General features: G+C 34.4%; 3 protein-coding genes, 1 long non-coding RNA gene and 1 other non-coding gene across 8 annotated transcripts; 3 read left to right on the forward strand and 2 right to left on the reverse strand.

Moving 5' to 3' along the window:
* Nucleotides 1-26,678: 26,678 nt before the first annotated feature.
* LOC131601376 (protein transport protein yos1-like) lies at nucleotides 26,679-28,637 on the forward strand. 3 transcript variants are annotated; one of them, XM_058873176.1, is made up of 2 exons: nucleotides 26,679-26,818; nucleotides 28,240-28,637. In XM_058873176.1, the coding sequence occupies exon 2, from the start codon at nucleotides 28,243-28,245 to the stop codon at nucleotides 28,486-28,488; it is 246 nt and encodes an 81-aa protein (XP_058729159.1). In that variant the 5' UTR covers nucleotides 26,679-26,818; nucleotides 28,240-28,242; the 3' UTR covers nucleotides 28,489-28,637. The 3 variants fall into 3 exon arrangements, with proteins under 3 accessions (XP_058729159.1, XP_058729160.1, XP_058729161.1); XM_058873177.1 differs by lacking the exon at nucleotides 26,679-26,818 and adding an exon at nucleotides 26,847-26,925; XM_058873178.1 differs by lacking the exon at nucleotides 26,679-26,818 and adding an exon at nucleotides 26,997-27,774.
* On the forward strand, nucleotides 27,544-27,633 carry LOC131608503 (small nucleolar RNA snoR27). The gene has a single exon (XR_009285759.1). It is a non-coding gene; the product is annotated as a small nucleolar RNA snoR27 (small nucleolar RNA).
* Nucleotides 28,638-28,938: 301 nt separating the features above from the next.
* Nucleotides 28,939-29,894, reverse strand: LOC131601375 (heme-binding-like protein At3g10130, chloroplastic). The gene has a single exon (XM_058873175.1). It carries the CDS (start codon nucleotides 29,793-29,795, stop codon nucleotides 29,070-29,072), a length of 726 nt encoding a protein of 241 aa, XP_058729158.1. The 5' UTR covers nucleotides 29,796-29,894; the 3' UTR covers nucleotides 28,939-29,069.
* Nucleotides 29,895-37,069: 7,175 nt separating this feature from the next.
* LOC131606332 (uncharacterized) lies at nucleotides 37,070-37,835 on the reverse strand. The gene has a single exon (XM_058878580.1). The coding sequence runs from the start codon at nucleotides 37,815-37,817 to the stop codon at nucleotides 37,209-37,211; it is 609 nt and encodes a 202-aa protein (XP_058734563.1). The 5' UTR covers nucleotides 37,818-37,835; the 3' UTR covers nucleotides 37,070-37,208.
* An 8,421-nt stretch (nucleotides 37,836-46,256) lies between these two features.
* Nucleotides 46,257-48,961, forward strand: LOC131601377 (uncharacterized). 2 transcript variants are annotated; one of them, XR_009283652.1, is made up of 2 exons: nucleotides 46,257-47,156; nucleotides 47,447-48,961. It is a non-coding gene; the product is annotated as an uncharacterized LOC131601377 (long non-coding RNA). The 2 variants fall into 2 exon arrangements; XR_009283653.1 differs by having other exon boundaries at nucleotides 46,257-47,115.
* The last annotated feature ends 23,128 nt before the right edge of the window (nucleotides 48,962-72,089 follow it).

The following is a 72,089-nucleotide window of genomic DNA, read 5'->3' on the forward strand; positions in this document are numbered from 1 at the left end:
TCCTTTGATATTTCTGTTTTGATTCAGTTAGAATTCTGTTAGGAAGGTTGTAACTGATTTTTGGTAGTTATCTTTCTGTTAATTGGGGACTGTTAGAAGGTTAAGGTAGTTATGAAGGTTAGTTACAAAATGATATGTTAGTTAGATTGGGTTTGAAGTTGGTTAGAGACAGTTAGGATTGGTTAGCAATTATGTTATATGCAGTTGGAGGTTAGTTATTTGTTGGAAAGTGTTATCCTCTGTTTGGAAGTTAGTTGGAGTGCAAGGCAGGGACCCTACTTGAAATTGGTTTATCTCTATGTCACGGTTTTTGTTGAATGCGACATGGCTGAACTGGATGCTTGAATCTAAATGATTTTTTGTATGCTGAATGGATTTGGTTCTTCTTTATTTGTGCTGGTGAATTTGTTTGTTATTGTTGCAGGATGCTTGACCTCCACATGAGCTGCTGAAGTTTTGTCTTTATGCAGGATTGAGCATGGGCCAAAAGTCACATGGTGTAAGGTTGGATCTGTTTTGACAGTTGGGGATCGAAGCTGATCGGTGCAAAGAACGCAAACTCCCTGTTCGCTTTGGGCTCGGATGGCGTAACAAATTCGAGACAATATGAAGGCCATGATGAATATGCTTGGAGTCTCATAGATTAGCAAAGTCACTGATTTTTTTATAGTGTTTCTTGATGGAAATATGTATAATCCTTGTAGTAGAGACTTGAATGCTCTTTTTGAATGATCTTTTTGTATGGATCTTGAATGAAATTTGACATGGGATGGAAAGGAGTTTGATAGAATTTTCTTGAATCACATTTGTATAAATGAAGACCTTTGAATAATGGAATGTTGAATTTTGATTTGAATGTGACAAATTCAAATAAATTTGAATTATATTCTTTTCACTCCATCTTGTATTTGAAGTATCATAAATGAAGCTCTTGTACTCTTCGAACAAAATTGTTCGCAATCAAGTTGGCTTTTTGATGTCAAGATAAATTGTACCACCATAAATTCTTTTCCAAGCAATCATCCATAGAAATCCTAATCTTTTGATTAAAAGCCAATTATTAAGACCCAATTGAATTATAAACACCAAAAGCCCTTTGAACGAATAGTACTATCACATGCAACTGAATGAAACTCTCTCGTAAGAGATGAATAAACTCAAGGATCCATAAAATGTGAAAGCACTTGACCACCAATTCATATGACAAGGCCTTAACCCAAAGATGAAGTCAAATAAGCCAAATGATCGCCCATTATTTAGAGAATTAAACCTCGATCTATGACGGGGGAATAATTTTGCACACAGAGTGAGAAAGCAGTCCACGATAACCATAAGCTAAGACCATAACCCTCTTGATCTAAGCTCGTAGACAGTCCCAGATGAATCAAGCTCGAGTGAATTAGGAAGCCCACTATCCAAGATCCTTGATCCCATACCAAGTCTTACTGATTAATGAAATATGATGCATTGAATGACCTAATGAATGTATGCATATGAACGCGAAGGTCAAGCCAGTTAGAGATAAGATAGATGGGCAAATTTTGGGGTGCAACAGCTGCCCCTATTCAATCTTCTTGAACCTGAATGTACGAACGACACAAGTTCTGGACATTTGAGGTGCGAGTGGATTGAATACCCGAAAGTACCATCAAAATTTGCGTTCTGTGGTACAACAAAGAGTGATGAGTAGTATCAAAGGTGGACCAGACAAGTTGCTAACCTTAGTTAGACTTTGAAAAGATTGCTATCCTTAGATAGACTTGAAAAGGAGAGTGCTAACCGTAGTTAGACTTGAAGAAGAGGCGACACCACCGTAGCGTGACTCTGCAAGGAAGAACCATCCTTAGACGACTCAACCAAATTGCTAACCTTAGTTAGACTTTGAAAAGAAGACACAACCGTAGCGTGACTCCACAAGGAAGAACCATCCTTAGACGACTCAACCAAATTGCTAACCTTAGTTAGACTTTGAAAAGAAGACACAACCGTAGCGTGACTCCACAAGGAAGAACCATCCTTAGACGACTCAACCAAATTGCTAACCTTAGTTAGACTTTGAAAAGAAGACACAACCGTAGCGTGACTCCACAAGGAAGAACCATCCTTAGACGACTCAACCAAATTGCTAACCTTAGTTAGACTTTGAAAAGAAGACACAACCGTAGCGTGACTCCACAAGGAAGAACCATCCTTAGACGACTCAACCAAATTGCTAACCTTAGTTAGACTTTGGAAAAGGAGGTGCTAACCTTAGTTAGACTTTAGAAAAAGGAGGTGCTAACCTTAGTTAGACTTTAGAAAAAGGAGGTGCTAACCTTAGTTAGACTTTAGAAAAAGGAGGTGCTAACCTTAGTTAGACTTTAGAAAAAGGAGGTGCTAACCTTAGTTAGACTTTAGAAAAAGGAGGTGCTAACCTTAGTTAGACTTTATTGAACACGGCAAGTGGAAAACTGACCAATGAAACATGATCTTAATGAGGACTAACTTTGTATCCAGTCCACCTTGGAGGAGGAGAACAAGACTCCTTCTGGGAATATATTATCTTGTGCCTTTAGAGCACATACAAACTTGGCTTATGCATTGATGCATGTTTGAATTTTCTTTACGTAATGCTCCATATTCATGGAAATGCTACGCTTTTGAGGATGCAATGGTTACTATATGCAAAGATGACGAGGGCCCTTTAAAGAATATTTCGCTGACTTGTTGATCGAACTTCGTCTTTGACCTCGGGAGAGGTAAACACAAGGGAGAATCCCCTTAGTGTTGTGAACTCTGTGGGGGTGCCAATAGATATTGGACTTTGACTTGCAAGATGTACTTCTTTGTTGACTTGAAGAATGACTTCTGACTTCTCACCATGTGCCATGACTTGGAGAATTTTTAGCTTGAGGAGATTCCCTCAATTCAATCATGGTGGGGATTAGAAATCCGGATAAGGAACTCTTTCTAGGATGAGTGGAACAACTCCGAGGAGAAATAAACTCCTATACTTGGGGAGAGAATGAATTCTCAGGAGAAATAAACTCCTATGCTCGGGGAGACACTTTTTCAGGAGAAATAAACTCCTACGCTTAAGGAATGGAACCAACTCTTAGGAGAAATAAACTCCTATGCTTGGGGAGAGAGTAACTTGTTGGGGAAAAACATTATGATACTTCTCCATTTTGTGATGGTCAATTGCACTTTACAAGTGAATGACGGTTTCATCAATACAGACCGAAAGAGTATGCCCCAGGCTGCCTGAGTTGTGAAGATATTTGATCTAACAAAGACATTTGCCTCAAAAGGATCCTTACACCACAATTACTTGAGAAATTTCTGCCCCAGCATATTCAATTATTTGAAATGGTACTCCTTGATCAACGGGTCGTTGAAGAGATTTGTCGAGCCTCGGCATAATTGCCCCATACAAAGTGAGTTTGAGAGATTCCTCGACGTCACTACTTCAGATTGATTGAAATCAAGAGAGATTCCTCGACTTGATTAACCCTGATTGGTCGAATTTGAGATGTCAAACCTTGATTTTCTTGCCCCAGATAGGCTGAACTCACGAGAGAGATTCCTCATCGTGACTGCCCCTGATTATGCACATCTTATCAGAGTCCTTGAGTTTACTTCCCTTAAGTCGACCAAACTATGGAAACAACTTTATCACGCTTAATGGAGTCTTCAAACTCTTCCTCTCAGGGTACTTAATCAACATGCATCTACTCAACAGAGTATTCAGACTTCTCCCCTCAGGGTAATCAATCAAAGAAGGTATCAACTAATTTGCTCAATGGAGAATTCAACCCATTCCCCTCAGGGTAACCAATCAAACTGATCAGACTCAACGGAGTGTTCAGGCATTTGTCCTTTAATAACCAAACAACGAGGGCATCAAACTTCATACGCTCAATGGAACCTTCAAACAACTTGCTTTGATAATGATTTCATTTTCCTCTACGGAGTTCTCAAGTCTCTTTTATTTTAACATGATCAAGCTCTTCATGGATTCTCATCATGGAAACTTCCTTGATGTTTAAGCAAATGTTTTGTATGCAAAAGAATGTCAATTATAAGAATGATAATTCTAATGCAAAGCCTATGCTAGTCTTGAAGTTTAAAAACTTTTTATGCAATGAGGTGGCCACCTCTTGTGAATGAAATGATAAAGCGGGCATACGATACCAACATGGATATGTGTTACGCTTCATGGGGAGTCAGTAAACACTATCTCATGGGAGTGCGTCTTCGAAATAAACCCTACTTCAATTAGGACTTTTAAGGGTCGTAACTTGGCATGGTTCAAGGTTTTCAGAAACAAAGGATTTTTAGGCTCAAAATTATTTGGTGCCCACCCCCTTCGTGATGTTCTCCACTCCTAAGTTCAATTAACTCAACATAAGTGCTCATCCCTCACAAGGAATTTTAAGATGGTTGAGGAATCAATGAGTTTTTTTTTGGACATGGCAGTCGCTCACCTTTTATTCTTTTGATTCATTGTCACACGACCTTGCTCTTGCTTTATTTTCACCATTATTTTTCTTTTTTATTTCTATTTTTCTTTCTTCCTTTTTTCTTTCTTTTTTTTTCTTCTTTTTTTTTCTTTTTTTCTTTGAACAAGTCGTGTGACCTCTCATTGTCTTTAATTCGCTGGAAGTGATTGCGACTGCCTCATTCCATGATTGATGAAGGATCACCATTGTGGTATCGTCATCTTTTGTCCTCTTGGTAGGTGAAGGATAACCATCACAATTCTTACTTTCCTCAACCTTTTGAAAGATAACCATTATTGTATCCTTAGATGCATATTATTTGTGAGTTTTGAACACTTGATCAAGTTAAATGAACACTACCCTGCCCCAGGGTTAAAATTAAAGGTTTTTTTTTCTGAATAGAAAAGAAACTCCTACTTCAAGGCTCAAAGGGGTTGACGAGGGTCTATCTCCCTTATATCTCCGGTGTTTGGGGATTGAAACAATGCCTGTACATCATCAGCAGGATTTTATTCAAAAACACACAATTAGGGATTTTGCATTTTTATTGTCATCATTCTCCCTCCGCTCGTTGCCTAAGCAAGAGATTAATAAAGTTGGTATCGTAATGCCAAAAACTTTTTTTTGAGTGAAAACGAATGGATTACTTCAAGACAAACATAAACAATGCATTATGATTTTCATTCAGAAATTAACAAATTTTTACATGCTAGAAATGCTTAAACAAACAATGAAACGTTACAAATGAGAATACAATAAAGAACTAAATGAATGCCATTGTTGAGGAGACTTGACTCCGTCTGGACTTATTGCTCTTGAATGCTTTTTTCAGTTTTGATGCCCCATTGAGACTTCAACTTGTGCATAGGACCCCTGGGAGTGGATTGTGGTTATTCCGAAATCAACGAGGACTTGAATTCTGCCTTTGAATGTCCTACCACCTTCAGTTGAATGGCTAGGTGCCCCAGCATGGTAACCACTTAGCATTATCATATGTTCCTTCCACACACTTCAGATTACTTCCCAGAAGTATATTCCAACAAAGGCGTACAAGAGTGGTGCATTTATATTTTACTTTAGGGATTCGAGCGATGCAAATGATGCAATACTCAAGATAGACAATGTCTTGCTTATCCCTCGGTCGGGAGCCCCAAATATAGATGCTAGAATAGTAATCACCATTATAAATGGAAGAAGATAGTATGATCATCACACTCAGGAGAGCTACGTGTGGTAAGGAAAGCCCAAAACACCAACTGGAATACCAACAATCAAGGATATAACTGAGTACAAGGCATTGAAATTACATCACTTCGTTTCCCATATTGTTTCTGTCTCATATTCTTTCTTTCTCTGTCGACGGTCAAATGTCAATGAGAAGAAAATTTCGGGAAGAGATGACTCATGATATGAAGCCAAAGCTTGAGAATGAGAAATGTCTTCGTAGAACCCTCTTGATTATCACATGGAAAAATATTCTGACGAAGTTGCACAAGAATTTGTAGTGCTTTAAGGGATTCGAGCATGCGAATGGTGCAATGCTCAAGATAGACAATGTCTTGCTTATCCCTCAATCGGGAGCCCCAAGCAACTTCCACATATGTACAAGAGATGATTATCACTGTAGCTTCAATATCCAAACCATTCGGAGTGAGAGTAAATGATCCTTGCAGTTTTTTTTTTTTTTTGCATCAGGCACAAACCAACAACATCTAAATCAGCAGAGTCACGACTTTTTATGGCTTCCAATCTTTCCTCCAAGAGGTGGAACCTTTCGTCAATTTCAATACTCAGAAACTTGAAGACTTCAATGATGTGAATGCTCCTTACCAGGAACAGGAATCTCAACATTATTTCAGACCTTCTGCTTCATAGGACCTTCTTTTGAGGTGAGATTAACATTGCATTTGGCCTTTGAAGAACTTGTCTCAATCCTTCTTGTCAAAGAGAAAAGGCTCGAATAACCTCCATACACTGGTTCATGTCAGCCCCCATTTCTGTTCTCATATCAGTCAGAAACCTCACGGAGTCATTCCAATACCAACTTTCGAGCACATAGCGGTGAGAAGTCAGATTTTGTTGTTGAAGTCAGAATTTGAATGGAAAGGGCCCTCATAAGCTTCTGAGAGAACTATGAAATGCATGATAGTATGAATGCATGTTTCATTTCTAAGGGATCCTAAAGTCTTCTCATCAACTTTTGTTTCTCTTTTATTCTTTTTTTTTGTTGCATATAGTATCTTTTCTTTTTTCTTTTCCATCTTTTATTTTTTTCTACTTTTTTTCATCTTTTTTTTCATCTTTTTTTTTTTGGAAATAGACTTTAGAATCCCCCACAAATGAAGTGGATAAAGTAATGATGTTATGCAATGCAAAAGCATGGGATCAAGGTCCATATAATCCGAGTAACCACTGTACAATCCTCTGAATAACTGATGTAGGTCAGATGTCATGAGATCAAAGGTCCGACACCTTTTTGAATACCAGGAGAACCAATAGTCACCAACAGAATAGAATAGTCACCAACGGTACCTGTCATGTATATCCCTCCCCACTCACAGGTGAATCTAGGTCAGGGTAGGTCGAAAGGTCTCCAGCGTTAACAACTCTCCTGAAACACCATCATTGTTGCAAATACATGCCAACAACGGTATCCCATTCGAGTCTCGGCTGGTCGTGGGTCTCATGATCGCAATCAACAGAACCTGACATTCTGTTGGCGTCATGACTATCCACTCTATCCTAGGTATCCTATGTGTCAACTCTGGCCTGGGTATTGGGCCTTTTACCTCATAAAACATCCCACCCAACCTGCAAAACAAAGCAGAAAATATGTGGTCCCCACGGGGACCCATAATATAGTCCAGATGCATGATATGCAAGCGGAAAATAAACATGATGCGCAAGCATATATACAACATGTAAACATATAAGCAAACAAACAAACAAACACCCAATAAACAAACAAACAAAGGCTAGGATCGACTCGCTAAGAACGGACCAGCACAGGTCTAGCAACGTCCCCAGCAGAGTCGCCAGCTGTCGCTACCGCGAAAAATGGAATCAGAGTCGCCACTAATATATTCATCCCATCGCGGGAAAGGAATATCAGAAAACCTAACTCAGAACAAGAACAAGGTCTTTCGACCAGAGAACAGGGCACGGGAGTCGGTTACGCAAGGGGAAGGTGTTAGCACCCCTCACGCCCATCGTACTCGATGGTATCCACCTATGTTTGTTTCTATCTAAAGGGTGTATCTATGTCTAAACCTAAATGCAAATGCATGCAAAAGAAATACGGGGAAAAGAAGGAATTATTTACAAGTGTGTTCGCTTAGGCCCCGCGACCCAATGCCTACGTATCCTTTTCAGGAATCAGAACGACCGTAGTTCGGCTCCATAGTTTCCATTTGTTTTGTGTTTTTTAGTTGAACAGAGGTTAAGGTCACAATCCACGATGCTCGACCTTTGGAGACTTATACGCCTAGTTTTGGAATTGACTTAACTTGTTCTTAAGCGCCTAACAAGGCAAAAGAATGAACTTGGGTTTGTGTTTTTTATGTAACTACATGATGAACAAAACCCAATACAAGGTTTCGCACCACTTCGTCACTTTGTTTTAATTCGAGCCTTTATTAAGTGTTTTAAATGTTTTTGGTTGGGTATTTTTTAAGGGAATTTACTTTGCGATTAGAATCACATACAATGTATAATGATCGAGAAGCAGATTAGGGAATGAATCCCACTCACTTCTATCCCATTATATAATGTTCAAGAAACATATTAGGGAATGAATCCCACTCATTTCTATCCCATTAATTAATGTTTGAGAAACAGATTAGGGAATGAATCCCACTCATTTCTCTCCCATTAAGTAGTGACCGAGAAACAGATTAGGGAATAAATCCCACTCATTTCTATGCCACTAAGTGATTGAGAAACAGATTAGGGAATGAATCCCACTCATTTCTCTATCACTTTCTTAATGTGATTCGTATCTTTATTTATTAGTGTTTTAATGTTGAAAAGAAAAGGAATGAACAAGGGAACTAACCTATTCTCTAATCTAAGTTATTCTAATCTAAGTCTAATGGCCCTAAGGTCAAGGATAACTATCCTAACCTATCTCAATTCCTCTTAACAAAGAAGGAAGAGTCTAAGGGAACATGGCAAAAGAATGGAGTTACAACTCCAACAAGATGAGAAGAGAGCCCTAGGGCAGTAGCAAATCAAGGAAATAAATGTCCTAAATCAAACACAAAAGCCATATGGCACTACACGAAAATATTCACAAAGAGTTACCAAAGTATCGCGTAAATCGTCACTTAACAATTAGCGAACAAACATCCATTAATCGAAACAAAAAGCAAATGAAAGACATGAACAAAGCTTAAAGTCAGTAGCAATTAGTTCATGTCCAAGACCTTATACCAATCTATGTTAGTCAATTAACTTGAAGCAAACAAAGTTCTAACAAAACTATACAAAACTAGGTCAAAACTAGTTAGTAGAATACAAATTAGGAGTGAAGTTAGAAAGATGTAATCAAATGGAAGAAGTCAGTAGCTAATTACCTCTAATATGTGTCTAAACAATTATGAAATCAAGTCAAGGAGTCTCATACAAAATTATAGGTCATTCGGACAAGTTATGGTGCAATCGTTAACCAAAGGTAAGTTATTTACAAGTAAGAAAGGAAGATTCAAGTAAAATAGAAGAAAACATGTTTTAAAATTTTTAATTCCAGGTCTTAGGACCTCTACACATCTCTAGTTACATGTACAAAAAGAAACTAAGTCAATTGCATAAATGCAAAGCAAATTATAGGTCAAATGCACATGGCTATCCGTTTAGGTACGTACATAAATCGGGTATAGAAAATCTAACGAAAACCTAACCAAAACATAGAATTAAACTTTTATTTTTTCCACACAATATGGTATATGAGTCTACTGATGTCACACAAAAAATGGCAATCAAACTTTGATCCTAAGGTATTAAACAAAATTAGTTTGCAAAACCTATCAAACTTAAAAAGAAATTGAACATGTTGAAAGAAAGGATTTATTAAACATAGAAAAACAATTTCTAAAAATCTACAAAAAATACTAAAAATTTCTACACACATTATTCTATTTAAAACATATTTTTATTTATTTTTTTTTCAATTAAAACTGGTTCATGAATCAAAAGGTAAAGGGAAAATAGAATTAAAATAAAGTCTAAGTCTGCCTAGAACTGGGGGTGTGAAAGTAAAAAGACTTGAACTATATCTATCTACACATGGCGCATGGGCTTCAAAATTGGGGTGTGAGAAGCATTTTCGTGACAGGCCCATGATGTGTGTTTTGCTTGATCCAATTTCCATTTTATTCAGATTTGATTATTGACATTATTGTAGATTAATCCCTAATCGAAATCAAATAATCAGACTAATAAGAAATTAATCTCTAATCAAACTAAATGAATCAGACTTTAACAAAATAATACACTAATAATCAAAAGGGGCTAGGGTTAAATCATTTGTGACCTTTGACATTCTCCTTCTTTATGCGAACGATAGCGGCGTGCAAATTCTCCATCTCTGGCAAGCCTCCGCCCTCTTTGCGACGGCGACGGTTAATCCCTCTTCCCCAGCAATGCTTCCGTGAACCAACCAACACGTGCCTATCTCTCGCCTCTCCAATTTCGTCTCATATCTCATCTCCGATTCGATCTCTCAGATGCATTTCCCCATCGGTTTCTTCCATATCCGATTCAATCTCCTCTCCCTCCGATACTCTCGGTTCTCGCATCGTATCACTCTGAATCAAGCTCTCATCGAACAAAGATTGATGATGATGGTGATGAAACGTCGTTGAGTGTTCAAGATTGAAGATGGTGTTGATTGTATACGAATCTTCAGTTTTGAAGGTGAGTTTTTCTGCTAGATCCATATTATGAATCTTTCTCTTCTCTCTTTTTTCTGTTTCCTGTTTCTGAATCGGTGAATAACGTTGTTTGCAGAGGATGAGGTGAAGATAATTTATGGTGATTGGAGATTCGTTTCTGGTATTGTGGCTATGGTTGGAGGGTGAAGAGTGTGAAGATCGCAGAGGGAGTTGAAGATGATTGAAGTTTTGAGAATTGGTGATTGATGAATGAAGAGTGAAGATTCTGAATTCAGAGAGTGTGAATGGTGTGTATGAAGATGGTGATGGAAGTTGAATGATGATGAGTGAAGAATGTGATCAAGTGGTGAATGGAAGTGAAGAAGTGAAGATGAAGAGGAAAAAACGAGATTGAAGATGGTCTGTGGAGAAGTGAGTGAAGCCCCTGAAGAATGATGAAGATGGTGTTATATAGAGGTGTCTAAGGTTAGCTCTCCTTTGATATTTCTGTTTTGATTCAGTTAGAATTCTGTTAGGAAGGTTGTAACTGATTTTTGGTAGTTATCTTTCTGTTAATTGGGGACTGTTAGAAGGTTAAGGTAGTTATGAAGGTTAGTTACAAAATGATATGTTAGTTAGATTGGGTTTGAAGTTGGTTAGAGACAGTTAGGACTGGTTAGCAATTATGTTATATGCAGTTGGAGGTTAGTTATTTGTTGGAAAGTGTTATCCTCTGTTTGGAAGTTAGTTGGAGTGCAAGGCAGGGACCCTACTTGAAATTGGTTTATCTCTATGTCACGGTTTTTGTTGAATGCGACATGGCTGAACTGGATGCTTGAATCTAAATGATTTTCTGTATGCTGAATGGATTTGGTTCTTCTTTATTTGTGCTGGTGAATTTGTTTGTTATTGTTGCAGGATGCTTGACCTCCACATGAGCTGCTGAAGTTTTGTCTTTATGCAGGATTGAGCATGGGCCAAAAGTCACATGGTGTAAGGTTGGATCTGTTTTGACAGTTGGGGATCGAAGCTGATCGGTGCAAAGAACGCAAACTCCCTGTTCGCTTTGGGCTCGGATGGCGTAACAAATTCGAGACAATATGAAGGCCATGATGAATATGCTTGGAGTCTCATAGATTAGCAAAGTCACTGATTTTTTTATAGTGTTTCTTGATGGAAATATGTATAATCCTTGTAGTAGAGACTTGAATGCTCTTTTTGAATGATCTTTTTGTATGGATCTTGAATGAAATTTGACATGGGATGGAAAGGAGTTTGATAGAATTTTCTTGAATCACATTTGTATAAATGAAGACCTTTGAATAATGGAATGTTGAATTTTGATTTGAATGTGACAAATTCAAATAAATTTGAATTATATTCTTTTCACTCCATCTTGTATTTGAAGTATCATAAATGAAGCTCTTGTACTCTTCGAACAAAATTGTTCGCAATCAAGTTGGCTTTTTGATGTCAAGATAAATTGTACCACCATAAATTCTTTTCCAAGCAATCATCCATAGAAATCCTAATCTTTTGATTAAAAGCCAATTATTAAGACCCAATTGAATTATAAACACCAAAAGCCCTTTGAACGAATAGTACTATCACATGCAACTGAATGAAACTCTCTCGTAAGAGATGAATAAACTCAAGGATCCATAAAATGTGAAAGCACTTGACCACCAATTCATATGACAAGGCCTTAACCTAAAGATGAAGTCAAATAAGCCAAATGATCGCCCATTATTTAGAGAATTAAACCTCGATCTATGACGGGGGAATAATTTTGCACACAGAGTGAGAAAGCAGTCCACGATAACCATAAGCTAAGACCATAACCCTCTTGATCTAAGCTCGTAGACAGTCCCAGATGAATCAAGCTCGAGTGAATTAGGAAGCCCACTATCCAAGATCCTTGATCCCATACCAAGTCTTACTGATTAATGAAATATGATGCATTGAATGACCTAATGAATGTATGCATATGAACGCGAAGGTCAAGCCAGTTAGAGATAAGATAGATGGGCAAATTTTGGGGTGCAACACTAACGTATTGGTCTGATGCTATTAGTGTTTCTTTTATCTATTTACCTTTTTATTTTTTTAAAAAATCAATTTTACTACTTACCATGTGTCGCCATTTTAGTGGAGCTAATGTAAGTAATGAAAAAGTCAAATATTTATATTAGGTTTTAATTTTTATAAATTTAGACTATTAATACATGTTTAAGAAATGAAAATCAATATGTTAGTAAATTGAATTTTATTTTCTATATTAAAAAATATATATTTTGATTAGCCATTATTTTTTAGATTTAACATGCTTAGTGTAATGTTTTTCTTAGTTAATTTTAATCAATAATCGTTAGTTTTTTTTCATCGCGTCATTATACATATATCAGTGTCTACCATTTTTCTTGTTTATTGCGAGGTACATTCGAGCTGTTTATCTATTCTCGGGATATTTGCGAATTCATCCTCAATCTCCTTCAATGGATCTCATAGACCTCCACCATGCCGAATCAGCTACCCCAGGATCCTTCCGACAACGTGCCCGATCAAGACTCAAAGCTAAGTACCTTATTTATTAAAATTAAAAGTCTATTTTGTTTCCTTTTAAAATCAGGGTTTGTCTTGCCTTCATACTTCTTGCTTTGCCATTTTTCAGGGTTAACCCCGAGGGCTTCCCGCTAACCATATCAGATCAAATCAAGCTAAGTACTTTTGTTTATTTTATTTTAAATACATTATATCCTTATTTTTAGGGTTAACCGTGTTCGCTTTCGAACCGATAAATGCACTCACCCTATTTTGTTTGCCTTTTCTAGGGTTTGTCAAATTGCCAAAGCCACGAGTATCGGTAACCCTAAACTCTAACCCTGATATTTGCTTGTCTTTTATTATTACTTGTGTCAAACCCTATTAAGGGATCCGCTGGTTACAATTTCCCTCCCCCATATCTGTTTTGATTATATTATTTAAATGCGTGGTTAGTAATCCTAGGGAGTGCAACCTTTGAATTGAACATAGAATCACTAAATTTACAAGATAATATATTTGAATATAATCACATGATTGGTGCACACACGCACACTTTTGGGTAACCTCTCTGTTGCCTTGTTGCCTGTTGCCTGTTGCCTTGTTGCCTTGTATTTTTGCAGAATAGTCAGTCCCTCGAATACGAGGATACCTCAGCCATGTTGCCTCGATTAAAGGTCATGGTCCCTAATGATGCTGCCTTCGATACACTAACATGACCTCGACCCTCGAAAGTTGCCTACGGAAAAGGCTGAGGTATCTTCTGGTTGCCTACAAACAAAGGCTATTCTGATCATTCCCTTTAGACTACCTGCCTCTCTATGGCATGGGTCAGTCTTTGGGCGAATGATATCTCGACGACCCTTCAACCTCCAAACGAAAGGCTTCCTGCCCTCTTATGGCAAGGATTGACCCTTTCATTCTGAAAGGCTAAAAAGAGACCTATCATCTGAGTTTAAGGTAATTGCCCCTAATTGCCTTGCCATGCTCTATTTTCTATATTTTTTCTCGAAATTCTTCAAAAACTGGCTACGCTCATTTTACGAGCTAAAGTCCATTTTTTCCTCTTTCATCTACATTTTCTGAAAACGAGCGAGCAAAGCAATTAAGAGCCCATGGAAAACCATGGATGCAAAGGGTGCCTTACACCTTCCCTTTGCATAAATTACCCCCCGAACTCAGATTTCTTTAAAAGGTTTTTTCTGTTTCTTTTTGCCTTTCTGAATTTGTTTGGATAAAATAAAAGTCGGTGGCGACTCATGCTTAACCGCGACATTCCGATCGATAAAAAGTCAGTTCACCGTATTACAGAACTGGCGACTCTGCTGGGGATGATCGATTAAAAGAGGGGTTACCTTAAAAGCTTAGGACTCACTTAATTGTATTCTATTGTTTGCTTTGTTTGTTTATTTTTCAGGGGCGTTTTGGGAAAATTGAAGGACGAATCCTATTCCCGGATTCAAGAACACCTAAGTTTAGGAGCGGCATAGTCATGGAGACCCCCCTTGTGCATGCTTGGGGTTGGTCAAAATGAAGTTCGCGCTTGAGTTAGGCCTCCACTGGTTATTGTGTACCTCTTTTGCATAAGAGAGGTTTATGCATGTATCTTTGGGTGCGTCGGAGCTCAAGGACCTTTAGTCACCTTTAACCCATCCTGACTTTTAGGAACGTAGTGGGAGGGCTATTCTTGGTGCATGCCAAGTTATGGTCGCCACCCGATACTACAACTCAGATAGGTTTCTTCCTAAAGTATCATTGCGTGGTATGCATGTACCATGTTCGAGGGTGCTTTAGAGGGGGCTGACAATTCTGAGTCACTTGGTAGAACCCGTTGCTGAAATCTCCTTATCCATAGAAATACCCTTGGGAAGGACGCCTGATCAGACTCCATGCAAGCCTTAAGCAAAACATTGTGTGACTTGTGTGACTTGATTGTGTTTGTTACTAACTATCGTTTCCTTGCAGGTTTTGTTAAAAGGACTTGTTTGTCCTTACAATCTCACACTATGCCTAACTAACTTTATTCGCATAACATCATGACATCATGACATCATAAGCATAACACGATTAACTAACCCTTTCAAGGATCTTAGGAATTTAGGGCGCACAATTTCAGGTGCTCTTATCAAGGACTGAATTCCTATCTAGGGGCAAGAGGATTTATTTTCTTCTGGCCACACACCTCCCAATTCAAAGACTCAGTACTTAGCAAGGGGCAAGAGGATTTATTTTCCTCTAGCCACGTACCTTCAAATTTAGAAGTATCCCGAATCGGAGGCTATGACCCACTGGATATGGTGAGCTTGATTCTCAAAGAAAGACATTCAAAGACAAAAGTCAGAATTCTTCAGACAAAGACGCGACCAAACCATTTTCTAATGTTGCTAGCTAAATTCCTAAAGATCCTTGAAAATATTGCATTTGCATTCATAACATCACATAAAACTAACTTTTCCTTTCAGGTCGACCAACTGGTCAGAAAAATACCATCAACAAATCAATCCTAATCAGATGAACATTCTGGAAGCTTGACCCCTAGACTTCTGAAACATTCCAATCAGATATACATTCCGGAAGCTCGAACCCCGGACATTCTGAAAGTTCCAATCAGATGAACATTTTGGAAGCTTGACCCCCAGACTTTTGAAACATTCCAATCAGATATACATTCCGGAAGCTCGAACCCTGGACATTCTGAAACATTCTTATCAGATACATATTCCGGAAGCTCGAACTCCGGATACTCTGAATCTCAACACCAGTTCCACAACAACGACGCAAGCCAGATGCACCTAAGCGTCAATTCACCAAAATCAATATGTCTTCGGCTCAAGCATTACAACATCTGTTGAAGATCAAATTGATTACTCTGAAGGATGCTCCTAAGAATTCTAACACCTCCACTCCTGGCTATGAACTCAATGCGAGGCGCGCGTACCATTCCAACAGTCTTGGACATTACACAAACCATTGCTGGACAATAAAGAATAAGATTCAAGATCTGATCAATGACGGAGAAATCGAATCCAACCCTCCTAAAACCCCTATGGTGATCACCGCTCCTGAGCCTGGTCATGACATGATTGATTGACGTTTCGACGGACGAACTTTTGGATCATTAGATCTACTTTCATTTGCAAGTTTCTTTTCTGTTTGTTTAAACATTCGACTTATGATAGACATTATCTGTTTTAATAATCATCATCAGTGCATTGCATATGTTTGTCTTGAATAAATTATTTCGCTATCACTCATCTAAACTGCATCTTTACTTCGCATATGTTTTATGATACTCAACTCCTGCTAAAGCTGTATACCTTTTGAGGGAGGATGACGAAAACGATACCGCAACCTCATACAATATGTTTTTGAACGGACTATGTTGACGATGTACAGGCATTGTTCCAATTCCTAAACAGTGGAGATATAAGGATGATAATCCCTCGTTAACCCCTTTGAGCCTAAGAAGTGGAAGTTCTTTCGTGTACTAATTGAAAACCCTTGATCATAACCTGGGGCAGGGTAGTTCTCAGTTAATTTAGCTGTGCATTCTATTCTAAGAGAATCATTCAAAACACCTTTCAACAAAGGTTTCAATCACAAGCGTTCGTCTGCACACATCAAAAAAAAAGGTGTTGGAGATGTCAATCAAAGGCCAACGATATTTCATCAATCATCAAGCAAGGCAGTCAATATCTTTCAAAAAAAAAAGAAAAATGAATGAAAAAACATATATACAGAGAAAAGCCTGCTAAGTCAAAAGTCAAAAAGGAGACTTAGGCAAAAATCAAGGCATCCCGCTGACTGTAAGCTCAAAAAACAGTTCAGGCAAAAGTTAGGGATATCAAAAAAATGGAAAAAAGAAGTCAATAAATTCCTGAATACAATGCTGTGACTACCAAAAGGAAGAAGTGACTATCATCTCAAAAGTTATCTTTGCTTGTGAACCTTCATCATTATCAAAGGTGCAAATCCAAAAGTCTCTTGGAACCTGAATGCATAAGTCGAATCAACTGAGCTTAGGATTGGAGATCATCACGAAGAGGGGTGGGTACAATCAAATTTTGAGCCTTTATCCTTTGTTTCTTAAACCGTGAACCAAGCCACGTTACAACCCTTGGAAGTCCTAATTGAAGCGTGGTTAGTTCGAAAGCATACTGTCACCAAAAGGGTATCCCGACTCCTTGAGGTTTACCACAAATGCCGAGTTGATATCACGTTTTCACAAACATCACGTTGTTACAAATATCATGTTTTCACAAGTATTACGCTTTTACATTTCCTGTTTTAAAGGTTTTTCAAAAACTCAAGACAAACGTATGCATTGCATCTCATGAATTCATTATTAAACAAATTCTGCTACATAATTTCAAATGTTAGCATCAGAAAGAACTTGCACAAGGTACAACTAATGACTGAAAGTTATCCCGACAGACAAGATTACTCCGAGAAGCAATATCTCTTACGTATACAAGGGGCATGACACGTTTTGCCCAATCAATCTAGGGCAATCAAGTCAAGAATCGAAGAATCTCTCAAATGCTAAACAATCAAGGGCATACACCCAAGTGGGCCTGAAGCTACTTCCCGATCAGTCAGGGGCATCATACGATTACTAGGGGCATGTCGCCCATAGTATACATCTCATAAAGTCCTCGCAAGGCGAATCTTTCCAAAGTTCCTGCTAACTGGGGCAAATCTATGCAAGTCCAGTCCAACATCTTGATCAATACGCAGTGGCGTGTCCTGAATCAGGTAGTAAGTTACTATGATACTGGGGGCAACTTTCAAGACACCCGCATCTCCCCACAGAGCCAGGTTCATAAGATCATATCCCCACAAAGTAATCATTAAGAAGATATCTTCAAAAGTTCTCACACATATACGGATCCCCAACAGAGCCTATATCTTCAACACTACCGATCATCCAACATGTTGCTCTTCTCCAACATGGTTTATCTCTAAATCAGGGTACATCAAACTACTAATCATCCCCAAGCTGAAACCATAAATCCCCAGCTGAGCATCTTCGAGACAAGATCGGACAATAAAATCACAAGGATACAGAGATTTATTTTCTCAATCAAGACAACATAAATCATATTCACATATCACATGTCATAAGCATATTCATACAATTGCATACACGTTCATACATAATACATAAAGCATCGCGACAAGTGCATACAGAACATGCGAGGTTCTCATTTATTTTGAGAATCCCATTACATAAACGCATTACATGCATCATGACATGGCGTAAAAAATTAACTTTACCTTTTTCAGGTTACTGCTGCAGTCAAATAAACATTATCTACCTTCAGATCTAAGTCGATACCTTGAACGGTTCCTTAATGATCTACCTTTGGAGTTAAGTCGATACCCTGGACGGTTCCTTAATGATCCACCTTCAGAGTTAAGTCGATGCCTTGGACGGCTCCTTAACAATCTACCTTTAGATCTAAGTCGATACCTCGGACGGTTCCTTAATGATCTACCTTTTGGAGTTAAGTCGATACCTTGGACGGTTCCTTAATGATCCACCTTCAGAGTTAAGTCGATACCTTGGACGGTTCCTTAACAATCTACCTTTGGATTTAAGTCGATACCTTGGACGGTTCCTTAATGATCCACCTTCAAAGTTAAGTCGATACCTTGGACGGTTCCTTAACAACCTACCTTCAGATCTAAGTCGATACCTTGGACGGTTCCTTAATGATCTACCTTTGGATTTAAGTCGATACCTTGGACGGTTCCTTAATGATCCACCTTCAAAGTTAAGTCGATACCTTGGACGGTTCCTTAACAACCTACCTTCAGATCTAAGTTGATACATTGGACGGTTCCTTAATGATCCACCTTCAGATTTAAGTCGATACCTCAGACGATCCCTTAAACAATCAACTTTTCAAAATCTAAAAGCGGTAACCTCGGGCGGTTCCGTAACGATCAACACTCAAACAACACTCAAACACTCCAAACATAATCTAATGCATGATTTACTGGATGACATCTTCAAGCCCATCCCTGACAAAAGGTCCCTACTTCAGCAAAGGGCAAATTTCTGGGTATTCTAGTGTTCAATCCTCTTCTACCTTCAGACTCCGACTGACGCACAAACCACTCTACATCTTCAGTTTTAAGAAGATTGAACAGGGGCAGCTGTCATACCCCAAAATTTGCCCTCATATATTTACAAACACCACTTTATTTCGAATTAATGGATTGGTACAGTGGGTAAGAACTTGAGCGTAAAAGCTACAATAGCGCGAGGGCCCGTGTTGAATCTCACTGCTAACATTTTTCCTTCTTGAATTTATTTCTAACCTTTTATTCAAAAAAAATTGTTTTTTAATATTTAAATATTATTTTTGTATATTTAAAGTTATTTTTTCCACTTTATTCACTTTATATTCAAAAAATAGGCAAAAAAATCATAAAAATAAGATTTGAAAAAATGAGTTTACACTTATTTTAAATTGATTAAATATAGTCATAAGCCTCTAATCAAATAATTTTGGGCTTTTGATTTGTTTTAATTAATTTTAGTCCATGCATTTTTAACCTAATATTTTGTTATATATACTACAAAACTTTCATTCGGGGGGGATTCCCTAACCCTATTCTAACCGCTCACGTAAATAACTATACCAAATTCATTACAACATCACCAATAGTCAAGCTTGACAAATTAAAACAGAGAAACAGAACTGAGAATGGCATTATTCTTGTTGTTATTGGCATCTTTGTTGTTGTTTATTACAGGTTGGAGAAAGAAGAATCGAAGAGAGAAACTCAGAAGTGGAAGTCAAAAGCACCACCGATCTGGAATCACCACACATGGCCAACGTCAAGCTCAATCATCCTCCGCGCACAGCCGCTCGTCACGCCGGACACAAAGCTCCGACGGTTCCGACCGCACCTCCACAACAACCGTCGACCATCGTCAACCGTGGCTGCACCAAACGCCGGCGGATTCACGAGCCACCGTAAGCATCGACACGCACAGGCACGAAAGCGCTTTCTTCCGCCGCTTATCGCCGACGAGTCTTCCCTCGACGAGGTATTCCATGAATCTTTAATCTTCATAGTTATTTGGTTTCCATACTTGATTTTCTTGTTACAGTAAGAAGAAGAAAAAACGATGAAGAGAGCATTGGGTGAGTAGATCTGTTGTTATCATTTCCATTTGTTTATACTTTATACATCTTTTTGGTTTTTATTTTGTTTTTATTTTTACTAATTAATCCCTTGACACTTGTCTCCACCTAATTGGTCTGTTATTGGTTAAAGAAATATATATGAAGAAAGAGTGGTGAGTTGCTAACGTATTGGTCTGATGCTATTAGTGTTTCTTTTATCTATTTACCTTTTTATTTTTTTTAAAAATCAATTTTACTACTTACCATGTGTCGCCATTTTAGTGGAGCTAATGTAAGTAATGAAAAAGTCAAATATTTATATTAGGTTTTAATTTTTATAAATTTAGACTATTAATACATGTTTAAGAAATGAAAATCAATATGTTAGTAAATTGAATTTTATTTTCTATATTAAAAAATATATATTTTAATTAGCCATTATTTTTTAGATTTAACATGCTTAGTGTAATGTTTTTCTTAGTTAATTTTAATCAATAATCGTTAGTTTTTTTTCATCGCGTCATTATACATATATCAGTGTCTACCATTTTTCTTGTTTATTGCGAGGTACATTCGAGCTGTTTATCTATTCTCGGGATATTTGCGAATTCATCCTCAATCTCCTTCAATGGATCTCATAGACCTCCACCATGCCGAATCAGCTACCCCAGGATCCTTCCGACAACGCGCCCGATCAAGACTCAAAGCTAAGTACCTTATTTATTAAAATTAAAAGTCTATTTTGTTTCCTTTTAAAATCAGGGTTTGTCTTGCCTTCATACTTCTTGCTTTGCCATTTTTCAGGGTTAACCCCGAGGGCTTCCCGCTAACCATATCAGATCAAATCAAGCTAAGTACTTTTGTTTATTTTATTTTAAATACATTATATCCTTATTTTTAGGGTTAACCGTGTTCGCTTTCGAACCGATAAATGCACTCACCCTATTTTGTTTGCCTTTTCTAGGGTTTGTCAAATTGCCAAAGCCACGAGTATCGGTAACCCTAAACTCTAACCCTGATATTTGCTTGTCTTTTATTATTACTTGTGTCAAACCCTATTAAGGGATCCGCTGGTTACAATTTCCCTCCCCCATATCTGTTTTGATTATATTATTTAAATGCGTGGTTAGTAATCCTAGGGAGTGCAACCTTTGAATTGAACATAGAATCACTAAATTTACAAGATAATATATTTGAATATAATCACATGATTGGTGCACACACGCACACTTTTGGGTAACCTCTCTGTTGCCTTGTTTCCTGTTGCCTTGTTGCCTTGTATTTTTGCAGAATAGCCAGTCCCTCGAATACGAGGATACCTCAGCCATGTTGCCTCGATTAAAGGTCATGGTCCCTAATGATGCTGCCTTCGATACACTAACATGACCTCGACCCTCGAAAGTTGCCTACGGAAAAGGCTGAGGTATCTTCTGGTTTCCTACAAACAAAGGCTATTCTGATCATTCCCTTTAGACTACCTGCCTCTCTATGGCATGGGTCAGTCTTTGGGCGAATGATATCTCGACGACCCTTCAACCTCCAAACGAAAGGCTTCCTGCCCTCTTATGGCAAGGATTGACCCTTTCATTCTGAAAGGCTAAAAAGAGACCTATCATCTGAGTTTAAGGTAATTGCTCCTAATTGCCTTGCCATGCTCTATTTTCTATATTTTTTCTCGAAATTCTTCAAAAACTGGCTACGCTCATTTTACGAGCTAAAGTCCATTTTTTCCTCTTTCATCTACATTTTCTGAAAACGAGCGAGCAAAGCAATTAAGAGCCCATGGAAAACCATGGTTGCAAAGGGTGCCTTACACCTTCCCTTTGCATAAATTACCCCCCGAACTCAGATTTCTTTAAAAGGTTTTTTCTGTTTCTTTTTGCCTTTCTGAATTTGTTTGGATAAAATAAAAGTCGGTGGCGACTCATGCTTAACCGCGACATTCCGATCGATAAAAAGTCAGTTCACCGTATTACAGTCTCTAAACTATATTTCTATAACTATCCAACCATTTCTACACCTAAATATTGAATTCTAACTCGATTATACAAATACTCTAAAATAACTCGAAAAGTCGATAACTTACCGATTAAACAGAGTTTTGAACTTGATGAAATGTGTTGATAGTTGACAATGTCGGCCGAACTCCGGAGAAAGAAATGCACTATTGGGGAAATTTGATTTTTGGTGTTGAGAGAGTATGAGTTGAAGAAGATGAAAAGTGAATAATAAGGGAGGGGAAGGGTCTGACGCCAATTTAACGTCAAAATGCTTCCGCAGATGCATCTACGGAAACTTCCGTATGTGCATATATGGAACAAAACTTAACAAAAAAAATACTTCCATGAATCTATGGAAGCTGGAGGACATTTTTACCAATTTAGAAGTGTGAGAGATCCATAGGATATAGTGAGAAATTCTCATAAAATGGAATATTTAAAATGAATTTTTCAGCTTAAAATAATATATTATAATGGTATAACATGTGAAAATAAATAACGTTAATAAAAACATACTCTACGTATTATTGTGTGGGGCTATTTGCTGTTGGTGGTGCCAATGATGATTGCTAAAAATAAAACGCAAAATTATTTGATAATAAAGATTATTTAAATAATTGAGCTCAGATGTGCCGTTTTTCGCAACCGAAGTAGACGATAGTGATGAAACCCATCACCACAATTAGGGGTGCTCGCGGTGCGCTTTGGGCGGTTTTGACGAAAAAAATCATCCGAACCGCAAGAGAAAAAATAGTGTGGTTTGGTTTGGTTCGGTTGACTTTTAAAAAAAATCCGAACCAAACCAAACCAAACTAATACGGTTTGGTTCGGTTCGGTTGGTTCGGTTTTTTACAAATATTTTGTTGAGCCATACATACACATATATATGACAACATAATTTTATATTTAGACATTCATACTAACAAATAACAACAAAACTCGTCATATTTTGACAACAATTTTCCAAGTAATATGTAAAAATTAAATTAGACAAAAGTGAAATATTAAACATAAAATAATAGCATAAAACAATGTAAAGTTATTATAATGAAACAAAAAAATAGAAGAGACGAAAGATTAGTGAAGGTGAAAAAGAAAAAGTGTTGAGAGATTAGAGAAGAAGATGTGCGATAAAAATGAAACTGAAATATAGAACATTTACATAAAAATGAGAAGGTGAAAAAGAAAGAATATAGGAGAGTAAAAATTATAGAAGAAGAGGGAAGATGTATGTGGCAAAGAAGGTGAAATAATGTTATTAGAGATTTGAGAAGATCGGGACTGCAATTATATGTGTAAGGATGAGAAAATTGTTTGTATTCATAAGGCTAATGTATAATAGGTTTAATTTTGGGTTGGATGTGAGTTAAGTAAAATTTAGGTTGTAACATAATGCGGTTTGATTCGGTTTGGTTCGGTTTACAAAATACAAACTGCAAACCGAACCGAACCGTGCGGTTTTGTTAAAAAATGACCCAAACTAATCCGAACCAAATGCGGTTTTTTGCGGTTTCGGTTTGGTTTGGGTTGGTTTGCAGTTTTCTATTGGGTTGGTTTGGTTTTGAGCACCCCTAACCACAATTGACACAAGACTCATCACCGCTCAAATTATTTGCACCAGCCGGGAATCGTTCCCGGGTCTGTATCGTGGCAGGGTACTATTCCTCTGGTGCTTTGTTAATTGCTGCGTAAACGTGTAAATACTAATTCATAAGTAACTGCTTTTTAATCTATTCATTTAACTACAAACAATTATAATACCATACCAATACCACTTTTGGCATACTCTTAAAGTTTGAGTTTAAGATAATTTTGTAACTTTTTAAAGAAAAATAATTATACTAATGAGTTTTAATGTTTTTTCTAAATAAAGTTAGAGGTAATATTTATTTAATTACTCCCTCCGTCTCATAATAAGTGTCCCATTTCCACTTTTTTCATGTCTCAAAATAATTGTCCCTTTAGAATCCCAATGTAGTATTTAAGTACTTTTTTCCAATACTACCCTTATTTATATTTACACTCCAAATGTTTTGACAACACATGCTACTCCTAACTTAATACTCTCTCTCTCTCTCTAACTTTTAGTCACATTCTCTCTCATGATTTTTTTTTTAAATTATTTCTTGAATATACTTGCAACATAAATTTCTAATACTTGTTGTATAAATTTAAAAAAAAATTATAAATTTACAATAAATAAACTAAGATATAAAAAAAAGAAAGGTTATTTGATGCATCATTTGGATTAATATTTAGATCTGGAATTTGAATTTGTGCAAATTCAACATTTGAAATATCAATATTAAGATCAGGTATCCCTAAATTAAACTCCATTCTAAAAATAAAAAAATAGTCTTAATAATGCTCTATATATACAAAAGCTTTGGTGGGAAAATTTAGTGATTTGGTAAAAGAAAGTGGGAAATTATATTCAGTGGCGGGAGAATTTGGAAAGTGAGAGTGAAAAAATTAGTGATTTCTTTACTTCATGTACACACATTAATTGATTGATTTCTATAGTGATTGATTAAATTTTTTTACTGCATGTATACTGATTGGTTGGTATACAAAAGCTTTTGCTATACTCAAACGGTACCAAATGGTATAATTATGATCATAGTTGCCTTTTAGTGGCTCAATGGTAATTATATTAAAAAAACTAAAAAAAGCTGAAAAGTTATTTATAAGGGCATTTTTGTACAAACATATAATTTTATCTACATCTAATCATTTTCTTAAGAACCGCGCATAGACCAAATGGGACACTTATTATGAGACGGAGGGAGTAATAGAAAATGTTTAAAATATTTTTCTATTCAAATTAAATATTAATGGGAACCACATTGATCTATTCATTTTTAAATTATTCTTTCAAATTTTGGAAATTTATTCTGTGATACTCAAGTAGTATATTTTATTTTATTTATTAACATGTCATTAGAGAATTCATTCTATTTTATAACAAATTTATTTTACGTTCTGTATCTTTTATAAACCATAATGATAAAACTATTTATATTTAAAATACTATTATATTTCAATTTGATAATAGTGATCGATTTTAATGAGGTTAAAGGTAGTGCACTGACAATGTAAAAAAGTTTTACACTGTCATCCAATAGAAACAAATCGTTTTGCCATGTCATATAAGTTGTTTTAAAATTACAGTCTGACTTGTCCGGATTCATGGTCGTGATTGGTTGACAGTGTAAAACTTTTTTACACTGTCAGTGCATCACCCATTTTCTCTTTTAATATTATATATAATTTTATTTTGAAATTTATATTTATTCTATGAAATATGTAAATATTTTTTGTTGTTCCGCAGTGGAACTAGAATTGATAAAAAATCAAGATGCAAAGTTCTGAGTTTCTGATGCAGTGGAGAATGAGATGACCTACAAGGTTAGCACTCTAACGCCAAAGTTAATGAAATAAATCATAAGTAATGTGTGAGTGAGAATGAATTTGAATACCTGAAATGACGTGCTTTAACCCATTATGCAACGTGCTACGGGGACAGTCGAATTGAATCAGACGGTGATTGATGCGTTGGATGGAGAAATGCAATGCTTCAAGAAAATTATGCTTCAAGGACTCTTTTATGCGTGCCTCTGCCACATGGGACTATATGAACCACTACGTTGAGAAATGCGAGACGCACTACCAGCGATTGAGATTTCACCGACGATTGTTTAAAGGACTCTAGTACCTTGAGGAAATGGAAGCATCATTTCTCAATAACATAGGGACACACGTCAAAGATTCCATACAAAACATTACATATTACAAAAAAGACATTTAATGCGTCTGTTGTTCCCAATTATAATGATGTTCCATCAAGGCTCTTTGTCTTCTTAAGCCAAACATCTAAACTAGGGCGTATACATCAAACTCTCCTATTGCAAAACAAAAGACAAGGGCTTGAGAAAATATGTTTTAGGCTGCTACTAATAAGGTCAAGACGAGAGGCTCATAGGAAATATGAAGGAAGCAAACTCGAAGAACAAGTGTTCCCCATTCTCGCATAAAGTAGAGAAATCACCTACTCTTCAAATCAATTAGACGGTTGTTCATACAAGACGCCAAACTTCTCGCAAACAGTTTAAACCACTCCCACTATATAAGAGAGAAAACACGTCATTCACATGTAATTCAAATTCACTCTCCCTCTCACATTATTCCTTATTTTCTCACTGACTTGAGCGTTGAAATGCATTGCAAGCCAATCCCCTTTCCACCGCATTGGAAACACAAGTCTGCTGCAACAAATATTACCTCACAATTTCACTAATCATTTCTAATTCTGAACAGAAAAAGACATACAAACAATCTGTTTAAAAAATTATGGACATTTTTTATTTATGTTATAATAGGAAAAAGGAAAAAGTCATATAAAAAATAATTTAGATTGCAAAACAATGTCATAAATTATTATGCTTTTATACATAGAAAACATTAGCTGCATATAAAAAAAGAAAAGAATGAATACCAATAAAAATCTAGTAACTTTCATGAACTAAAATAAAAAAAAAATTAATGTGATACATATCATTCATATATGCCTGACTGAATCCATATTTACAAAAAAAAAACTAAGTTATGCTTCATCAGTGTCCTGGTAGACTTCAATCCAACGGCTATACTCACGCAGATGCGTTGGCAAGCGCATTTTGAGCCGTTAGATATCATCCTTCGGAAATTCCTTCCTTATAAGAGCGGGTTTCTTAATTTCACTTTCACATTCAAAACCTCCTAGGTTGCTCCTTTTTTTCTAACAGGTAAAAACTCATCACTTTTTTTCTCCAATTATTCATTATTTTTATTCAATCAATTATTTATAACTTCTTCATTTGATTAACTTAGAGAAATTCGCAAGAAATTCAATGTAATGTAAAGTAGCATATCAAGTTTGCAACTCGTTGACTCATTCTTTTGTCATTTTTTTCCATGTATTCTGTGTAAAATTGCAATGTTTTTTGTGCATGTGATTTTGGTTTGTTTTATATTGGTGTTCTTGTTTGAAGTAATCTTAGAATGTTGTAATTCACTGTTTTTTGAAGACTTGTTGGGAAAAAACTAACTGTATTGGTGTGTGTTTGAAGTTAAAATTTTTCATTTAATGGATTGATTGGTTTGAGATGTTTGTTCTTTGATCTGTCTTGCATGATTCTACAAGTTGAAATTTTGTAGACTGTTATTCATTGTTACAATGAAAAATTGATAGGTAAATAGTAGTGGCTAGTGGTTAATTTGTTAGGGGTAGAAGGAATTTGTTAGTATTAGAGGTGGATATAGTGCTAATTCGCTATACCGTAGTGGAATTGGAACAAACCGCTATTGTTCGAAGATATACTGTTGAGTACAGAGTATTGTTAAATAGGTTTTAGTGGTTCTATAGCTTTGATGTGCAGCAAGATTTGAATGAATTGCTACTTTCTGCAATCTGTGGTTGACAACACTGTCATGTGAAATGATATTTTTTTTTTTGCTTGTATAGTTGGATTTAGGATCAGTGATTTTATTGAGAAACTTCGATATAAATCTGCAGCTTTTTACTAAGATTGAAGTTAATCTGAACTTACTGAGACCCCCTTATTACCTTTCTTCTTATTTTGCTAGATGTTATTCCTAATCAGAAGTGTCATGCAACTTGTTTAAGGTGGTTTTGTTTCATGGAAATGGAGTATGTTGCGTCATTGTGGCTAAGAATTCATGTGCTTTATTTTTCTAAAAAGTGGGATATATTTTATTGTGATTTTAAAATTTCTGCTGTTAATTCTGTCTCGAAAAGTAGAATGTTACTTATTACTAGTTTAAGTTCGCGTTTTCATCTAGCTGTGATGATAAGCAAAAGTTGAAATGCCTTTCATTTTGAGGAGAGCATGTAAAGTTATTGAGGGAAGGATCATGTTTAGTATTACAACTTTTCGACAGTAGTGTTGAAAAAAAACTTATAATTTTGTGTAAAATGTTACACAACATAATGGCTATAGAAGTATTATAGCATAAAAGTGCAGTAGAATTTGAACAAAATGATATTTTATGCGATCCACGTTTGACAACACTGAATGTTGCATCGATATAACTCTCCTTCTAAGTTCAAAGAGGCTTTTGCTTTTCCTCCTTCTCATACAATTATCATCACTAATAGTTTTTGTTTGAGTACTAACATCCACAACACCCTTTTTGTTTCTTGCAGAAGATGGGGTTCTGGCTTGTGTTATGGACTTGGCTAGAAGGGTTTCTTCTCTTTGCAAATGCATTGGCAATTTTAAACGAGGACCGGTTCCTTGCCCGAAGAGGATGGACATTGGCAGAAATGACAGGACCTCAAAGGAATACTCTTAAAGGACAAGTCATAGGACTCATTCACGTTTGTCAATATATGAGACTTCCTCTTATTTTTTTCAATATTCTCGTTATCACTAAGAAACTGATCGCCGGATAACTTGGATAGCGAGTGAACATGTAAATTTTATGTTTTATGCTCCGACTCGGCTACAGTTTACAACGCTGTGAAAACTCTACTGAGGTATGTATAATTATCAGAATTTATCAGTTCGGGGTTGTATTGTATCTGTATTGAAATTATCTTCACCATCATACTCAAAGTAAAGACCATAGCGAAAACACAATTTTTGTTTTTCTTCTTAACGAATACGATATTGAGATTTTTTACTGTAGCACTATTGTCCGCTTCAAACTGTAAGCCGTTTACTGGTTAGTCCTGGTAAAGCCACTAGAGGGCGTATTTCACATTTGTTATAAACTAAACTGCAGTCACATCACAATCGTTGTTGATATTGCGAAAAATTGTGATCATATTGCATACATCAAAAACCTCTGCAGATTGAGTTATGAAAATTGAACATTCATTTGCCATTTTATTGTATGAAAATTGAACTAAGAAAACAGTCTTCATATCATCACTACAAAATACTCAAAGTTCTCGACATAAACAACATTACAGAAGTAACAGAATACAACAGAAAAAACAGAAACCTATGTTATGATTACATCTATGATGTTTCATTCAACAGGGATCATAACCTCATTAGTCCTAAACATTGGAATAGTCCAAGGTGGATTATACCTCCCCAACAAGAACTCCCCAACAACCTTAAAACCATCTTTCTCCAAACTCAACTTCAGCTTCTCCACCTTCTCCTTCACCACTTCATCACTTGCCACACCTCCAAACTTCACCACTCCATATTTCCTCTCTCCTTCCTCTCTGATCACAACCCTCTCATCAATAGGCTTAGGAGCATCCTCTACTTTTCCATAACTAGCTGGCAAAATAAACTGCATGGTCACCATCTTGTTCCTCTCATTTGTCACCACTGGTGCTGTCATGGCTATCTTCTCTGCAGAATCCTTTGTAATAACAGGTGCAGTCATGGCGATTTTCTCGGGTTTTGTGTTCTGAGGGTTCCCTAATGCTCCTATGTAGTTTGCTAGAATCATGAAGCCACCATCTTTGTTGCCTTTGAACTGTGATGGATCATAGGTGACTTCAGCTGCAACAGAAGGTGCGTATTTTCTGATCTCATAGTCTGGTGTGGTTTTGATTACTTCATATTTTGGTGTCTCAACACCAATTTTTCCAAATACCATACCCATCAAGGATTGAGAATGAATAAGATGAGAGCTGAATGATGTAGGTAGGAGATTTTGATGACTTGTTGGTGTGGCTGTGAACCCTTTATATAATAATGGATAAGAGGTTTGGATTCGGTGCAGTAACTGCGTCATCGCATTTATTGATCTTGACCGTTCGATCTCAAATCAATCGTTGAGGTTAATCATCTTGAAGGGCTATTTTTTTTCAGAGACTCGCAAAGTTAATCTTTACAGTTACATAAGGATTTGCTATCACGAAAATTCTATGAGGTGAGTTGTGTATGAGTTTTCTTTGAGAAGGGGTTAGGCGGTTAGCATTTAGAAATTGAGATTCTAGATTTTGGTCCTAGAACGAATGGATGTTATTCTGCCACATTTCCAATGATGTTTGTGGACAGAATGATAATGTGTCATTGAGTTTAAATATTCCTTATTTGGGATTAGAAATGAAAAAAAAAAAAAAAAATTAATAGATATCCACGGATAAAATCGGTCAAAATACGGGTGGAATGATTTAATGGATATTCATGGGTAAACTAAACGGATATTTAGTTACTGTTTTCGTATGAGTACGGATATGAATTTGATGATACTCATATCCGCCAGCGGTATACGTATCCATTAATGATTAGTAAAATTATTTAAATATTAATTTATTTCATATAAAATTATTATTATTATTATATATTATTTGAATTATTTAGTTGAATATGTAATTATTATTTTGTTAAATTTATTTAATTGATAAAAAAAGAAATAAAATGAATGTGATTATTATTATTATTATGGGTTAAATTGAAAATATTTTTTGTCAATAAAATATTTAATTAATTATATTAATTTTTTCAAAAAATATGTAAATAATAGTATCATGGATATCTGTTTAATATATGTGGATATTTTAAAATTCGAGAATACCCGTTTGGCGGATATTCAGACGGGTAGGAGCGGGTACAAATATTATATTTATTAAATCGAGCGAATAGCGGAGACTAGTATCCGTATTCACGGTCACCGGTATCCATTGTCATACCTAAGTAGAATAAATCACAAGATATAAATATTATTTTATATATTGTGTAAATTTAATGTTACCAAATGACATAAAAAATTAATTATAAAATTAATTATATTTATCTCATTAGTTGTAATTCTTATCCAAATTTAAACTGTATTAAAAACTAATAAAATATGATCAAAAGATTAGATTTATTTTTATAAAATATAATTTAAAATATATAAATTGAAACTTAATATGGTATAAATAAAAAATTGGTTTATTGCAACTAAAATATTTAAAAATATAATTATTATTAAAAATTCCAAAATATAAATGTTAATTTTTAAATTAAAAATAATTCTTCTACAATAGTAATTTTGTCATTTACATATAATATAGATAATTTTGTATATGATGTATCGAACATATATAGAATTAATTATTTATCATGATATAAAAAAACCGAAATTGGTAATACTGTAAATGAATTTTATAAAATTATCTAAATATATGTTATTACTTTTTAGTGTTTTTTATTTATTTATTTATTCAATTTAAAAAATTATTTCAAAAAATTATATGTAACTTTTCACAAAAGTAATTTTATAATTTAATTTAAAATTCATCTGTCACAATTCGTTTAAGACATTAAGGTGTAGCAGGAAAACTCTATACAACACTTTAAGTAGATTCAAATAATAAATAAAATTTAATTAAAATATACCGACAGTGTAAATCAATTTTAACCATCAGTTAATTACAACTATGAAATATTTCACTTTTCTTTGAATTTTCTTTAAAGTTTACAACTATGAAATATTTGAATTTTCTTTAAAGTAATATAGTTGAGTGGTTACGATGAATTGACAGTGTGGAATTTTTACATTAATAATGCATACCAATTAAACTCATAAAAATAAAAGAGAAAAAAATGTTAAGGAGTATATACCCGATCCAAGCAAACCACGTCAAAATGTAATAAAATAAACTGTTCAAAAGGAATTACAAACAATCCAAATACATCAAAATTGGTCTATAAGAAACCGAAGCAAATGCACACACATCATAAGCATTGTTTAGCGAACTTGCGTATGGGCGCGAAACCAGATAGCTAAAAAAAAATTGTGTGAGCTTTTACAATCTTAAATAACAACGAATGAACCAACTGAAAACACAAATAGATTCACATACCAACAAACACGTACGAGATACAGAACAAACAAAAACAACTATCCCAAACCAAACAATCATAGATTGCATCGAGCCATAACTAAGAAATTCAAACGAGATCTATATAAGAAGCATGGCGGCAAAGAGGTCGTGAAACATAACAAAACCATTAGAAAGTGCATATCTCAATAGATTTGGAAATAATCAGAGATTGGAGGCAAGACACATAACCACCAACCAACAATTTGAAGCATATTGTGGCTTTATGTGCATAACAAGTATAATAGGTTTTGGTGATGATAAAGGAAAGAAATAAGATCTATCATAAACACCATAAAGTGAAGGGATTGAAACAAACAAACCAAAAATATGATAGGTTTTAGGTAATATCTACAAAAGAATCAATAGGCAAAGAACTTCACCAAGAAATGAACGCAATTGCCAAAAGCTTGCACGTGATCCCTACCATATTTATTTATTCTCTTATATGGTCCAATGTAAAATTAATAGTATACTCTCAAAGTACTGAAACAGTATAACACACACGCATGCGCACACACACTCTCTCTCTCTCAAAAATTAGTTTTCAAATCTTCTTCTAAAACTTCTTAAGTTGGGTTAAGCCTATTAAAACTAATGTCTAATCAATTAAGGAAGCCTTCTAATTGATCATGGAACAAATCCAGGGAAATCTTTTTTATTTTTAGGTCATAATCGATTATGGCCGCAACCTAATCGATTATGATGCAGATCTGACCTAAGTTTTTTGCTATAAAAAGAGGATTTGAGATCAATCGAAAATAGACAAGAAATCTGAAATAACTTGTCTTCTACTCACTTTGTTGCTATTTTAAGCTTTCATATTCGCTTAAATACTATTTTGAGTGTTGAGACAATAGTTATGTAGAATTATCTTGTGTAGACCGTTGTTGATCTGTAACTGTAATCAAGAGAGAGAGTTGATATTTGTACTCTGATATTTTTATATAAAGGCTATGAGTTGAACTTGAGATAAAATTTGGTGTAAGAAAATTGTGGATTGATCATGTTGTAAGAGCTCTACGATAATGTACATCTCATCGGTTACTCCTTGGGGACTAGCCACAACTGCTTGGTTTTGTGCCAAACCAAGATAAAATTAGGTGTCCCTTGTCTCTTATATATTTATTTTTATGTATTTCTTTTCTTGTACATCTCTTCTTCTCAGGCCCATCATCCTAAAATCAATTTTTTTTTTTTTTAATTTTGAATGCTACAAATATTTTTATATCACAATTCACCTCTCTGTTTTTGGTGTTTAAAGTTAGTTGGTTTACAAGTGACATTGGTGTCTAACTCTTATTTAAAAACCAATAATCTCAAGAGGTAGGATCACTTCAAAAGATCCACTAAACAAACCTTTATATTTTAATGGCTAAGAGTATGTTTATTGGAAAGAGAAAATGATTTTTTTATCAGAATGATGGATTATGGTATTTGGGTTTTCTTTTAAAAATTGTTATTTTTTCCACTCATTGAATCAATGATGTAGTGAAAATCAAATTAACAAATCTATGGACCAAAGGGGACAAAGAAAAGTGAAGTAAAATTTGAAATCTAAAACTATTATCACTATTGTTTTAGGTATGGATAATTTTTTTCTCCGTGTTTCACATTGTCATACTACTAAAGAAATTCCCTTTCAAGTTATATATGAAGGAACCATCAAGGTAAAAAGGGCTAGAATAAAAATATTAATCTCTGGCTATAAACTGTTTAGGATGAAGCTTGAAGAAAAATGTTCAGGACATGGGAAAAATGGAGGTCAGATTGATGTGCATAAGGTATATCCTTATGCACGGTACATAAGTCTCGTACGAGTAATATTTAAATTGTTCCGAGTAACATTTTAGTTAAAAACGAGTAATAATATCATAATCCATGAATAATATATGCATTATTTGTACACATCTATTAATTATGAGTAATTATTAATTGTGAGTAATGAGTACACTATTCTGAATAATATTTACACCATTCTAAGTAATATCGAATCTTAATTATTTTGAGTAATATATTCATTGTTATGAGTAATATTTATACTATTTTGAGTAATCTATATATTATTTTGAGTAATAAATATACTACTTTGAGTAATATAAACAATATTTGAGTATTTATGCACCGTGCATAAGGATATACCTTATGCACATCAACACATCCCGAAAAATGGTTTATTCATATTGTTAAACATTTAAGAACCCTGGGTAAAAAGTTTCAAAATTAGTATTTAATTAATAAAGTCCTTAGATCCTTAAACAACAACTAAAAAATTAAAGTCATTGCGATTTATGAATCTAAAAAATTATCTTCTATGAATTTGACTACTCTGATTGGTAAATTGGAGGAACACGATATTGGATTAAGTCGTCTTGCTAAAAGCAAAGAAGGCGACAAGAAAAATAAAGGAATCACATTAAAGCTAGAGATGTCAAAGACATCGAGTTAGAAGATGAAAATTGCCAAAATGAAAGTGATGAAGACATAGATCATCAGTTTTGAAAAATCAAAGAATTACTAAAGCATGGAATACAACCTTCAAACTTTTTTGAAGTCTGATAAGTGCATTTTTGTAGTTATTTTGGTTTATAGTTTTGGTGCACTTATGTACTCTTTTTCCTCAATTTGTACGTATTTTAGTGTATATTACATAAATACACATGTTTTGTGTTTAATCGGGTTTTTAATTCATTTATGTACCGACTAATAGTTTTCCACTCATTTTGTAGGTATTTGAGCATGTATGTATCATTGAGGAATAAAGCTCCAAGGATGCATTTTGGGTTCAATAAAGAAATAAGGAAAAGAAGAAAGACAAAGCTTTGAAGAAAATAAGAAGTTGCAGAATGGTGTGGTTCGCCGGGCGAAGCTGCTTTCGCCGGGCCAAGCTGTGGCTTCTGGTGTGACTCGCCAGGCGAATCTCTCATTCGTCGGGCGAACATGAAGAAGAAAGTTTGGTTTGGCTTCCGCCTTAACTCGCTTCTGTGTCGCCAGGAGAGAGTATAAGGATTTGTCGGGCAAATGAATATATTTTGCCAGCTCATTGACGTTGCATAGGCTGTGTGGCCAGGAATAAAGGCTTCGCCGGGCGTCGAAGCTTAATGCTTCCGTGTTGGTTGTGTCGGTTGAGAGATTATCGATACGATTGATATGAATGTCTGTTGTGTTGTTGACGTTGGTTGAGAGATCGTCGCCGAGATGATATAGTAGTCCTCTCTACTTTGGGTTAGAAATGATTTACGGTGTGAGCGATGTCGGATGATATTGATAAGTATTGTAGGTTGAGTATAACTGGTCGATAAGTTTAAGCTTGTGAGAAGTAGATTATATGCAAGCCTGATAAGTCTCTTCTCTCTAAAGAACAAATTCTTTTTGTGTTGATATTTACTTTTCTGTTTTTATGCTTTAAACAATTCAATCCAAACTCATAATTTTGGAAACTGTTGAACAACAGTTGAATGCACTAGTCTCTGTGGAGACGATAATTTTCCGGATAAATATTTCCAAAATTTTTGTCTATAATTTATTGAGCTTAGTCATTGTAAAATTTCTATTTTTTCTATTGTTGAAGATTCGTGAGAAAATCCTGTAAAAAGCTAAGTGTGTTTAGTAAAACTCACAAGAGAAATCTCTTAGAGACAAACATAGGCAAAATAATTAAGTCAAAACTATATAGATATCTTGTGCACTTTCTCTATTTCTTTATTTTCTGTTGTTTATATTATTTGTTTTGTGTATCTCTCGTTATCTCAATCTTCTTTCATTATTTCCGCTTCCTTATCGTTGTGTGATCATCAAAATTAAAATAATTGCTTTAAAGAACAAGATTTTTGTATATTGGATTTGATTTTTGATCAACTCAATTGACCCCTCCCTCTCTTGTGTTTAAAATCCATTAGCCAACAACATATTGATATGAAAATTCAAGAAGACAAATTAAAGGATAAAATAAATGAATGAACTTCATCTAATTATTTGCCAAACTTCCATATATCCAAGTTGGTGAACATTTAAGAAAAATATTTCAAAATATTTAATTTTGAAATATTTTGAAATATTTCAAAATATGACAATTAATAAGTTGTTTTACATATTTTCCTTGTATATGAGTGCATCTATTTTTTTAAAAAAAACTTACATTTTTCTTTATAATTAATTGTCATATTTTATACACACTAAAGCAATTTTTCTTAATATGTTGAGCCTTAATTTTCTAGCCACCATTTTATTATATGATCTTTTGCTAGCTCCTTTGAGCCTAATATATATATTTTTATTATTATAAAAGCATATTATAAGTCCATATGTATGTGCCACATATGATTACCATTTTGATTATTCTTATTATAATGGCCACTATCAAATAATTCTAATATTAATTTTCAAGAACTCTTACACAGAAGATTTGATGATTTTGATAAGTAAATTTATCTATACTTTCAACAAGACTTTATTGAACATATATGTGAATATTTTAAAAATAAGAATAATCACAATTAAAAAGTGTGTTAAACCTACAATTTTTCAAGAATTCTATGTTAGTAATTTATTTGCAAGTTTATGATATTTAATTTTTTTTATGTATTTTCTTATAAATTATTTGTGCCATGTATTATATTATTTAATTTATTTTAAATTTATTTTGATTTATTTTAAATATATGTTTTCTTTTCTTAAAGTGTTTTAAATTATTTTTGTTTCAATCACACATTTTTATATATTAATGTAATATATGGTGCAGTCTAGTAAAATAATTTTAAGAGTGTTTGGTACAGTTGTATTAGATATTTAAAAATTTAGTTGAGTTATTTAAATAATTAAATGAATGTGATAAACGTGGATATTCTAAGAGTTTTATAATTAGTTGGTTAAGTGATGATTGACGCTGAACTTAGTCAGGAGAATCTTTTTAAAGGTTAGGTTTAAATCTTTTTAAAAAATATATAAAATAGTAATTTGTGTCTTTTTAACTCTTTATTATTTATAGTTTGTACCAAAAAAGTTGTATTTATTTCTTATTTCTTTTTTAAGTTTATTACAACTTGAATTATAAATTTGTTTATTATACCCTTAGTTACTTATTCTAGAGATAAAAACAAATATAATAAAAAATTAAATAATTAAAAGTATTATAGAAAAAATAAATTATAATATTAAAAATAACAAAATTATTATTTACATTAAAATGGGTAACAAAATAAAATAAAGCATATTAATAACACATGAATATCTAAAATAAAAACTATTAAAGTAAATTTTTATCTCCATTTTTTATTTTATTTATAAACTTATAAATTGATACATAGTAGATAATCAATAAATAAAAATAGATAGATTCATTCGACAGGGATCATAACCTCATTGGTCCTAAATATTGGTATTGTTATCCTTGGTGGATTATACCTACCCAACACAAAATCACCAACAACCTTAAAACCATCTTTCTCCAAACTCAAATTCAACTTCTCCACCTTCTCCTTCACCACTTCATCACTAGCCACTCCTCCAAACTTCACCACCCCATACTTCTTCTCACCTTCTTCTCTTATTACAACCCTCTCATCAATAGGCTTTGGTGCATCCTCTACTTTTCCATAACTAACCGGCAAAGTAAACTGCATAGTCACCATCTTGTTCTTCTCATTTGTCACAACTGGTGCTGTCATAGCAATCTTTTCTGAGGAAACACTTGTGTTTTCTTTTGTGATAACTGGTGAAGTCATGGATATTTTTTCGGTTTTGGTGTTTTGGGGTTTGCCGAAGATTCCTATGTAGTCAACTAAAACCTTAAAGCCACCATCTTTGTCTCCTTTGAACACGGATGGATCGTAGGTTATTTCGGCTACCACAGAAGGTGCATACTTTCTGACAACATAGTTTTGTGCGGTTTTGATAACTTCATATTTTGGTGTTTCAACTCCTATTCTTCCCAATACTAAACCCATATCAAAGGTTGAGAATGAAAAAAGTAATTAAGATAGAGGATAGAGATTTTGATGGATTGTAGAAGTGAATTTTAATCATATTTATAATGTATAATAAAGAGTTAAAGATATGTAAAGGAATTGATACGCTGAGTTAAATATTGACAATTCTATGACAGTTGAAATGTCTCTTAGTTTTTGTTTGAAAAGAATAGTTAGCAATTGAGACTTTGCTTGGAATGAATGGTTGTTATTATGTGGGCTTGCCATGTATTCATGGATTCCATTTCTCCACGACTGCATCTTTTGGGTTTGCTCGTATTTGCATGTTTACTATTCTTTATGTGTATTATAACCTTAATTCACATATTGGTTATTAATTTTTTTTAATTTAATGGTTAAAAATAATAAATAATTATGTAAGTAATAATCGGCGGAGCTAAGTCCCGACGAGGTTGGGCACCTGCCCAGACTCTTCGTCATGTAACCTCAAGCCCCGATACCACTTCCAACCACTTAAACAACCATCAACTTTTCATTTAATCTCCTTCACTTTCACATAAATATTCCTCACTTTTATCACACCATATAGCTCGCCAGTCCCTCCACGAATCGCCAAGGTGTTCGATATAATGCTTTAACTAATTTCTCGTCTGTTTTTGCTTCAATTTTTTCACTTCATGATGTTGAATTATTGTTGTTGTAGGTTGTGGTTTATGAATCGGTATCGAATTGTTGTCGTTACCACCGTTTTACAACCTGCACACTAAGTGTTCAATAAATTGCCTTAACCAAGTTTCTTTTCCTTTTTCGCTTTTGTTTCTTATGAATTATGATGCTGAATTGTTGTTATTGATTGTTTCACTTGCTCGACAATCATCCGAATTAATGTGCTGAATTACGGGGCTTTTTTTTTGTGACGACTCTGCCACACTCAACAATCATCCATAATTTTTAGGTTATGTTTGGGAGTTCGGAGGGGAGGGGAAGACTTTCGGAAATGAATTTTTAAAAAAATGTAGAAGAATATTTGACATTTTTTGAAAAAATGATTTTGTATAAAATGATATAAAAGTGTTTATTATTACTATATTTTAAATTTTTAGAATACTATAACAACATAAAAGATATTTGTTAAAATTTATGTAAGCCCCTCAAAACCCTCCAAAACCCTCGTTCAATACAAATTTTGAGTTCCCCCAAATTAGAGGTTTTTTAGTGTTATGAATAAAAGTAAACCCTTCAAATCAAAATTCTTCTCTTTTTTTCACTCAATCCTTCTCTTTTTTCAGAGCCATCCTCTCCTTTCCCCTCCAAACTCCAAACACAACCTTATAGTTTGCTGCATGTTGTTTTATTGAGATGGTTTTCAATCAAGAAAATTTTCTGCTCAGTCTTGGTATGAGAAACTTAGATTGCTAGAAACTATCATCCCTAAACTATCTTTATGCTAGAGTACCAAAAATAGCTATGTTTCTTCATTGATAGTTTTTTCTCGTAAATGACTTGTTATGGCTTTTGAAAGTATAATGTCTAACATTGAAAAAGATAGATTTTGGTGGGTCGGGCGATTCTGTTTTGTTGCACTTTTTTTGATTAAATTGTATTTAATATTGATGATAATATAGTTCACATATTCAATTATTGTTAGAAATCCATTTCCAAATGTAACTTTTTTAGTCTACTGCATATTGTTTTATAGAGATGGTTTGCAAATATTTAGTTTTCTGATGTCTGGGTTTCAGAGGATGCTATAAGTCCAATACATAGACTACTAGAAGCTATCATCGTTAAACTATTTTTGTGCCATAGTACCAAAAATAGCTACGTTTCTTCATTAATAGGGTTTTCTTGTAAATGACTTAACATGGCTTTTGAAGCATGGTGCTACTTTGATTTTTACAGTATAATTTGGTACAGGAAGAGTAAAGTATAGTTTTTCCTTGATTTTGAAAGAACCGGAAATTATATCAAGCATTTGTATGATTTGTGTAATCTTTAGAGTTGGTGCATAATTTTAACTTCTTCAACGTTCAAATTAGTTAAACAATTATAGGGTCATGGTTGATATTTGTGTCTAAGTATTTTGTTTATGAAAATACTTTTTTTACTAGAAAATTGTGTGTGACATGACACATGTGCTTAATATGATTGATGTTTCAAGGCCATTCAATTGGTGAAAGTAAGCTAAAGGAACATCTTGATCACACTTTACCTCTAGTATTTGAGGCTGCTCTGCTTGGTTGTAGAGTGTCCATTTTATGCTCTCAAGCTTGCCTTCTTGTGGGTTAGTTACGTGATTATGTTATGTTGCCCCTTTTTTGGATCAAACTGTATTGAATACTGATAGACAATAGCGTACTAAATATGATCATCCGTGTTAAAGGTGTTTAGTGTGGTTGATGAAGATGGACGCGGACCATCTCAAACAGCGGATTTAATAGAAAAAATGGAAAATTTTAAATTTCCTATTGTAATGTTATGTTTCATTTCTTTTATTTGAAATTATACTTTTGTTGACAAAATGAATAGTCTATTTTATTTTGATTGATGACTATTTATATATTATATACAATGTAAATTTTCGGTCTTTAAATTTTTGCTCAGGTTTCATAATTTTTCTGGCTCCGCCATTATATATATATATATATATATATATATATATATATATATATATATATATATATATATATATATATATATATATATATATATATATATGGGATGTATCAAATGAGAACTTAGAACTTTTAATAATAACCATTAGATTTGAATTAATGGCTCAGATTTACCTCATATTTTAAAATATTTAATTAATGTTTAAGTGAACAAGATATTTATGTAATATGTATTTAAAATATGAGGTAAATCTGAGCCAATAATTCAAATCTAATGATTATTATTAAAAGTTCTCAGTTCTTATTATAGGCAAAGTTCTCATTTGATACGTCCCTATATATATATATATATATATATATATATATATATATATATATATATATATATATATATATATATATATATATATATATATATATATATATAGGGCATATCATATGAGAATGCCATATTTATATGAGAATGTGAGAATGAATCTGAACCATTGGATTTTAAAATAAATGGTGGAGATTATAAGTGAATCTTTTTTTTCTCTCTCCTACATTTTGAAATAAATGAAGTAGGAGAGAGAATAAAAGATTCACTCATAATCTCCACCATTTATTTTAAAATCCAATGGTTCAGATTCATTCTCACATTCTCATATAAATATGTCATTCTCATATGATATATATATATATATATATATATATATATATATATATATATATATATATATATATATATATATATATATATATATATATATATATATATATATATATATATATATATATATATATATATATCCTGTCATCCATATAGTTAGGAGAGTAGAATATGCTCTCTTTATTTATACTCTCTTTTCTAATTTGTCAATCTTCTTCTTGGAAGATTCTAAATTCAACTTTTATGAGATCTTACTTCTTTTTTAAACTTTTTAAATGTCTGGATTTATCTTGTCAACGACTTATAAGGTCGTGAATAAAGAAAATTAAATGTGAATCAGATAGTTGAGAAAATACCTCACCTTCTTCTTTAGAATATGAGCCAGATTCCGTGTCTAAAGATGTTGAAGCCAATTAGAGCCATATTAGATTCTTCTTCATCTTTGTCAACTTCATCACATGTTTCTATGAGGCTTTTCTTGACCTTGTTTTTGAAGTTGTTCTTCTGAAAGCTTCCTTTCTTTGGCTGGTCCTGCTGCAGCTCTGGACATTTTGCAGTAAAGTGACCAAACTTCTTTCACTTGAAGCATCATGTCTGATCATCTTTGGTGATTGTGAGGTTTGACCCTCTGAAGCCATTGCCTCTTTCTAAGAATCTTCTGTTATTCTTATAAGCCATACACTAAAATATTTTTATTATCAACGTCATTTCTTCATCTTCTGATTCTTCTTCAGAACCTCCTTCATGAGTAGCTTCTTCAGATTTCCAAACTTGAGAAGATTTGGCATAATATCAATATATTTCAAAGTAAGATACTTTGATTTCTGAACAGGTTCATCTCCAATTAGCTCAATCTCACGACTCTGGAGATTGCTAATTAAACTTTCTAGACTTATATTGTTTAAGTCTCTAGCTTCTTGATAGCAGTCACCTTATGTCTATATTTGACAGGAATACTCCTAAAAATCTTCTTAACATGATCAGCAGTAGTATAACTTTTTTTCAACAATTAAAGACCAGATACAAAACTCAGTAGAATTTCCACTTAATGTTGGAGGTTTGGAAATATAGTTTTCTTTTAGAAGTACTCTGATCAACATTGTTTCTAGGAGATCCAGTTACTTTAGATACAACATCAGCCATGTAGTTTTCCTCTCAGGATATTTGCATCAATGTTATGTGTAAAGCACATATCGTGCTCTAATGTCATCTAAAGATGAGAAAAACACAAGAAGGGGATTGAATTGTGTTAATTTTACTTCTTTTTCTCTTTAAATCTCTTATCAGATTTTGATCACAAGGACATAATTTGAGTTTGAGTCTGATGGTGATAGCAGCAGAATAATGATTATTAGAAATAAAGAAGAGAGCAAGAAATCACCCAAGTAATTATCTTGGTTCCTCCTACAAATCAGGAGTTGTCCAGTCCCCTTGCACTTCCAATAGATTTCCATTATAACCAAAATTGATTACAAGTTGCTCAAGCACACAAGCAAGAGACTTCCAATGTCCAAACACACAAGTAAGAGACTTCAATACTCAAGCACACAAGCAAGATACTTCTGATTACTCAACCACACATGCAAGAGACTTCAATGCTCAAGCACACAAGCAAGAGACTTCCAAATGCTCAAGCACACAAACAAGTGACTTCCTACAATCTATCTAGCAGATAAATGATAGTGATAGAGTGATAATTACACTTGATATGCAATCAGAGGTGTAAACAAAATACAATATAGAAAACTCTAAGAATTAAGAAATCCTAAGAATGTACAATTGATAAGAACTTCTATGTTAGCTTGTGCTCTTTGTTTTGACAAAATAACTTCTCTTTTCATGTCAAGGTGCAATGTTGTGTATTTCTCCAAATCTTCAGCTCCTTTTATAGAGTTCTATGAAATAGTCATTGGAGAGAACTTCGAGCACAAGAGAGTCTTTGAGAGAAACATCAATATCTGTTGCAAAGCTTCATTATATGGTTGATATTATTGCAATCTCATTTGAAACTCCTTTGATACATAAGGAATTATCAGTTGTAAATCTTTAAGCTTCTGCAACTTTCTTCTAAGTCTTCACGTGACCAGAACAAGACAAAATGACCTCAGAGTCTGGTAGCGGCCTGTCAGGAATTCCTCAGTTCTTGAGCTTTGATTGGAATCAGGTTCTGGTCCTTTAGGGTCCGAGTCTTAACTTCTTATCCTCCAAACTCTAACTTTTAAAGGCTAACTTGATCTTCAAAAGATGACCTGATTAGAGTCTTCAATCTTCATGTTTTGATCATTAGAAGATGACTTTATCAGAAGTTGATTCTTTAGAGTCTGATATTCTGAATCTGCCTCTTAAGAGCTTTTCTTTGAATGTTCAGTGCAGTTTCAAAAGTAACTTTCAATCAGTATATTAATCTTTGTGCCTTCACACTTGAACACACATTAGTCTACCCAATTTTTTTAAAAGTATTTTATTATCATCAAAACCTAAGAGATATAATATAAACCAATTTTGTTCTAATATAATTACGATGACAATATACAATTATGACATGATAGAAAATGAGCTTCAAATAGATTTTATGAAAATATAAAATATGTTTGATTGTATCGGCCTCCATCTCTAGTGTCTTGCATTTTCTATTAATTAATTGTTTTACTTTCCTACTAGCTTCAACTAATGCTTAGTACAACATTTTTTTGATAAAACTAGTAACAAACTCGTGCATACGCACAAGTTCTGGTTTGGTACGCGTATTTGTTTATATAATATATTTATTTTAAATAGAAGGTTAAAAAAGAAAAAAAAATTAAATCAATAATAAATTTTTTCGTATATAAAATATTTAAATAAATAAAAAAATTTCGTATATCATTTTTGGATCATAAATACCATCTTTCGTATATAAAAATATTTAGATCATTAATAGATTTTTTCCATATACAAATATTATTTATGTTTAGGTATCGTTTACAAAAATATCTGAATCAATTGTAAATTTGTGTATATAAAAATATTTAGATCAATAATAGTATTTTTTCGTATACCTTTTTTGAATAAATTTTTTTGAATCATAAATACCATTTTTCATATAAAAATATTTAGATCAATAGTAGATTTTTTTCTCGTATACAAATGTTATTTTTGTTTTGTTATCATTTACAAAAATATTTGAATCAATAGAATTTGACTATAAATAATAGTAGTGTGTTACAATTGAATAAGTAATACATTTTTTCCCGTATATATATATATATATATATATATATATATATATATATATATATATATATATATATATATATATATATATATATATATATATATATATATATATATATATATATATATATATATATATATATATATATATATATATATATATATATATATATATATATATATATTCCTATTTACATTGATAACATATATTTGTGAAATGACATCAATAAAAAATAAATTTCTAATATTTAATGGTGCAAATATTATTTTAATTGTATAAATTTCATTAATGACATATATTAATATAACAATATTTTGAATCATATAAATTAAAGTTAATGATAAGTGACACACGTTTTTGTATTTTATCCAATTAAACACATTTTCAAGTATATTTTTAAACTCATTTTAATTTAAATATTTTTTTAAACTAAAATTATTATCACTCTCTTAAAAAATATTGTATCTTAAAATAAAAATTATTTCAAATAATATTTCTTCGTTATTAATATTTAATTACTTAAGTTAATTTTTTAAAATTAAATATTATTTTATATGTACATTTACAATCATTTAAAATGATTATAATAATCTTTTTATTAAAAAAATAATTTATTGGAATATTTTGATTAATTTTTTTTTTTTTGTGTAAGCAAGAATTTTATATATAGGAGAACTAAGGGTTCTCCAACCTTGATACACATGAAACGGAATAAAACCGCCAAAGAAATATATTACAAACCAATTAAACTTACGACATAAAAGACACCGGGTCTTTGCTAAACTCGTAAAAACTATAATTGGAATGTGCAATATCTCCAAAAAAAAGACCATCTTCATATCAAAATCTTGATATCCCAAATTGTAACTCCCCGAATTTAATTAATTATTTAATTAAATTAATCAAGGATTTATTCGTTGGAATTAGTTGAAGTCGAGATTTATCGGTAATATTCTAAAGGCGAAATTAGATTAATGTGTCGGTTTGAGCAGTTGAGTTGTGGCCGGATTTGTCGGAGAAATACAATTGTGAGATGGTATTATTTGCGTTATGGATCAATTGTAGTCGTAGAATATTATTTGGAATAATATTCGTTATGTTATGTGATTATTTATTAATGTGTGTTAATTGGCTTAATTGAGTAATTAAAAGAATATTATGAATTAGGCCTAATTGGAAGAAATATAACACAATGAGATTGGATTGTGGGTTAAGCCCAATTAAGAAAAGAAGGATAGTAAGAGAGTTAGGGTTTTAGAGACATAACTCTCATTTGGTGAAAGAAGAGAAAGAAGAGAAAGAAGAGAAGAAGAGAGGAAGCTATGGCATGAAGAGAGGAATGACTCCATTAAAGATGAGGTTTTTGCTAAGGTAAGGGTGGGGTTCTTACTCTCTAAGGGTTGGCATGATGATGGGTACGGTAGAGATTAGGTTTCATAATTGAAATCCATTATTGTGTTACAATGTTGATGAATGTTGTCATACCCCAAAATTTGCCCTCATATATTTGCAAAAAGTCATTTTATTTCGAATAAGTGACGTATCACAGTTGGTAAGGATTTAAGGTTAAAAAGTACAAAAGCGAGAGGTCCCGGGTTCGAATCCCACTTCTAATATTTTTTCCTTTTTATTTGTCTCTAACTATAGTTTAATTTTATTTTCATTTATATTAAAAATCACAAAAAAATCATTTTTTATCTATTTAAATTTAATTTTCGTATTAATTAAATATGTTTTTTTTAATAGATGTTTTTTTTATTTTTATGCACTTTTCATTCAATAAATAACCAAAAATAACATAAAAAATAAATAAGGTAATTTTTTTTTTATTTAACTTTTGCAACAAGACAATTCTCTTGAACCTTTTGATTTGATTTTTCTAATTCTAGCAAAAATTAAAAAAAAAACAAAATATTCAAGATAATAATTTTGTTAAATAAGGTTTGATATGAAATTATTTTATTCCTTTTGTAGCTAACCTAATTTGACATGTATAAATAGTGACACTTTCTTCAATTTTCGAGGACCAACAACTAACCCTTATTTTCACGCATCGATTTTCTCTACTTTTTCCTACACAACCACTATACACGATCAACCTTTTTCAGGAAAAAGAATGGCAATGAACATCAAAAGCAGAAGAATTGAGATAAATCCGAATCTGCCGCCACCGAAGCAACAACAGCATCTTGACCTTTATCAAACTCAGTCCATCGTCTTCCATTCCAAATAATTTACATAAACATTGTTTCTCACATTAAAGCAATACACAGAAATATTTCATAACAATTTAACATCACAAACATTCCAACTTTCTCTTTTTATTATTTGCTAGAATATCACACATAATTAAGTTGTTTTGTTTGCAGAAACAAAAAAGGATGAGAATTGAAACAAGCCGAAAACACCGATGCGACGCTGAATCTTCAGTCCGAATGGCCACTCGGTTCTGACCCTCTCTGCGTCAACCACTCACTCGCGACCCCTCTGAAGTCGCACCGCCCAACCACCATGCCGAACTCGAACTCGTCGGTGAAATTTCTTTGGGTTTTTCTAACTTTCTTTACACTATTATGTTCATCTTGACACACTGACTAATAACCACATATCAATTGCTTGAAACTTTGCTTAATGGCTATTTCATCTGAGATTCAATGTTTAGGGTTTGTATTATATGATAAAATTAAAGGATTCTGCTTAAGATTCTGAGAATTTGGTGCTTGGATTCAAATAGGATACAAAGGAACAAAGAGATCCTTATCTTTGTTTTCGATTTAGGTCGAGTTTTGAGGTTGGTTGAATCGGCCATGGCTGAGTTTGGAACGAAGAAGATACGAGGTCCGAAAGAGAGATGGTTTTCCATCACGTGTTCACTGACTGTATCTCATTCTCATCCTTTATTTCATTTGTTTTTAGTTTTATTTATTTAATAAATTGACAAACTAAAAAACACACATGTTTTAGATTAGTTACATTTTATTTTATTTTCTATTATTAAAACCTTTAAAAATATCTCTATTTATTTTTTCTACAAAAATACAAAGATATATTGTTGAATGTTTAATTTCCTTTAGAAATTTTGATATGCTTACTTGTTAAATATTCCTTGTTATTTTCTTGATTAATGGTGAATATTCTTTACCATTTTTCTTTTTTGTGCCTTTTTCAGGGTTATTCTCAAATACGCTCCGACTACGCGCCACGTCAAATACGAAGCTAAGTATTCGATTCATTTAAATTTCAAAGTCTATTTGGTTTCCTTTGATTTTAGGGTTTGCCCTTATATTTAATGAACTATGCATACATTCACTCTTTTGCTTCTGCCTTTCCCCTTTTTCAGGATCAACCCTGAAGGCGCCTTAGCAACCATATCAAATCAAATTCAAAAGCTAAGTATTATCTCGTATCTAATTCAAATAATCGTTTTTATTTTATTTTGTTTCCTTAGTAAATTAGGGATAAAATTAAATATCAATGAATTGCCTGTACACTCACGCCTTATTTGTTTCTTTGCTCATTCCTAATGGTCAGAGTTGATGCTTCTGGCAAACCCTTGCCCTCAACCCTGTCAGGCAAATGCCAAGCTAAGTACCTTCTCCCTATGCTATTTTTAATTTATTATCCTATTTTCTTTTGTAGTTAATGAGGTTTGCCCTCGAACTTGATAATGCACTCACTATATGTTTTCTGTCTTGTCTTTTCCCTTTTCAGGGTTTATCAATTGCCAAAGCTACGTTGTTGGTAACCCTAAACCTCATTTTATTTCATGCCTTTTATTATTATTACTTGTGTCAAACCCTGATAAGGGATCCGCTGGTTACAATTTCCCGCCCCCTTTATTGCTTTATATTATTGCGTGGTTAGTAATCTTAGGGAGTGCAAGGCTTAAACTGAATTAGAATAACTAATTAAAAGATAAATATCTGAACATAATCACGTGATTGTTGCACACACGCACGCTTTTGGGGTAACCTCTCTGTTGCCTTGTTGCCTGTTGCCTGTTGCCTTTGTGTTTTTTTGCAGAATAAGCCATGTCCCTCGAATATGAGGATACCTCAGCCATGTTGCCTCGATAAAAAGGTCACGACCCTGAATGATGCTGCCTTCGATACACAAATGACCTCGACCCTCGGAAGTTGCCTACGGAAAAAGGCTGAGGTATCTTCTGGTTGCCTAACGAAAAATGGCTTATTCTGATCCTTGCCTTAGACTACCTGCCCCTCTATGGCATGGGACAGTCTTATGGCAAAGGATGCTTCGATGACCCTTCATACCTCCAAACGAAAGGCTTCCTGCCCTCTTATGGCAAGGATTGACCCTTTCATTCTGAAAGGCTAAAAAGAGACTTATCATCCGAGTTTAAGGTAATTGCCCCTAATTGCCTTGCCATGCTCTATTTTCTATATTCTTTCTCAAAATTCTTCAAAAACTGGCTACGCTCATTTTACGAGCTAAAGTCCATTTTTTCCTCTTTCATCTACATTTTCTGAAAACGAGCAAGCAAAGCAATTAAGAGCCCATGGAAAACCATGGATGCAAAGGGTGCCTTACACCTTCCCTTTGCATAAATTACCCCCCGAACTTAGATTTCTTTAAAAGGTTTTTTTCTGTTTCTTTTAGCCTTTCTGAATTTGTTTGGATAAAATAAAAGTCGGTGGCGACTCATGCTTAACCGCGACATTTCGATCGATAAAAAGTCAGTTCACCGTGTTACAAATGTGAAATTGATAAATGATTGCTGCAAATTGGATGTATTATTAGAGGTTTGGATGAATGGATGATGTTGTGATTGGTGTTCAACATTTAATCTTTCAATTTCATAGTTTTGTAATGTTAGGGTTTATGCTAGATTTCATGGATTTATGGTTGAAAATATGTTTTAAATGATGATTGAGGATGAATGATGTTAGATGTTGTAATTATATGTGTTTAATTGATGTTTGGAATGAGTTTTGGGAGAGGGAAGGGTGATTATGCAGGTCTGTTACTATTATCATTTTTTTGCAAAATCGCGCTCCCGCTAAGCGGACATGGGTTCGCTAAGCGGAGGTTGCTCTTTATGGAAAAATAAAAAGGCCTGCTAAGCGGAGCCTGTTTCGTAAAAAGCTTCTGCCTATCGTCGCTTTTGGGCCGCTAAGCGGACCTGTTTGTGTAAAACTTCTTCAAACTTTGAAATGATGTAACTTTTGATCCGTAACTCCGTTTTATGCGTCGTTTGAAGCATTGGGAAGCTAATGAAATTATCTATACGATAGAAATAGAATGTTTAGCACATGAAATTATCTATACATTATGAATAACAATGTATATGTGCATTATAACTTGATAATTTGTGAATAACATTGTGATGACATGTTATGTGGTGTAATATTCATGATGTGTGTGAAAGAATATATGTTATTTGAATGTTCTTATGGAGAATGATTACTTGATGACTTAATTATAATGTGGTTGTTTTAATAACATGTATGTATGTGGATATGTGTTATGGCTGGATGAAATGTGAATAACATGTGTTGATATGATACGTTGTAAGTTATTCATATTATATACCGTAATAAATTGATGAGGATGTGCACACATGTATTGGCCATTGTCTACTACATGTATAATGAGATGTTGAATTGGTGAATACAATGAGTATGATTTATATGTGAGTGATAACATGTTACTTGAATCGTATTTATGTAATATGTGAATTGATGTTGATTGATAATAATATTATTGGCATGATATGTGATATGATATTCATGATGAGTGTGAATGATTATATGCTAATTGGTGTGATGATGAATGCTTTGAGTATGTTTGTATGCCGTGAAGATGTAGTTGAGATGCAATGCCTTACTATGAATAGTAATGATAGGTTGTTGTTATTGCTATGGTACGTATTGATATGTACGAGTCGATAAAGATGTTGTATGATATATGTGATTAATTGTGCGTATTTTATATGTGTGAGTCGATGATGAGGCCATGTGATGAATAACAATAATTATGAAGTTGAATATAACGTGTTATGATGATTACTTGAATTGTGGAATATGATGAATGTATTGATGTTGTTGGTAATAAGATGAATTGTTGATGTTTGTTGTTAACATGATGGATTCGTTGTTGTTGTGGTAACCTGATGAATTTGTTGTCGTTGTGCTAGTATGTGGAATTTGTTGTTGTTGTTGTCGTAGACCCAATGGTCAATGTTGATAAGTTGTAATTGTGACGTATTGTGAAGTGAAGTGATGCATTCTTATGAATGATGATGATTTTGTTGTTGTTGAAGTTCGACATTATATTGATAATGTTCGATGGTGATTTAGACGATGTTGTGACGTATTGTTTATGTGGTATTTGTGGATGTGCATCATTGACTCGCATCCATTGCATAAGTGTTTTTTAGCCTGAAAAATGGCAACGACTATTAGCCTGAAAGATGGCAACGACTATTAGCCTGAAAGATGGCAACGCTATTAGCCTGAAATATGGCAATGACTATTAGTCTGAAAATGGCAACGACGATGGCCCAAGTGGCAATGTTTAAGACGGGAGTGTTACTCCAACGGTACCGCATGCATGTGCATAAGTCAAGTCGCATATTGAGTTGCATTTTGTATGTTTGTGATTATGACGTGAATGTAATGATATGTTGATAAAGTTGTATTATATTGATTAGTTGTTTTGTGAGGAAAGTTTGTTATAAGATGTTGTGTGATGCGAAGTGGTGAAATTATGTATGATCTATATCTCCTATATTAGTTATCATGCATTCCTTTATATTGTAAGATATCTCACCCCTTTGCTGATATTTCCCATACCATGGGAAATGGGCAAGTACTCAAGATTAGCCGTGGATGTTTGAGGTTATTTATGTGAAGTCTTTATGTTGCTTTACGGCAAGTCGAGTTGGTGTCCATTGCTCTGATACGTAGCACTCGGGGGGATTAGTCATTATTAGTTAATTGTTGTATTCTATGTTGACATTTGTTTTTAAGTTGAATTGAAAGATGTTTACAAGTTAAAGTTGTAAGTGGTGAATGAAGTTTTGTTCCGAATGCTATGTATCTTTACTAAATCCAATATAAGTATGTTTGTTTGGTTAAGTCAAAATGTAACATCCCATCGTTTGATGAATAATTTTAAATCCACTTTGATTTTCTCTTATAATTGTGGGGTAGACTTGGGGTGTTACAATAGTGGTATTAGAGCCTGATTGGTCTGTCCGGCCAATGTTATCTTATGTTGTTTGTTCCCGTGTACGAGCCAGAAAAAGAAGTTACATGTCATGAGGGGGTGTTTTAAATATTTAAGCTTATCCAACATGGTGAGGGACACAAAAAGTCAAACACATTTGATAATCATCATGAGAGTGCAATCAGGTATGCCCTTACCACTCTGATTTTGCATTAGTCCTACCAACACATCACAAATATGAAAACACACACTGAGGTTTTTTTTTTTTACCATCCGAGCCTTTCTTTCCATCATTCATTGTATGTTGTATCCTTTTCTAAACCCCATTGAGCCTATATCCCTTTGTTTGTCTAACCATATAAATAACCCATGGCCATAGTTGTTCCTACCCTTATGTTCAACAGTTATGTAATAATTATTTTCTTGGATTTGTGCAAAAGCTCTAAGTTTGGGGTTGTGCTAAAGAAAGAAAAGGAATGTGTATGTGTTGAAAAAGTTTATTAAAAAGAAAGATGTGTAAAAAAAGGGGGGATTTAGAAGCACTAGTCCGAAAATGAAGAACCCAAGCATGATTGAAGACCTGAAAAAAGAGATGGGTGAAACATGAGAGCATAAAACATAAACCCCTCACAAAAATCTGAGCACAAAGACGAGAAATATAACATAATTGCTGAACCACAAAACCATTTACATATCCATTTCCTTGTTTATCCCACCTTTTACCCAAGCCCCGTTACAACCATAAAAGACCTCAAAAAGTGTGTGAATTCTGTTTGTGTAAGTGAAAGTAGGATTGATTCAAAGTTAAGGGTTGGTATGGTTATATCATGATTTTGAGCGAAAAACACTTTAACCCGGAGAGACTTGGTGAGAAGTGTGAAAAGTTTGTAGGTAAAAGATACTCTGATATGAACATGCAATAGATAACATGGTTCGATGCACCAAAAGCCTAATCAAGAAAGTGAAAGCAATTTGTGAAAGACTTCGGATGTGTTATGGAGAGAAAAGTTCAAGGTGGCCTCGGTTTGATCTCTTGCATCACTTGAGGACAAGAAATGAGATAAGTTTGGGGTTGTGATCGGTCACCATTTCTACCTAGTTTTGTTATGAATTCGGCACAAGATCATCAAGTTTGGTAACACTTTGAGTTGTTTATTAAGAGTTTTAATTGATTTCTCTTTGTTTTGTTAATTAGCTTGCATTATGTTATTTATTTTATAATCATGTCTTTTTAGATCCTTTTGATCTCTCTACTTGGGGGTTGTAGGTTAACTCTGGATCAGATGGAAATTTCACAAGTGTTGGTGTAAAAGAAGCTGATTTATGCAACAAATGAAGCACATGGGCAGAAGCTGACACGGCCGTGTTAGCTCTGCTGAAGCAAGAAAGAGGAGGTACCAGAGGCTGACACGGGCAGCCCGTGTCAGCCTGCGCGTCAGATTTTAGAAATTCAGCATTTTGTGATTTTTAAAGAACTAGAGCGCAGTTTTGGTATTTTACCTAGACTAGAAACCCTATGAGGATAAATAAGTGATTTGGAGAAGGAGAAAAGGACTTTTTGACGTACGAGAGAAGAGAATACGATAGAGGATTGGAGAAAGCAAGGGGTTGGGAAAGAAGAAGATCTTCATGAACGGAAGCAATTGAAGATTCAATCTCCTCCAATTTCTTGTAATGTCTTTATTCCATATTTTGTTTTCCTTGAATACTATGAGTAGCTAAACCCCTCAATGCTAGGGGGTGACCCTGATTTCACTTTGTAATGACTATGAGTTTTTAATTGCAACAACAATCAAGTTTTTTCATCGTTAATTTATTCTCTTGATGTTTCTAATGCTTTTCCTTTCGGACAAATTGGAATTGATATATGATTATCATTTAGGTTAGACCACCATTGAGAATGCTTTCATGAGAATATACTATAATAGATATTACCTAGGACTAGGAATACCTTATAGAAACCGGATATTCTTGATAACTTAATTGCTTGATTTCATTGTAAATTTCTAAGGACTTAGGGTTTAGGATGAAAGATCAAAGGGTTTTTCACTAAGGACTTAGGATCAAACAACCTTAAGAACCGGTAATTGATTATTGAAAATAAGTTGTTGCAATAGAAATTCCAGAGTTGTTACAGAGTAAATCATATTTGTTAAAGATTCAATTTCATTTACTACTTATTCTACTATTCGCTAAGTGATAATAACAAAACAAAACCCAATTGAAGTTTTTGTTTAATTGAACCATGAATTGAACTCATTATTCTTACGCAGTCCCTGAGATCGATATTCGGGGAATTTCCCTATTACTACAAGAGGCAAAATAGTACACTTACTATTTTACCGATCAGGCTCTTAAAACAATCTTAATAGCCTTAACATGTTTCCACGAACCCTCTCCGATCAACAAGGTGTCATCCGCAAATTGAAGGATATCCACACCACAACTCTGTTAGGAGTAAATTAATGGTAAATTCATGTGTTAATATAAGTGATTTCTTCTCTAAACTAATGCAAATTGTGATGAATCCATAGGTTTTTATGAAGAATTGAACTGAATAAGTTTAGTTCATGTATAAAGCAAATCGAATCACTTGTTGGTGTTATTTATGCAGGTTTAGAGCTGAACTGAAGCTTTAGGAAAACAAGAAGAGGAAAAGAAGCTGGAAGTCTCAAAGGCAAAGCAAAAAGTTGAAGTCTGACAAGGGCGCGCCGCGGGAGTTCTAGCCAGCGCCGCGCCAAAGTCTCTGTTTCTGATCGCGCCGCGCACCTCCGTTGTCGCGCCGCGGCCTCGGCGTTAAAAGCCCAAAAGTTATAAATAGAAGCCCTAGCTTCCAAGTGAAAGGGGGGATCTTTTGTGAGCGAAATTAGGAGAGCATTATGAGTTTGCAGTCAAGAACAACAATTGAAGGCCAATTCTTTACCAATCGAAGACATTCCATTGATGAAGATGAATCCCTCCATTAATTCTTGTGTGTTCTTCATGTCTATGGAGAGCTAAATTCCTCTTGTTGAGTTTAAGGTAGTAGTTAACCTATGAATATACAATACCATTGATTCTTTCCTATGAACAATTGTTTGAATTTTATTATCAATAAGAAACCTTGCTTTTAATTTACATCATTGTTGAATCCTTGATCGAAAGAGAGGATTTTTACTTTTGCCCTAGGTTCCTATATTGATTCAATTGCAATTTGCAGAGATGGAATTGTGATTGGGTTTTCATAATTATCGTTCCTAATTACTATTATCGTTATTGATATTTGGAGAAATCGAATCTCATACCGGTAAAAGTTATCTAATTTGGTTTGCAGACATGGAATCATATTTGAGGATAAGTGAAGATAATAGTTCAAATGATTGTTCAATTGTGAATTAATCCATAAGTTGTATAGGAATAGGTTGATGAACCCTAAAGCTCAACATATTTCCTTAATCGTTAATAAATTCTCATTATTTGCATTCTTATTATTATTTATATTTGACAATATTAGAATCATAACACAAATCCAATTACTTTTTCTAACTCAAAATAATTAACTATAGAACGGCAGTGATATTAACCAATCCCTGTGGATACGATATATTACCGAAAATATTTACCCACAAATACTTTCAACAAATTGGCGCCGTTGCCGGGGATTGGTGTCAATATTGCACGCATTGCAATAGTTCTTATTTTGAGTTTTAATTTTTATTTTCTCGATTTGGTTGTTTCACGTGTTTGCTAGTTTTTGCAGCAGATCGTGTATGTGCAGTAAAGTTCCTAGTGATCAACTTCTTTTTGATCCCGAGATCGAAAGGACCGCTAGAAGGTTAAATAGCAAAGCACGAAGAAGAGCAAACATAGCAAAAGCAAGAGACAACGCAACCGCGACATCGTCACAACAACTTGAAACCATTGACGAGTCACAAGAAGGATTCTTCTTTCACGAACTATTCACGGAGGAAGAACCGGAAGTTTTTATACAACCTACTGTTGTCAACCTGGCTGCTAATGGTCCATGTGCTAATAGTCCAAGACTCAATCCTCAGTTCGCTAGAACTGCCGCCAACGGGCGACCGACAGAACTGAAGACCGGTATCATACAATTGATTTGTGCAAGTCCTTTCGCCGGATTGGACCATGAAGACCCGTACACGCATCTTACTCGATTCTATGAGTTAGCAGGTACTACGGGTGTCGCTCAAGCTGATGAGGAAGCATTATTTAAGAGGTTGTTCCCACACTCTTTGCTATCTAAGGCAAAAGATTGGTATCTGGATCAACCCGAAGCAGTGATGACTAATTGGAACACATTGGAAGAAAAATTTCTGGAAAGGTTTTACTCTCAAAACCGATTCTTCGAAGCAAAAACAGCAATAGCAGTATTTTCTCAAGGTAGTAATGAATCTTTAAATGAAGTATGGGAAAAGTATAAAGCTATGTTGAGAAAGTGCAAAGGACACGGCTTTACAGACGTCGATCAAATCCATATGTTCCGTAACGGTCTCACAGCCACAAACAAGACACTTTTGGACGCCACAGCTGGTGGTTCTCTCATGTCCAAAACACCTGAAGAAGCTACTCAGATAATAGAGCGAATGGCTCTAAATGATCGTCAAGGCAATCATGATCGAACAGTAAGAGATAAGAAACCCGGAATGTTAGAGTTGAACAACAGTGATGCTCTACTTGCGCAGAACAAGTTGCTAACTTCACAAGTGGAACTTTTGACACAACAAATGTCTAAATTACCACAACAGATCAAGGAGCTGAACGGGGTATCTAATTCATATCAAGTTGCTAAGTGCGAATTATGCAAGGGAGATCATCAAACAGGATTCTGTCCACCAGTGCAAGAAGAAGAAGTGAATTACATGAATAATAACCAAGGACAAAGGCCGAATCAATATCAAAATCAGCCATACCAACAAGTTTATCCACCAAGATATAACAATCAAGGGTACCAACAAAGGCCACCGAATCAAGGGTATCAACAACAAGCATTCCAGCCGTACACTCAACCACCACAACAACAGCAAGGAGGACAATCCAAGTTGGAGGAGACAGTGAATCAGTTCATTCAAACATCAGTAATAAATCAGAAGAACCAGGAAGCGGCAATTAAAAACCTGCAAACTCAAGTGGGGCAAATAACACATCAACTCACTCTACAGGCACAAGGAGCCTTACCAAACTCAACCGAAAAAAAACCGCAAGACCAGGAGAAAATTTATGCTGTTACAACAAGGAGTCAAAGGGGTTCAGAATCGGAAAAAGAGAAAGAAGAGGTAGGTGACCCTATGGCGATGGAGGTAGATCTGGAAATAAGAGAGGACCTAAAAGAGCCAGAAGTTGTAATACCACCAATGAAACCAGTTGAAGAAAAAAATAAGAAAGATGTTGAACAGGTGATTAAACCACCCCTCCCTTTGCGAGTAACAAAGAAGGATTCAAAAGAGAAAGACGTTCGGAAATTTACGTCCTTGTTCAAAAAGTTAGAAGTGAATTTACCTTTCTTTGAAGCGCTGGAACACGTGCCTGTGTATAAGAAATTTATGAAGGAGGTATCGGCGAAAAAAAGATCACTAGAGGGAGAACCAAAAATGGCAATCGAAAAATGTAGTATAGTCGCTGCAGAAAGAAAAAGCCCAATTAAGAGAAGAGACCCTGGGGCGGTGGCGATACCATGCACTATCAAGAATATATCATTTAAAAAGGTACTTCTCGATTATGGCTCTAGTGTGAGTCTAATGCCGTTATCCATTTTCAAAAGGCTTGAATTAGACAAGATTAGTGAAAGTAAGTCGCAATTACGGTTCGCCGATCACACTATTAAGAAATCTTATGGAGTAGCGGAAGATGTACTAGTAGAAGTTGATAAGTTTGTTTTCCCTGTTGACTTCCACATCATGGACATTCCGGAAGATGAAGAAACTCCGATCCTTCTTGGGAGACCCTTTTTGTCGACAGGACGCTGTAATCTTGACATTGAAAAGGGGACGCTAACGCTAAAATCATTTGATGAAGAAATAACCTTGAAGATGCTGGGAGTCAAGAAACACAGGTCAGGGGTAAATGAGAAAAATTCAACTGGTATACCGGAAGATGCACAAGAAAACAAAAATCTCAAAAACCTCCAAGAAAAAGTCTCTAACATATCTTCTCCAATGGAACCAAATTATGATGATGTCAAAAGTCCTATGAGGGCTAAGGAGAGTGATAAGAATAGGGAAGATAAAGTGAAGAGAAAATCCATCCATGTTTTTTATCTTCATGAGTTTGTGGGTATGGAAGTACAAAGTAGCGAGTGTTGGAAAAGGAAATACCCTCCATAAAACAAGGGGTAATGGACCGTCGAGCCATGCGACGTTAAACGAAGCACTTTGTGGGAGGTAACCCACACTTCTAATGTTTTATTTTTGTCTATTTTTATTTCAGGAAATAATAAGGGAACCTTTCTGGTGAAAGCTAGGAAGAGGCAAGTAATATTGTAATACCCTCTGTGAGTCAACCCTCTCGGGCTTGTTACGAAACATTGAGGTCAATGTTTAGTTTAAGTTTGGGGGTGGATTTACTCTTTGCATTTTTTATGTTCAATTTTATGTTTTTATGTCTGTTATGTACTCCTAGTTAGAGTAAGTAGTTCCATAACAAAGTGAGAACCTCAAGCGAAGTATCAACAATGAAGCAACACGTATGAAAAATGGTAGGAAGTGAATGTTCAAACTTTTTCAGTTTCACTTTCTTTTTCAATAAGTAACAAAGCAGGTATGAATTTTCAAACTCAAACTCTTAATGTGTGCAATGAAACTTAAGGTGTTAGTAAATACTGTCAGAAGTTCTTTATAGTACATTGTTTATTGGATCAGCTTAGCCTTAACCATTGTGAGGAAAACTTTCCATTGTTTACTATATGCAGGAGACCATCAATTATTTTGACTTGTTCGTATCATGCTAAACCGGTTGTTGCATCGTCTGTGGAAATCTGTGGAAGTGATTTAGGCAATTGTTTGAATTTGAGAGTTCTTTGAGCCGACTCTACCGTAAAAATTATTTTCTTCTGTGAGAGTGTGATCCTTTGCTAACCATTCTTTGAGCCTGAGGTCAAGGTAAGTATCATAATATGCACCAAGGAAAATACCTGGTGAGTATCGATCTCAATAAAAGTTTTGTTCTGGATCATCAACCATAAAATTTGGTGATGTGTTTTCTCTTTAACCCTTTTTAGAAAGTAGGGGAGCATTCATATAATCTGAATACAGGTTGATCTCCAAGTTGGGGAGAGTCATATGCAAAAGAAGAGTAAGTACTTATGGTAAGCGGTGAAAGAAAAAAGTCGTAGCTTGAAAAAAAAAAGAGAAGTAACAACGTTTGAATCTAAACAGTTGTTGGAAAAAAAAAAGGAAACAGCAAAGAAAAAGAAACACTGAGCTACGAATGAAAAGAGATGAATGGGTGAGAATTAAAGTATAGAGAAGAAGGAATGAGTTATGATTTGGATGCTTCCCTAGATTAGGAACAACCCTTGATTATCGTCTTTTCTTTGAATCTAAACCGCATTACAACCCTAGAAAGACCTTCTGATTCTCAGATTCCACACGACTTGATGCTAACAATTTGGTGAACGTATGATATGGATTCTTGTTGATTTAATTGTTTGGATGAGTGTTTAACCCCTCTTTTATTCATCATACTTTTTGATGAGAGTGATTAGTGCTGATTCAATTACAATTGTGTAGTGTTTTGAACTTCTGGAGGTAATTTGCTTTCAAAGTTTGTTTCATGTGTATATTCTGAGTTTGCAGGTAGAAGAGGAGTATTTGACTTAGTTACTGTATTGAACCACTTGAGAAAAACTTTTTGAAAAAACCTGTTACATGATTGTCGGTAAACTTTGCTGGAGGTAAGTAATTTTGTTTAGGGACAAACAAAACTCTAAGTTGGGGAGAGTTTGTTAGGAGTAAATTAATGGTAAATTCATGTGTTAATATAAGTGATTTCTTCTCTAAACTAATGCAAATTGTGATGAATCCATAGGTTTTTATGAAGAATTGAACTGAATAAGTTTAGTTCATGTATAAAGCAAATCGAATCACTTGTGGGTGTTATTTATGCAGGTTTAGAGCTGAACTGAAGCTTTAGGAAAACAAGAAGAGGAAAGGAAGCTGGAAGTCTCAAAGGCAAAGCAAAAAGTTGAAGTCTGACAAGGGCGCGCCGCGGGAGTTCTAGCCAGCGCCGCGCCAAAGTCTCTGTTTCTGATCGCGCCGCGCACCTCCGTTGTCGCGCCGCGGCCTCGGCGTTAAAAGCCCAAAAGTTATAAATAGAAGCCCTAGCTTCCAAGTGAAAGGGGGGATCTTTTGTGAGCGAAATTAGGAGAGCATTATGAGTTTGCAGTCAAGAACAACAATTGAAGGCCAATTCTTTACCAATCGAAGACATTCCATTGATGAAGATGAATCCCTCCATTAATTCTTGTGTGTTCTTCATGTCTATGGAGAGCTAAATTCCTCTTGTTGAGTTTAAGGTAGTAGTTAACCTATGAATATACAATACCATTGATTCTTTCCTATGAACAATTGTTTGAATTTTATTATCAATAAGAAACCTTGCTTTTAATTTACATCATTGTTGAATCCTTGATCGAAAGAGAGGATTTTTACTTTTGCCCTAGGTTCCTATATTGATTCAATTGCAATTTGCAGAGATGGAATTGTGATTGGGTTTTCATAATTATCGTTCCTAATTACTATTATCGTTATTGATATTTGGAGAAATCGAATCTCATACCGGTAAAAGTTATCTAATTTGGTTTGCAGACATGGAATCATATTTGAGGATAAGTGAAGATAATAGTTCAAATGATTGTTCAATTGTGAATTAATCCATAAGTTGTATAGGAATAGGTTGATGAACCCTAAAGCTCAACATATTTCCTTAATCGTTAATAAATTCTCATTATTTGCATTCTTATTATTATTTATATTTGACAATATTAGAATCATAACACAAATCCAATTACTTTTTCTAACTCAAAATAATTAACTATAGAACGGCAGTGATATTAACCAATCCCTGTGGATACGATATATTACCGAAAATATTTACCCACAAATACTTTCAACAAACTCCTATTAATATCCAACTTCTCGAATTCACCAATTTCCACGGATTTTCGGACAAGCCGAGCAAGAGCTTCCGCCACCAAAACAAAAAGAAAAGGTGATAATGGATCACCTTGTCTTAGCCCCCTCTTGACAATGAATACCTTAGTTGGACTCCCATTGATCATAACCGACATGTTGCTTTTAAAAATTAATAACTCCATACATTTCCGCCACTTAGCTCCAAATCCCATTTTAATCAACAAGTATCAAAGAAAATCCCAAGAAACTTTATCATATGCTTTCTTAAAATCAACTTTAAAGAGAAGACAAGAATTACCTTATTTTCTCGCAAAATCAACCACTTCATTAGCAACAAGAACACCGTCGAGTAGTTGTCTTCCCAGAATGAAAGCGCTTTGGCAATGAGAAACAATAGAATTCAAGACATGTTTCAACCTTCCCGCTAAAATCTTCGCTACCACCTTGTACATACAACCCACCAAACATATAGGTCTATAATCATTGAGGCCTAAAGGATTGGGAGACTTCGGAATTAAAGCCAAAAAAGAGGATGTAATCGCCTTAGATAGCTCGCCACGCCCATAAAAATAATCCATAAACCTCATAAAATCAACTCTAAGAAAAGACCAACATGTCTTAATTAAATGAAAAGAAAAACCGTCAGGTCCCGGACTTTTAGATCCCCCACAATAAGCTATTGCTTCCTTTACTTCATCCTCTTGAAAAGGCCTTTCAAGCCATCTTTTCTCCTACCCACTTATACTATTGAACAGAATCCCATCCAAAAAAGGAGTAATTCCCTCCCCCTCTTTGAATTTGCTAGAGAAATGTCGAACCACTTCATATTTGATCTCCTTCACCGTTGTCAAAACCCCTCCCGCTGTGTTGATAGGCCCAATATGATTATGTATCCTCTTATCTTTCATCACTTTGTGGAAGAAGCCTCTATTAGAGTCTCCTTCATTGAGCCACTTCAATCTTGATTTTTGAACTAACATATTCTCTTTAATTCTCAACTTGGTCCAAAATTAAGTAGTAGCTTCCTTTCTATTTTTTAGGATATCGGGGTGAATATCATCCTCCGCATCTTCCAACAACACATCTCCGCAATTAATATATATAACTCCCTCCTCTTTCTCCAAATCTATTCTCCCAAACACCTCTTTATTCCACCAATTAAGTTTTCCTTTAAGAAGACGAAGCTTTTCTTTCAAAACAAAATCCCCTCTTCCTTCCACCTTTAATCCTTCCCATTCCTTTTTCACAAAAGGGATAAAGGAATCAAAAGAAAACCATTCATTGTTAAATTTGAATGTTTTTGGACCCCAATTGTTATTATTAACTTCTAACCAAATAAGGCAATGGTCGGATAAATCTCTATCATCCACAAATTGTCCAACAATCCCCCAATCATTCACCACTTTTTCCGAAATTAAAAATCTATCGACCCTACTCCTCGAGCCGCCATCACCACTATCCCAAGTAAATTTCTTTCCTTTGCATGGAATATCCACCAAAAAACTTTCCGAAATAAATTCCTTGAATTCGTCCATCTCATTAGTGTTGGCCGGAACCATCCTCCCCTTTCTTTCATTGCGATCCTTTATAGCATTAAAGTCGCCTCCAATGGTCCATTCCCCATCGTTGAACTTCACCATTATCTCCAACAATCTCCGCCAAAGAATTCTTTTCTTCGCTAAAATGCATGAAGAATAAACATTAACCAAGTAAAAGAAATTGTTGTTCTTATGAAATTTGATGCCAAGAAAACCCTCTCCTTTGAAACTGTTGATCACCTCCAAAACATCCTCCTTCCACAAAGTTAAAAGCCCCCCCCCCCCCCCCGCTCTACCCGTCGCATTGGAAAAGGATTAACCTATTCCTTGGCAACTCCAAAAACTTTTAGCAATGTGGTCTTGTAAATTAGCCATTTTTGTTTCTTGAATTATGAACACGTCCGCATTGCCCTTTAAAATCAAAGAATTAATTCTTCTCCTTTTAAGAGCATTGCCGCCCCCTCTAATATTAAGAGACCCTATAATCATGGTAAACCTTTTTCGGACTCCTTCTTTCTAATTTCTTCTTTCTCCATAAACTCTATCCTTTCTAAAATGACCTTGTCATCGCCCTCGTTCGAGACCCCCAACGCTTCCATAGCTTTCCATATTTTTGATCCGGCCTCACTGTCTAAATTTCCCCATAGCCTGCAGTTGTTTCTATTAATCTCTGAGAAACCACTGATTTTGCTACAAGGAATTTCCTCACTGTCTTCATACAAAGTTCCAGGAACAGACTTTGAAATAACAGCCCCACTGTTTCCTTTTTTCATAAATACATCATTGGCAAAAAAAGGATCACCTCTTTCTTCAAGCTTGCTGTCCCACCGAGCCCATAACCATACTCTTAAATTTTTTTGCTGGCCACAAAGGTTTCTTCTGTAACATACCACCCACTTCAGACAGTTTTTTAACCTTGATTTTCTTGGAATGTCTTCTCTGCTTGCTTGTTGCTGAAACCACCGCCTTGTCAAAAAGGCCCACCACATTTCTGTTAGAATTCTGCTCATTTGAATTCCCCACCGCGTTGACATTAGAATTTTGCATATTAGAATTCAGAAAAACCCCATCCTCTATCCTATTCAACTCTTCAGCATCTGCTACTACAATCTGTCTAGACTGAGAAATAACACTGTCAGCAACAAAAGAAGCCGAATCAGAGGACCCTTCTTCATCCTTGCCATCACTCCCTTCACCGGCTCGAAATCCTATGCCATTGCCGCTTGATCCGATGTCGCGCACGAATCAAAAACGAGTATTTTTGAAAACTTGTAGTTAACGGTAACGACAACTCGAGTATAGTATCGCAAGGATTATTGTTTTGATATTAACTAATAGAAATATAATTGGGGGTTTTAGATCGATCTATGAACAATAGAGAAAATAAGTGATTAAAATAAGTGATTATAAAATAAGCTTAAATGACAATATGTTGATTCGGTTCCTATCTATCATTGATTATTGTAATTCCAACCACCTAAGCGGATTATCTATTCCTATTCGATTATAATATCCATTGACAAGCGCAATTGATAGTATAAGTTGTATGTTCCTTTTATCCGAATTAAGCAAACGAGATTAATTTTCATGAATTAAGCAAACATGAATTAAACGGACACGATAACGAATTAAGCAAACGATAACGTGACTATAGTTAGGATCATACAACCAACCGAATTAAATCAATATAGTCTATGAAAATTGAATTAAGCAAACAAGAGACATAGATTAATATTGAAAGGAATAGAACTGAATTATAATTATAATAACCTCAAGGTCGGAACCTGAATACAGCAAATTGTCTCAAAGTAATTAGTTCTCCATGGAATTCGTGCCAGCTTGCCTCATAATTTCTTGAATGGTAAAAACGTGAGAAAGTGAACAGTACGGCCAGCCCTAGGTAAATTGGATAAAACAAGAATTCGGGTCATAACCCAACTGGGTCAAACAGACATAACCCAGACCCAAAACTAACGACCCAAAACTAAATAAAACTAATGTTGCAGCTTCAAACGAAATTCTAGAAAATATGCGCTCAGAATCTGACTTTGACTCCAACATGAAAGTTGTAGCTATTTCTCTTAGCTTTCCGACGATTACTAGAACGCGTCGATTGGATTCCCAGAACTTCAGTTATGATTGTTTCCGTGCAGACTGCTAATGCTGAAAATTAAGTGCGAAAATGAAATTAAACCAAAAATAAACTAAATTATAAAAACATAATAAAATAGAAAAATAAACAAACCAAACCATAGAAATGCCTAAGTACAAACATAAAGGAACGTGCATCAAAATGCACTAATCACCGCTGGTCGAAGACTCCGAATCACCATCAGCCTCACCGTTTTTATTCAAGCCTCCCTCCATCGCATTTGGAAAACCAACCCCCTCCCCCGACACCAACTGAACATCATTAGCCGATAAATCTTCAATCACATCCTCGCTTTTAGAATTGGCTGCAGTCCAACATTCCTCTAGATCGTCCGATGCCGAAATCGAATCAGAAGTTTGAGTTATCGATTTACTTGAACTCCCTAGCTGATCACCGTAATCTTCCTGGACCACCAACCTGAACAACTTGCCATCAATCTCAGCTGAAATCACTTCCTTCGATTTGAATTCAAGCGGAACTACCATCTTTAATCTCGCAACGTTGAAGAATCTCCCACTGGCCGTATGATTTTCCAGACATATAAACCTACCCATGGAATTCGCCAGCAACATGAAAAATCAGCATTCCACGCGTGAACAGGTATCCCGAAAATCTTCAACCAAATAGTTCTTCCTTCATCAATGGTTTCCTCCTTCCGCCTGTAAACGTTCTCGAAGCAATTATTCCACCACGACTCACCAACGCTGATTAAGTTTTCTATTACACTGGCTTCAGTTTCTTCCATCAAACATAAAGACCCTCCTAATGGTGTAGCATTGATGTTGTAGTAGCCTTCCATCTCCAGTTTAGTCTGAATTTGATAAGTAGATCCTAACAGAACCACCTTCCCCACATATGTCCGACGAAACCTCCTCAAATCTTCCTCCACCAAAGAGAAACTCACAGAACAAGTCCTATCTTCTACGTTATCCTTTTGAATATTGTTGATCACGTCCACAAAAGATTCGTTCCATCCCACTCCCGTTTTTCTTCCTACTTCCACACCATAATTCCTCTTGTTATCTACCTTTTCTCCTATCCATGCCCCTTGTCTCCTCTGCCCCTGCAATCTTCCTTGAGTCGTCGCTTTGAAACGTTCGTATTTTGGCACATTCACTTGAATTTTCTTTCCCGCAATCTGAACATTATCCACTCTAATTTCCAATAGTTTAGCATCATCGACATCCTTAAACCTCGCGAAACTGAACCTTTTTCCTGCGCTATTCCTTCGCGGAGCTATCGAAACCTCCACCACCGGAACTATGCACCCGAATAGCTCAAACAACTCCTTGGCATTGATGTTATCAGGAAACTCATAAATGTAAAGTGAAGTTAACTTGACAAAGTCTTCCCTTTTCATCCCGACAGTGGAAGAGAACATGTCCCATTTCGGAACCCAATGTCTGAACTGTTTCCTCCGTGCTTCAACCCATTTCCCACGAAGAAGAAAGCCACCGTTTATCAGAAAGTGACTCAAAACAGATGTTACAAAAAGAAAGTTTGAAACAGAACTTGAAAGCGAAACAAAAGGAACAAAAGGAAACCAAAACAATGGCAAACCATAAACACCAAAAGCCCCAGTCGACCTCCCCAACAAGGTCCATGACCCGAAGATCAGGAATTTAAACCGAAATTGAGAAGGTGATATGGCCCTTGATTTGGATTTAAACTGTTTCAATTTTAGTTTGAACAAAGGAGAACCGATTCTGTACGCAGGAGATTCAAGGTTTTTCCCATCTCCTTAATATTTTGATTAATAATTTATTAGAAATAATAATAATAATAATAATAATAATAAAGTAATAAAAAATGAAAAGTGAGTTAGAAAAAACTAAAAAAATACTTTTTTTGCCCCTAAATTATTAATTTAGACGAAGGTAACAAAAGGGTATTTTTATAATTTCCAGAACAATGACTTTTCTTATATTATAGATTACTTTTTGATACATACACCATCCTATATGTTAATTTTTTTATTGTTAAAAATTCACTTATTTATTTATTATTACTAAAGTAACAATTAATCTATTTGTTTGAATTATGAAAAAAATTATTTATCATAATGAACAATTCCAACACATGCTGCTACTTAAGTTGATATAATATTGATGATACTTTTTATTATATTATTTAAGATAAAACTTCATATTTTTTCTGTGTGGACGCACAAGTTTTCTCCTAATTATCACTATAATTTATCGTATTTTCTCCGTCTTATCTTAAGTGATTTAATTGTTCATTTCATACATATTAAAAAAAATAGATAAATTAAAAAGAGAGAATAAGTTTTTATCAAAATACTTATTATCAAATATTAGGAGTGATAAAAATATTAAAAATTAAAGGGTACAGTTGAAAGGAAAAAATTAATTTAAATTATAAATTGAAATTGATCACTCATTTTAAAACATTAGAACACTATTATATTTCAATTGAGTTACATAGAGATGTAGGAAGTTACTTGTTAAAATCAAGAACAACATGCTAACAAAAAGTGACCACATAAATGAATAAGGCAACCACATAAATTAATAAGGTTCCCAACCTCATGAGGATGATCCATTAAAAAATCAACAATCTCAAAACAACCTTTCTCCTCCTTTTCCTTCACCACTTGATCACTTGCAACTCCTCCAAGCTTCACCACTCCATATTGCTCCTCACCTTCTTCTCTTATCACATCCCTCTCATCAATAGGATCATGTGCGACATATTCTTTGAACATCGATGGATCGTAGGTGAGTTCAGTTACGAGAGAAAGATCATACTCTTGGATTCCATGATTTTGTCTGGTTTTGTTTACTGAATATTTTGGTGTTTCAACTCCAACTCTTCCCAATACTAAACCCATATCAAAGGTTAGAGATTTTTATGGATGGTTAGAACTAAGAAGTGGCTTTAAATCATGTGAATAATGTAAAATAAAGAGTTAAAGATATGCAAAAGGAATAGGGAGAGTTTGTAGGGTTGATAATTCTATGAGTGTAGTTTTTATTCTTTGAAAAGAAGATAGTAAATTGAGACTTTTCATGGAAAATGAAAAATGAATGGACTAAGTCCTCCACGACTACAAGTTACAACATTTTTGGATCTTTGCATGTGTGAAAGCTAACACTCATTTCTAAAAATACGCGTATTTTTGAATGCTTGTAATTTGAAGTTTCAATTTTTTTTTGGGAAGAAAAGATGACCAAAATACAAAGAGAAAAGATTACATATTATTGATCAATTTAGGAGGAGAGACTTTAATATATTTCACTAACAAAAGAAGAGAAATTTGAGAAAAATTTACTCATAAAACATCAAATTATGACTTTGATCACATTTCATGTTCGAATATGACACTTAATTCAGTTTGAGCAATTATTAAATTTATTGTATCAATTGCATTCTAATTATACTACTCTGTTCAAAATTTATACGCATTCTAATTAGTCTAATTTATCTATTGGCATAATTACCTCATGAGTCCTTTAAGTAATTTAATTGTAACAATGTGGTCTTTTAAGTTTTTTTTGCTACAAGTGAGTCTTTTAAGTTATCTAATGTGTGCACGGTAGACCTTTTTTTACCATTTTTTTCAATCTTAGATTAAACCAATCACCCAAAATACAGAGTTGAAACAAAATACAAATATTAGCATCTTAAATATATAAAGTAGCATCCAAAAAATATAAAATCAGATTCTAATTCAACCAAATTTTTTTAAAGGATCAATTTGTTAAAAAAAAACTTAAAGGATCACCTTGTTACAATTAAATAACTTAAAGGACCTCTGAGGTAATTATGCCTTTATTGTTATTTTGACTTAATCCTTACCAAATATATTTATAATAAATTTGATTATTGTAATATTTTGATTTTAATTTTGTGGAATTGAAATTAAATAATTTGCATATTATATATAATGATCAATTTTTCTATAAATAAATTGCGTAGAAACAAAATTAAAATAATAAAGCTAGGCCACTGCCCGTACCTCTCAGCACAAGCTTTGGATTACAAGGGCCCCTTTGCACTGGGAACCATAGTACGAAAACCAAAAAAAAATTTAAAATAATAAAGATTGTTCCAACCTAAGCTACGACATAAATGACATAAATAAGGGAATAAAGTAAGTACATTCACAAGATGAGTTATAGACTAAAATTACACTTGTTTCTACCCGGTCACAACTCAATGAAAATAGGTCCAATATAGTTACAGAGCATAAAAGAAAATATATTTATGATATAATGACCACTAGTCGTTGATGTTAGAGGCCAGAATATCTATATTGACGGTTAAACATAAGGTTTTGGTACTTGTGGAGAAGGACTTAGACTTGTTTAGAAAATACTTGATCTAGGTAGGAAACCAAAGCATGATCGCCATATGATAGAACAAATCGCATGTTAACATTTGTCTCCTCGAACGACCGTGATTAAGGCTAAGGGTCGGGTGTCTTCGAAAACTCTAATAAACCCTTATTTAAAGGGTTGTAGACACCAAACAAAGTAAACATTCTTGAAAACCTCAAAATGTTACTTCTTACCCTATTCATGCGCTGATTTTGATGTCTAAGCGTTTTGCAGGTACCACACTTTACCAAAACTTAGAACCAAAAAGGAACTCTCAATGACGAAGCATCACCAGACATTGTCATTTTATAGATTCCCAACTCATTGTTGGGATATTTTGGTTCGGGTAGGATCATTGGCACCAAATACGAGAATGAAATAATTAGGATAAAGTTATTAATTATAGAATGTGATTCTATCTACAACTATATCCTCAGACACTCTTCATTAGCAACCTTAAGGGTGGTTTCCTCTAGTGTTCACCTAAAACTAAAATTCAATGCTCTGGATGATTAAACTATGGTGTTAGAAACTGACTTTCCATCATCTTCGGCTTGCTTTCTAGCTCTCTTCACGAAGCAAACCCACACTAAAGAGTTTTAGAACCTAGTTGAAAAGGCTAAATGTGCATTGAAACTAGCCTCACCAATAGAAAAATCATTTCTAGATGAAGGCCAAAGAGAAGAAAAGGTCACCCCACCAAGGCCCGGAAGAAGGTGGAGATACCCGTAAAAATTGGAGATGTCACCGCCAACTACGTAAGAGGAGATCCATAAAAAACCTAAAATTATGTTCCTCATGAGACAGATGTTAAACATGATGTCCTGACAACTAGTTCGACAAGTTAAACCATAATTACTATAATGAACACAATCTAACTTGTACAAGATGTTGGAATAGAAAAGTAATAAATAATACAGTCAATTGGTAAACCAGTTTGATACAAATAGCGCCTACATCGGGAAGGTTTGGTTCCAACCTGTTAATTCTTTATATTTTGATTGGCATTATATTTGGTAAAACTAACTTATGGAAACATGTTGAACAAGATGTTCCATTTACTTCAACTGAAGAACATGTCAAGAAAGATGTCTTATGTAGATTTTATTGGACATCGCGTCTGATATGTTACAGCTGGATTTGTTGAAGTTAGTTGATGTACATGTGCCGAATATTTTGGAATATTATGCAATCCTATGTGGCGCTTGATTTAAGGGATAAAAGATTGTCTCTATTTTCAAGATATTTGATTAGTTACAGGAATCTAATATTTGAAGCCCTATCTTCATGGAGAAGATTTTAGAAGATTTTCTGGAGTGCCCTGCAGTGATTTGAAGTCCAAATCCAGATCAGAAAATTGTTATAAATAGCAAGCATCAAACCTATTATTTCGTGTAAACTTTCATTGTAATTTGTGTTAGGGTTTGTATAGTCTTGTCTATTGTAAGCCACTTTAATATCAAATTGATAGAAGATGTTGGTGTTTCCATTGAGTTGTAAGTTATGTGTTCATTCATAAGCTTGTAAGCATTGAATGATTGTATTTTAGAAGCGTGTCTTCTAATATTTGTAATTATTTTAAGGGGGTTTGAGGAGGGCCTCATAAGTAACACCCTTCTAAACCCTTGTGGAATACAAAATAATTTCAGAGTAAAACATGTAAAAAGGATGCTACAACTCCTCAATAGCAATTTTATAAACCATTGTCATGCTTTTCCGAGGAACATAATCAACATTATTCAACAAACATGTTTAACACAACGGAATAGAATCTCATAATTTGAATAATGTAAAACACCGTTAATCGCACCAAAAATCATTGGTTCGTGATTCAGCCAAAATTATCTAAATAAATAAAATAAGAGTTTATTAGATAACTCTAAAATAAAAGATCGTTCCCCAGTATTACAAGACCAGAGCATGACACCCGACTCGACTAAAACTAAATGGATTAGCTTTACGAGCTATCCTCACCGAGCACAAAAGTTGTTACTCATTAATCTGAAAATTGTCAACAGTAAGGGTGAGACATATTCATAATTCACATATTTTATGAGTTCATAAAAAACAAAACATCATAAATAAATTGTTCACCCTAATGCAATATATTTTAGATTTTAGAATATTAACCAACAATTCACAATTACAAATAACACAAGTCACATCACCACATTATAACACTGGAATTCATCCACTCATGTTATAAGGAACATACATAATAATTCAATGAGACACTATGCTTGTCATACCAAAATCATGGGATTAACCCATCTCACCTATCCAAACACCACCAGGATACGGCCACTGCCAACTCACTAATTCCACACAATGGGAATTAGCTTCCACTGATCCAAACACCACCGAGATACATCCATAAATATGATTATGAATGCATGCACACATCTAGCATACTAATTGTCATACCCCAAAATTTTCCCACCATATTTTCATGGAAAACCCATCCTAGTATCAAAAGCTCAAGACTCAACTAAGTACACGCTCTCCTAATCAAAGGCTCCTAAAACTAGGGTTTTGCTTCTCTCAAGACCAAATCAAGTTCCAAGACCTTAAATGGATCCCATGGCCTCTCATATGCCTCAAAGAATCCTCACATCAAGTTTCAAGCTCTGATTCACAAGATTGCCCAGACAAAAGCTCAAATAGTTAACAGTCGACTAGTTTGACCTAAAAGTCAACTATGGTCAAATCACAGTTAAAACTCCTGATTTTTGGTCAACATCTATATTTTGAAGTAACATTCATCATTTGATCAAGGGTTGATCATGATTCATCAAGGAAAACTCAGAAATCATCAAAACTTGAAGTTGCTAAATTAGGTTTCGTGGAGAAAGTCAATCCAACTTTGACTGATCATATCTCTGTCATACTTTATCATAAATTCCTCAACCAAAGCTCTTTTTCAAGGAAATTCAATTATCTACAACTTTGATGTTGGGACCAAGGCCAAGAAATGCTTCCGCCTAAGAGATATAAGTCAAAATATTACAGGTCCTTCTAGAAGCTCGCAAAGAGCTGTTTTTTGTCAAGGGCCATATCATCAAGATAAAATCTCCAAAAGCAAAAAAGGTTCCAAAGTGGCTTGTAGAGGACATCTAGAGCTTTCCAAAAAGTCCTAGAATACTTTCATACCTTAAAAATTGAGGGAGATATGCTTTGTCAAATTTGGCCAGTTTTTGGTAAATACATGAAGCAAATAAAGGTCAAAATGAATTTTCTTCCAAATGGGCCTGACTTTTTATGACCCAAACTTGTTCCTAAAGCCATCAAGGAGCTCCAATTCCATTCCCACCCCTATGTGATTTTTATTTCATTTTTTATTGAATTTTTATTCATTTAAAATGCAACTTAAATCAAATAATTGAAAGAAAATAAAAAGATTTGATTTGGTTTTATTCTCCAATCAATTCCAATCATCCAAAGACCATATTATTGACTTAAATTT

The sequence above is a fragment of the Vicia villosa genome, linkage group LG5 (genome assembly GCF_029867415.1).
Source record: "Vicia villosa cultivar HV-30 ecotype Madison, WI linkage group LG5, Vvil1.0, whole genome shotgun sequence".
Lineage (NCBI taxonomy): Eukaryota > Viridiplantae > Streptophyta > Magnoliopsida > Fabales > Fabaceae > Vicia > Vicia villosa.

Excerpts from the sequence above, each read along its gene's own strand:
- LOC131601376 (XM_058873176.1), top strand. The coding sequence starts at position 28,243 with ATGGGGTTCTGGCTTGTGTTATGGACTTGGCTAGAAGGGTTTCTTCTC.
- LOC131601375 (XM_058873175.1), bottom strand. The coding sequence starts at position 29,795 with ATGACGCAGTTACTGCACCGAATCCAAACCTCTTATCCATTATTATAT.
- LOC131606332 (XM_058878580.1), bottom strand. The coding sequence starts at position 37,817 with ATGGGTTTAGTATTGGGAAGAATAGGAGTTGAAACACCAAAATATGAA.